The 72089-nt window shown below is 38.9% G+C and overlaps 1 protein-coding gene and 1 long non-coding RNA gene across 6 annotated transcripts; both read right to left on the bottom strand.

The window, feature by feature from the left end:
- Positions 1 to 24793: 24793 nt before the first annotated feature.
- LOC136202450 (uncharacterized) lies at positions 24794 to 41919 on the bottom strand. 5 transcript variants are annotated; one of them, XM_065993077.1, is made up of 13 exons: positions 41812 to 41907; positions 41582 to 41695; positions 41385 to 41466; positions 41208 to 41295; positions 40955 to 41104; positions 39464 to 39595; positions 39008 to 39158; positions 38845 to 38883; positions 38688 to 38762; positions 37421 to 37480; positions 29153 to 29217; positions 27137 to 27227; positions 24794 to 25078 (listed from the first exon to the last, which is right to left on the bottom strand). In XM_065993077.1, the coding sequence occupies exons 2-13, from the start codon at positions 41672 to 41674 to the stop codon at positions 25034 to 25036; spliced, it is 1071 nt and encodes a 356-aa protein (XP_065849149.1). In that variant the 5' UTR covers positions 41675 to 41695; positions 41812 to 41907; the 3' UTR covers positions 24794 to 25033. The 5 variants fall into 5 exon arrangements, 4 of the variants coding, with proteins under 4 accessions (XP_065849149.1, XP_065849150.1, XP_065849152.1 ...); XM_065993078.1 differs by having other exon boundaries at positions 41871 to 41892; XR_010674442.1 differs by adding an exon at positions 28871 to 29023 and having other exon boundaries at positions 25031 to 25078; positions 41582 to 41919.
- Positions 41920 to 43525: 1606 nt separating this feature from the next.
- On the bottom strand, positions 43526 to 44772 carry LOC136203472 (uncharacterized). The gene is made up of 3 exons (XR_010674853.1): positions 44447 to 44772; positions 44280 to 44331; positions 43526 to 43998 (listed from the first exon to the last, which is right to left on the bottom strand). It is a non-coding gene; the product is annotated as an uncharacterized lncRNA (long non-coding RNA).
- Between the last annotated feature and the right edge of the window lie 27317 nt (positions 44773 to 72089).

Raw genomic sequence — 72089 nt, 5'->3', positions numbered from 1 at the left:
GATGTTGAATGATAAAGTGGTTTTTGAAGAGCTACAATACGAAAAAGTTGATCAATTTACCTCTTACAAATGTCTGAGATGGTCGCGATAAGGAAGATGATGATATGGAAATGAACTGACGAGAATCATATTACAATACATAGAGAGAATGTTAGAGATTTTGCTAAATGTTTTTTTCACAGAGACAGGTCTAAATTGAGAAAAAATCTAGAGATTCAAAAGGAAAACCCCCATCAAAGTACCTCGTAGAAGAAACCCAAGTCCAAGTCCAAATCCAATTAAACTGGTCCTTCACCAAATCCAATTAAATTATCAAGTCATGTAGAGAATACAGAAGGAGGAATCACACAGAAAAGGAAAATCCATAGCAAACCAAAAGAATCCATGACAAAAAGAAAAACGGAACTAAAAAAATAGTAAGAAGATCGGTAGTAAATTCATCAGTGAAGAATCATTGCAAAAGAGGAGAGAGAGAGAGAGAGAGAGAGGGAACCCGTCTGACACGAAGCGGAAGAGGGTAAGTGATTATCTATATTATAGACCGAATTGAGAATGAGGTTGAGGTGGAGATGAAGGGTTAGGATGACAACATAAGAGATAATAATGAGAATCAATTTTCACAGAAGTTTCAATTCGAAGCAGTTGTGATAATGGTTATAGAAGTAGCAGTTGAGGAACATTCTCAATAAGAGTGGGCCAAATGCGAGGTAATGGGAATAAGCCGTTGTGTATATTTAATTAAGTCGGAGAAAAAATGAGCAGTTTTGCAATACCTAAAGATAAAAAAAAATCTGAAAAAAAATCTAAATTTTTTTAGAAATTGACATGTCAGCAAAATGTAAGCTGCTTTAAGTAAGTATATACATAACATATATTGAAATATTTTTTTAATAATATAATAATATTAGGGATGTTAAAATGGGTCGAGAGGCATTGTAAATCTGTCATGTCGATTTACTAGGGTTATCCGCTAAAACTCAACCCTAATATGACCATTTAATAATGAATTAATATGACATCATTAATTTATTAAAATGATTGGCACATATTGACCATTGCACTTGATTAATTATTAATTATATAAATTAAAAATGAATAAAGAATAATGTGGCCCTTTAATTGCGTAATTGATCATATCAGTCCATTTATGATTGGAATTAGTTAAGCCTTAATTGTAATTCATTTTTTACGGGTTATGCAAATCGTATCATTTGATGACCCATTTAACAACGTAAATTTTAAAAAAAAAATTGAGCTTAAATTTATTTATATTACATCAAATCATTATTGTTTTTCTATGGAAAATATTATCTAATTGATTTTTGAAGTTTTTTTCTTTCCCCTATCTCTCCTAAATCAACACATCCCAAACCAGACAAAGTTTAGTATCTTTTTGGTACTTGACTCTGTGCGTCGACGTGGAAAAATCCAAACAATCAGACAGTGTCATTGTGGTTGTTTCCATCTCTGCCGGTGTCACGGTGATTGTTGTGATCATATATCAATTAAATTATTCAACAATTAATGAAGCTAAATCAACATAATAATATATTTATCACAACATTAACTAATCTAACTAATTTAATTTATCCAGTTAAATAAAATCACCTCAAATTTGTAGAAATAAAAAATAATAATAATAAAATCTTAAATTTAACTAATCTAATCTAGTCTACCTAATTAAACAACAAATTTAACTAATTTAAGTATATAGTATCTAATAGCTAATTTAAAGGTTAATTTTAAAATAAATAAAAACTAAATGTGTAGGAAAAAAAGTCTTAACTTAAATAATACAATAGAATGTTAGAAATGGGCGAATAATAATGATTTCGACATAGTCAATGCAAGGGAGGAGCATTAGCCAACCACTCTTCATTTATAAATGGTCAGGTGTGTAATAGAAATTTACATAATTTGATTAAAAGCACGTAACATATCTCATTATGATTTGACATTGTAATTTTCATAGGTTATTTTCCTCATTTGGAAACATAAAGAGTCACATATTGTTCTTCTTTTATATTCACGTTAAACATATAAAATTTTCTTTCAAACGGTAAAAGATGCCATGTCACATATATAAAACATTTGTTTTTTTATAGAATTTAATATTTATTTAATCAACAAAAATAAAACTCCTTTTTTCTTTTAAACTAATTATGTTTGAAGTTGAATTCTTTTATGGATAAATTCAAAAACAAAAACCTGTGGTTTCACCGATTTCCGAAAAAAACCATGTGGTTTGTTATTACAAAAAAAAAGGACTGTGTTATACGTCGTTACCTGAAAAACAGAAAATGGCTTAACACCGTTAAAAAGCTGACGTGGCACAGGTGTAAAATTGAAAAAACGATTTCTTCTTCTTCTTCTTCTTCTTCTTCTTCTTCTTCTTCTTCTTCTTCTTCTCTCATTCTTCTTTCTTTTTCTTCTATTTTATTTATTTTCGATACTCCAGAAATCTGGAAATTTCCAGATTTCTGGAATCGAAACTTGAAAAAAAAAAAAGAAAAAAAAGAAGGAAGAAGAAGAAGAAGGGAGAGAGAAAAAAATAAAAAAATAAAATCGGTTTTCCAATTTTACCCATGTGCCATGTCAGCTTTTTAACGGTGTTAAGCCATTTTCCGTTTTTCGGGTAACGACGTATAACACAATCCTTTTTTTGTAATAACAAACCACATGGGTTTTTTCGGAAATCGGTGAAACCACATGGTTTTTTTTGGAATTTACCCTTCTTTTATCTATTGATTTTGTAACATATTGTATTGTTTTAATGGTAGGTGAGGCTCCGTCTTTCAATGATATTTTGCGTTTCAATCAATTGAAAATTGGTGATTTAACAACAAAAATAAAGGGTGTTGCTATTTACCGCCCACAAATCACCTCTCACCGCTTCCATTTGGACAATTTTGCCCTTTTGAAAAAAAAAGTCAATTTTGGTCTAGGTGGATGCCAAATCCGCCCAGCCAATGGGTTGGGCGGATCCAGAATCCGTCCATCCAATTGCTTGGGCGGGTGGTATATCCGCCCAAGCCATTGGCTGGGCGGATGCTGAATCTGCCCAGACTAGTGGCTGGACGGGTGCTAAATCCGCCCAGCCCATTGGCTGGGCGGATCTGGCACCCACCTAGGCACAATCTTAGACTTTTTAGCGACGGAAAATAAAAAATTCTCCAATTTTTTGTGACGAAAAATGATAATCGTCACAAAAAATATGCATTATGTTCATGATTTTTTTGAGAAAAAAATGTAAACTTTATTGTTTCCGACTCATAATCATCCATTTTTGGGATTCGGATTGTCGCATATCAATTATTTTCATAATTTCAATTATTATTGTTCGAGTTTGTGATTTTAGAGAAAGAATTTTTAGTTTTTTTTATCAAAATTTTGAGAAGGGCAAAAAAGTCCAAATGGAAGCGATAACTAGTAATTTGGGGGCGGTATTGAAGAATTCACAAAATAAAACTCATTTTTTCTCTTAAACTAATTATGTTTGAAGGATTTTGTAACATATTGTTTTAAACTCTGCGAGGCTCCGTTTTTCAATGATCTTTTGCGTTTCAATCGATTGCATGCTATTTAGCACTCGATTGTGGCTTCTTTGTCACAAGGTATAAAACTTACAAAATAGGAACCATAAATTCATACTTACTAAAGTTTATGAAATTAATTAAATATACATTGTTTATGATTTTAAAAGGAATAATATATATTGAAATATTTTTTAATAATATAATAATATTATGGATGTTAAAATGGGTCGAGAGGCATTATAAATCTGTCATGTCGATTTACTAGGGTGATCTGCTAAAACTGATTGGCACTTATTGACCATTACACGTGATTAATTATTAATTATATAAATTAAAAATGAATAAAGAATAAAAAATAATGTGACCTTTTAATTGCGTAATTGATCGTATTGGTCCATTTATGATCGGAATCAATTAAGCCTCAATCATAATTCATTTTTTACGGGTTATGCAAATCGTATTGTTTGATGATCCATTTGACAACATAAATTAAAAAAAATTGAGCTTAAATTTATTTATATTACATCACATCATTATTGTTTTTTTTATGGAAAATATTATCCAATTGATTTTTAAAGTTTTTATCCTTCCTCCATCTCTCCTAAATCAAATCGGACAGAGCTTAGTATCTTTTTGGTACTCGACAAACAACCATATAGTGTCATTGTGGTTGCTTCCATCTCCGCCGGTGTCACGGTGGTTGTTGTGATCATATATCAATTAAATTATTCAACAATTAATGAAGCTAAATCAACCTAATAATATATTTATCACAATATTAACTAATCTAACTAATTTAATTTATCCAATTAAATAAAATCACCACAAATTTGTAGTAATAAATAATAATAATAATAATAATAATAAAATCTTAAATTTAACTAATCTAATCTAGTCTACCTAATTAAACAAAAAATTTAAGTAATTTAAGTATCTAACCTCTAATAGCTAATTTAAAGGTTAATTTGAGAAAAAAAACCTAAATGTGTAGGAAAAAAAACCTTAATTTAAATAATGCAATAGAATGTTAGAAGTGGGCGAATAATAATGATTTCGACATAGTCAATGTAGAGGAGGAGCATTGGCTAACCCCTTCTTCATTTCTAAATGGTTAGGTGTGGAATAGAAATTTTCATAATTTAATTAAAACAACGTAACATATCTCATTAAGATTTGTCATTGTAGCAAAATTTCCATCAAATAACATGTGTCCCAAAATCATTTAACAATACCTCTTGGGAAGCGGGGTTAAACAAAACCCGAATAAACTCGACCTTGTTTGCAGTTCGAGAAATTCTTTGTAAATAGAAAAGTCATGTCATTGGCACTCTCTAGTTAGAGTTCTGTTGGCTGCTGGTATAATCAGATTAATATAATGGATATATTCCACTATCATGCTATGAAGGATGCTCCTTAATCATAGAAATGGATACCTTGATTAATATGCAAAAATACAAGCCCAACTTTTCTCTTTATACTTGTGCTTGAATTAGAATCCATAGATTACTACAGGTGAAATATTGCATTCATATAGATTATTTACATACTGTATTCTTATAAAAAAAACATACAAAGTGCTTAAAGAATGAGAACAATCAAAGTGAGAGTAAAAAAACTAGTGCAATTGGTTCTGGTTTTTTAGGCTTTGAAGAAATAGAGAGGATGAAGAACTAATTAACGCTTCTATATTGATTACAGAAAATAGGATTTCCGATTTCTACTTGGAAAAGGGTTGCTGCTGCTACCGGTTCTGGTTCGATGCTTGGAAGAAATTGGGAGGATGAAGAACCGATTAACCTTCTATAATTAATTTAATGAAATTCTATTATTTAATGATATGTTATTAATTGAACAGGTGTCAACTAATGTATGAGGGTATTTTAAGTGAGTTGGAGAGCCAGGATCCCTATATTAAAACCTCATTTGGAGACATAAAGAGTCACATTGTTCTTCTTCTATATTCACGTTAAACATATAAAATTTTCCTTCAAATGGTAAAAGATGCCATGTGACATATATAAAACATATGTTTTTTTTATAGAATTTAATATTTATTTCACTAATCATAACTATTGCATTAATTTACCAAAGTATTGGATGTGTCAAACTAAAAAATTGGTGATTTAATCAATAAAAATAAAACTCCTTTTTTCTCTTAAACTAATTATGTTTGAAGTTGAACTCTTTTATCTATTGATTTTGTAACATATTGTTTTAATGGTAGCGCTTATTATATCAATTATCTAAATCATTCCCTGATTTATAACAAAAAAAAAAATCTAATAATTTAATTTGATAGGAAAAAGAAACAAATGAAAATAGTTAACAATTTTAATTCAAAGTCCAACCATCGTAATTTATTTATTTTTTTTGATAAAACCAACCATCATAATTAGATTAAATGAAATTAGCTCTAAATTAATGAATAATAATGCATGAGCATATATGACAACTAATAAAAACTATTAGTATAAGTACTCAATTTTCATATGTTATAAAGTAATCATATTCATATCAAGTAAAAAATGAATAAATACAGTAATTAATTGCATTTCCATTTTTATAGTGTGACTAAATCTACCCTCGTTTATATTACAAATTAAAAGGGGAAAAGTGAATGCGAACAAAATAGTAAAAGCATAAAAGAAGAAAAAGGAAGAATATATCTACTTTAAATACTTATTTGTAATATTATTCAATTTATTTTTTTTATTTTGTCAGATATTTCCATCAGAAACATTGAGGGAATACGTTTTGACGGCATGACGGATTCTGTTCCGTCAAAACTCCGTCAAAAATAGGTATTTTCTAGTAGTGTTTGAAAAATATAATGGATACAAAAATAATTATAAAATTTGAGAGAATAAAAATAATTTTTATTATTGGTACATTAAAATTAGTACAACTTGTTTTATTGCAATAGAGAAAAAAAAAGAAAAAAGACACATAGTTGAAAGCATGCTTCAGTGTCTAACAGTGGAGTAAGGATACAACAAGAACGATTGTTGATACAATCATAATGAGGGCAAAAGAATATTTTTTGGGATCATTGCACTCGCCACATGTATCGCAAATGAGTGATATTATGGGTCCGCTTGCCACTTGAGAACCAACTTCTACTTTTTGTGAACCTATATCCATATATCAATTTTGTAATTAGATATGATTAACATATATACAATATAAAAAAAGATTATTTGTAAACCTAGTTGATTCAGTAAGAGGAGAAAACACCTACACGAACACATGATGAATGCAACATATAGAAAACTCCATATCAACGTTGACTTTGTAATTGTTGTTTGCTTTTTGTAGTTGTGATTTATGTCTTTTTTTTTATACTTTGTTCTTAGGTAACTGTATTTATAGGTGGAGTGTGTAATTTTTATTTAGTAGCTCATATCTTTTTCTTTACATTACCTAATGATTCGGAATATAATAAAGGCCCAACAGGCCCCAAAAGCCCAAAAGGCAAGGCTCACTAGCCATCTCAACTCATGATAAATACCCCCAGCGTTGGAAGGTAAAAGGGGCAGAAAAGCTAGCGAACGCCAATCGGGTAACCTTTTCAAAGCTATTCGATTATTTCATTTCCTTTAGAATCTCGAACATCTAACTGTCTTGATCATCGGAGTGTTCGCAGGGACCGTTCCCCGCGTAGAGACGATCCCCGAAGAACGTCCAATACCCCCGACGAGCCGCTCGAATCCCTGTAGTCAGTTCCCTAATTATTTGGTGCGGTGAACGTGGACTACAAGTGATTTTCAAAAATTTCAGCGGGATGCAGACACCAACTGAGTCCACTCCGACCGGAGTGCCAAACACCGCAGCTACCAGTTCCATGACCAGCGAAGCACGTCCCACGCTGTCCACCCCAATCTCTCCCAGAAACCTAGCTCCGCTAATGGAGGAAGTAGATCCCGAGGAGGAGGAAGCCTACAATACCTCGCAGCTCCTCAGCGCCATACGAGGTTTTCAGACAACTCAGACCATCCATACGGCGGCTCAGATGAAGGTCATGGAGCAACAAAAAAGCCTGCAGGAGGAGAACGCTAAAATTTGGCAATATCTCAAGAAAGCCGCGGCGCAATAACAAACAGGCATGGTTGCGGACAGATTCGCGGCCCCAGAGGCGCTCATCGACAGACGGCTCGAGCCCACCGCGGCTGCACCGGGAGCAAGGGGTGCGACGTCCGGAGGACTAGCAGCCGCCAGCGACGAAGATCTACTAGAGTAGAAGATCCAGCGTTTTTTGAATAAAAGAGCGCTCGGAGGAGTAATGGGGGGAAGTATCACCTCCAGCAAAACTCCGCTGGTGCAAAGAATCATTGAAACAAGGTTCCCTCGTGACTGGAAGGCGCCACGCTTATCCCATTATTCGGGAACCGAGGACCCAAATGATCACGTAGCCTCTTTTATGAGCACCATCAACCTCTACTCTAAGAATGAGGACGTCATGTGCAAGGTTTTCCCCACCACACTGTCCGCAAGTGTGCAGGAGTGGTATCGAGGATTGGCACCTGAATCCATCGACTCCTTCGACCTATTGAAGGACCTTTTCCTCTCCAGATTCGCCACGGCAGCAAAGGTGAGGAAGATCAGCTCGGACCTCAACGGCCTCAAGCAACGGACAACCGAGCCCTTGTGCAATTTCCTCTCCAGGTTCCACCACATGGCCTCTCAGGTCAAAGGCCTCAATCTGGAAGTGGCCCACGATGCCCTTGCAAAGGGTACTTCGTGTGAGCCCCTTAAACAGAAGTGCTTCAGAAAGATGCCCCGGTCCTTCGAAGAGCTCATGACCATGGCACAGACCTTCGTCCGGTACGACGACTGTGATCGGCCTGCAGGGTATGAAGAATCGGAGAAAGACAAGGCCAGAGGAGACTCCCAGAAAGAATAAAAGGACAAGGGGATCGGGGATGCTCGGGACGGAGGACGGAGCCACAGGGAGGCCCCTTTTCCATTTCCCCCGCGAGTGGAATCGATAAACTCGGATCGCAGAGGCGACCGGTCCCGCGGTAAGGAAGTGCACTATATCACTCAGAACCCAGCTCGAAGATATACACACCAGACCCCACCAGCGGACAAGGGCAAGACCCGCATCGAAAAGGAATACTGAAAATACCACAAGTCCTCCGGGCACTCCACGGAGAACTGTTATCAGCTACAGAAGGAAGTCGATCGCATCACGCAGCAGGGTGCCCCACCGAGATCCCTCAGACAAAAAGAGCAGAGCCCAAAGCATCGTGATGCCGGCCGTGCCGAGGACCCGAAAAGACCAAGGTTCCACGGGGAGATTCATGTTATACAAGAAGGGGCACCAGCGCTCTGCCCCCATCCGGAGACCTCCCGAAAGAGAAAGACAGCCGATCAGACCTTGACACTACAGCCACCACTCCGAACTAGCCACTCGGAGGCCCTCGTTGTCACTATTAATATCACCAGCTTTAAGGTGCACCGGGTGCTAGTTGACACGGGAAGCTCAGTCAATTTGTTGACCTGGACAGCGTTGCGCGCCATGAAAAATACCCACACTGCCCTCCGTACAAGAACTTTTCCCCTGGTAGGGTTGTCCGTGATAGAAGTCCCTGTCAAGGGGATCATCTCTCTCCCTACGATCCTCGGTGATGGCGGTAAAGAGGTAGAAAGCATCGCCGAATGGGTAGTGGTGGACATCCTCTTAGCCTACAATGCTATCATCGGAAGACCCCTGCTAGCTAGTCTGAAGGCTATGATTAACGTCTCTAAGCTATGCCTGACCCTACCACATCAAATCGGCGAGATCACCATCCATGGAGACCGAGTCTTGGCTAAGAAATTACAGTGGCAGGCAACTCAACCTCGGATGGCTCTCTATCTTGAGGACGATCTGATGGATATGAGGGGGTACAATCCCACGCCCATTGAGCCGGTCACAGACTGCCCGATCGGGGAGAGCAAGACACTGAAGATTGGGACTAAGCTGCAACCCCAACTGGTCGACGAGATAAAGGCCATCCTCACCGAACACTCAGACGTGTTCGCTTGGTGCACCGAAGACATCACTGGCGTTTCACCCGAGCAGGCTCACAAGTTGAATATCGATCCTTCTGTCGAGCCTCTAAAACAGAAGAAGTGGGTACAAGCGAGGGACAAGCAGGCAGCCGTCAAGGCAGAGATCCAGAAGCTTTTGACTGTAAAATTTATTCGCGAAGTTCACTATCCGGATTGGCTTCCTAATCTTATACTTGTAAAGAAATCCAGCGGGAAGTACCGCATGTGTGTAGAATTTACCGATGTTAATAAAGCATGTCCCAAAGATTCTTACTCGCTGCCTAACATAGATCAGCTTCTCGACCAAACAGCAGGACGCAAAATCCTATCCCAATTTGATGTCATAACCGGTTTCCAGCAGATACCCCTGGACCCAGTCGACGCCAAAAAAACCTCTTTCATAACGCATGAGGGCACATATTGCTATAAAGTAATGCCCGTCGGTCTAAAGAACGCAGGAGCCACCTATCAGCGGCTGATAGAAAAAATGTTTTCTCATCTCATTGGCAAGACGGTACAAGTATACATAGACCACATGGTCGTCCTAAGCACGAAGGAAAGCGATCACCCGCGAGACTTGGCAGAGGTGTTCAAGATTTTTCGAAATTACAATCTCAAACTCAACCCGAAAAAGTGCTTCTTCGAAATTCGTTCGGGCAAGTTCCTCGGTTGTGTAGTCTCGGAGAAGGGTATTGAACCTAATCCCGTGAAGATCGAGGAAATCTTAGAAATGAAAGCACCGCACAATCTCCAGGGCATTCAGAGACTTAATGGGAGGATCATCGCCTTGGGGCGGTTTATCTCCTGCCCGGCACAACGTTGCCTCCCTTTCTACAAAGCAATAAAAAAAGGAGCATCCCTTCAAATGGTCAACAGACTGTTAGATGGCATTCAACGCCATTAAAACCTTCCTCGCCACTCCACCCCTGCTGTCAGTGCCAAAACAAGGTCGAGACATCCAGCTATACTTCACCATAGCCGATGAAACCGTGGCAATGGTTCTCACTCAAGTCGAGGGTACTGAGCTCTATCCGATATATTTCATAAGCAAGGTGCTCAAGGGAGCAGAAATCCGGTACTCTGAGGTTGAAAATGCTCTGTTCGCCATCACACAAGCATCCGAATGCCTACGGCCATATTTCCAAGCATATACGATTGTCGTCAAGACCAATTACCATCTCAAGAAGGCAGTACAGAAGCCCGAGGTTTCCGGTCGCATTACCAACTGGTCGGTCCGACTGTCGCAGTTTGATGTGCGCTTTGAGGCCCGCACCATGATCAAAGCTCAAGTGCTTTCAGATTTCCTCATCGAGTTCACCGGGTCATCAACCGGTGACCTCTCCCTGGATAAAGCTCATAACAGCGACCAGTGGACTATGAGTGTGGACGGGTCTTGTGGCCCGGGACGGGCAGGCGCGGGCATCGCCATTCAGGGACCTAACGACCTCCGCCTGCGATACACCATCTGACTTGATTTCCCAACCACAAACAACCAAGCAGAATATGAGGCCTTGATCGCGGCCCTCCGGCTAGCCAAAACAATGGTAACAGGGCACCTGACAATGTACTCAGACTCCAAGCTCGTCGTCAGCCGCGTCAGTGGCACTTACAAAGCAAAGGACCCAACCATGTGTCAATACTTGGAGCTTGCCAAGTCCCTGATCGAGGATCTCAAAAGCAAGGGAGTTACATTCACCCTAAAGCTCGTTCTGCGAGAAGAAAATGAAGAGGCATACGACATCGTCGCCCTCACAGTGAGAGAACAATCTAGTGATCCGCATACCCTTATAGAAACCGCCGCTGCCCCAGCAATTAGCACACAATGTTCCTTACATATCGACATAGCCGATGCAGCAACAAACGGATGGAGGAGTCATATAATCAAATATCTAGAGGATGGAGCCCTGCCAGAAGATAGGACTCAAGAATCCCTCGTGGTTCGACGATCCTGGCGATACGCGATGCATGAAGGCATCCTGTATCGGAAGTCATCCTGCCAGCCTTGGTTGCAATGCATATTCGAGGAAGAAGGAGATCACTGTCTAAAAGAAATACACCAGGGAGTCTGCAGCTCGCATCAGGGTGCTCGATCCATTGTGAAAAAGGCCCGGCTTCAGAGACTTTACTGGCAGACCATGGACTCAGACGCGGTCCGAATAGTGCGCAAATGCCAGGCATGTCAGATGCACGCGAATACCCATCATGCACCGGAAGCTCCACTCAAGGGCATCATCACACCCTGGCCTTTCGCCGTATGGGGGGTTGATCTGCTCGGCCCTTTTCCGTTAGCCTTAGCACAGAAGCGTTTCATTGTAGTCGCTATCGACCACTTCACAAAGTGGATTGAGGCAGAAGCCATCGCAAAGATAACCGCCAACAATGTCATAAGCTTCCTCAAACGAACAATAATATACCGCTTTGGAGTCCCTCATTCTTTCATCACAGATAACGGACGACAGTTTGACTGCGTTCAGTTCCGCGACTTCTGCTCCGAATGGGGCATCAGGGGGCGCTACACATTGGTTGCACACCCTCAGAGTAACAAACTCACTGAGGTCAGCAACCGAACAATTTTGCGAGGAATAAAAGCACGCCTTTTTGACAAAGGGCAAGCATGGCCCGATCACATCCCAGCGGTGTTATGGTCATATCGCACAACCCCGCACTCCGGCACGGGGCGAACTCCTTTCTTCCTAACCTATGGAGCGGAAGCAATGGCACCCTTCGAAGTCATCCTTCGATCTCCTCGCCAAATCACTTACGCGAAAGCCAGTAATGATGAGGAACTTACTGAGGCCGGCGAGCGACTCGAGGAGGAACGCCTTAATGCCCTGCTTCACATCACGGCCCATAAACAAAACTTGGCACGGTATCACAACAAACGGGTGCGACCCCGCACATTCTAAGTAGGGGACCTTGTGCTCCGAGATGCGGCCGCCGCTCAATCCCGGTTCGCCAAAGGAAAGCTAGGACAGACGTGGGAAGGACCCTACAAGATTGACACGGTCCTACACAACGGGGCCTACAGAATCGCCTCCTTAAACAGGCTGGTTTTCGACAATAGTTGGAACATCCAGACATTGAAAAAGTATTATCAATAGCTCATATAACCTATCAATGACTAATCAAATCAAATGCTTATTTAACAACATCAGACGTTATTCAAAGGCTTCTCAAACGTCTCGAATGCCTCTTAGCAATCGCTTAAACAACCCCATGTTGTTACCGATTGACCAAAACGCGAGCTGCCCGATACGATCCTCGCTTAACAACATCAGATGCTATTCAAAGGCTTCTCGAACATCTCGAACACCTCTTAGCAATCGCTTAAACAACCCCATGTTGTTACCGATTGACCAAAACGCGAGCTACCCGATACGGTCCTTACTTAACAACATCAGATGTTATTCAAAGGCTTCTCGAACGCCTCTTAGCAATCGCTTGAACAACCCCATATTGTTACCGATTGACCAAAACGCGAGCTACCCGATACGGTCCTCGCTTAACAACATCAGATGTTATTCAAAGGCTTCTCGAACATCTCGAACGCCTCTTAGCAATCGCTTGAACAACCCCATGTTGTTACCGATTGACCAAAACGCGAGCTACCCGATACGGTCCTCACTTAACAACATCAGATGTTATTCAAAGGCTTCTCGAACATCTCGAACGCCTCTTAGCAATCGCTTGAACAACCCCATGTTGTTACCGATTGAACAAAACACGAGCTACCCGATACGGTCCTCGTTTAACAACATCAGATGTTATTCAAAGGCTTCTCGAACATCTCGAACGCCTCTTAGCAATCGCTTGAACAACCCCATGTTGTTACCGATTGACCAAAGCGCGGGCTACCCGATACGGTTCTCGCTTAAAAACATCAGATGTTATTCAAAGGCTTCTCGAGCATCTCGAACGCCTTTCAGCAGTCGCTCAAACAACCCCATGTTGTTACCGATTGACCAAAATGCGAGCTACCCGATACGGTCCTCGCTCAATAACACCAGATGTTATTCGAAGGCTTCTCGAGCATCTCGAACGCCTCTAAGAAAAAAACTAAAAACAACCCGATGTTATAACCCATTGACAAGAATACAAACTATACAAAGTGCGCAACTTGGAAAAGCGTCACAAAGTTCATCGACAAACAAAAAGTCATACATTGAACATACATTAAAGCACATATCTAGTACAGAAATCTAGAAGCATAAATAGAAACTCCTCGCAGACAGGGTACGTCTAAAAAACCAACATCCACTAAGGCCACACGTTGGCACGGTCAGGATTAGGGATAGCCTCATCATCTATCAAATCTTGATGCATTGCTCGCCAATCCGCACACTCATCAGTATTATGCCCATTTTGCCTATGATACAAGCACGCCTTGCCAACATGAGTCACGCGATGGTTTGGGTTCGCCGGGACAGGCCCGAGATAACCTTGCCTGGAAAACTCAAGGAAAACCACGCTACGAGGCTTCAGAGGGTCAACAAACGTCGGGCCATACGGGCGAGATGGCGAAGCATGGCGTCCCATACGTCGGTACTCGAATTCGGGAGGAAGATTTGTCACCCTTTCCAGTTCATCGGCAAGAAGCCTCTTAATCCACGAAAGGTGCGGGTTTAACACAGGCGCGACCGTCTAATCAGGGTTGAGAAAGCCAATACCATCTTACGACCAAATCTTTTTCTCGATCGTAGAGAGTGAACTAACCGCCACTTCGTAGGAATCCGTCACCGATCCAGTATACGGAGTAGAACTCTCACTCTCCGTATTTCTTTTTTGCGAGTTAGCACCTCGTTTCATCCACACCGGGGAGGCATACCGGGCTTTCCACTCTCCGTCATGATCCACAATCGGCGGATAGTACACATAGGCATGTGGCATCACTGATATTGCCTTTTACACCTCAAGCACTCTGGCAGGATCGACAATATCCAGAAGAGACATTACAAAAGAAGAACAGGTCAAAGAGCGACCAAGAAAAAATCCTAGCAAACAAAACAACCCAAAATAAACACAAAACCGGCTCCTATTTATAGCCCAGAAAGACGGGACGTGAAAGACAGTTCAGTAAAAGTAAACATCAGATCAATTGCAGAAGTATAATGATAGAATTCAAAGAACCCGTCCAAAAGATCTTCCAAAATCCGAAAAGTACGAATACATCATTACAGAAGAAAACAAATAAAAGATAAACTATCTTCGCCTACTTCTTCTTCTTAAAGCGCCCACAAAATTCGACAGCTTTCGCCTGGGCCTCTTTATCGAAAATATCCGAAGAAAATACAACCTCTAGAGGGACAACATATCCGGCAGTATGAGCAGCAGCGATCAGCATCATTCGGTCCATCTTAATAAGTTTTTCTTCGCGCTACCTTGCGAAAGCACGAAGGTCATTAGCCTCTTTCCGAGCTACCTCGAGGTCCCGATGAAGTCTCTCGTTCTCCTTTTACGCGCTCATATTCTCCTCGGCCAGTGCGGTAATCTGACGGGTCTTGTCTAGCAAATTCTCTTTGACGCGGCAAGTCTAGAGCATTGCCGCCCTCAATAGCAACTTACGACAACGCAGCTCTTCGGCATCGCGCGCCAACGCCTGCAGCAGCTCAGAATTTTTCTTCTTTTCCTCCGTCAGCTGATCGGCCAAACTGGCAATCTTGGCTTCATGACGATCTAGCAACTCGCCAGCACTAGCCAACTTCACATTCGCCGCCTCTAGCTCGGCCACAGCACCTCGTAGACCCTGCTCCATCTCCCGAAACACTTTCTCATCATTAACGCACATGTCAAACACCATATTAGCATTCGCGGTGGCTTGCGGACAAAAAAAACACAATGAGACTCTGATCTTTAAATGAATTACACAACATATTAAGGAAAATTTACCACACCAAGCGCCGATAATGTCTCTATCCCCAGATTCATCTTCGATACACCATCCATCCGAAATGACTCTCCAGGGACCCTGGCAACCCGGGCCATCACCCGTGGTAAGTCCGATGACATCATATCCGTGTGCACTGATAACCCCATGACAAACTCACGAAACTTCGCCAGTTTCACGTCCATCCTCTTCACCATCTCTAGATGATCACCCACCCTGTCGATTAGGTCTGCCTCCAACTCGGCCTCCCCCTCGGCACGTGTTCGCTTCGAACCCTCGCTAGCACCACCAACAACGTCATCGCGACCAACCCTTCCTTCTCGCTCCCAATCACTTCTTTCCCCTTGCTCATTTTTCGCTTCCGGGACGACACAGCCTCAATCTGACCTCACCAATCGAACTATCTTCGAGCACAACCTCTGGTTCCTCCCTGGCATTGACCGGCTCATTTTCTTTCACGGGAAGCCCCTCTGGGACCTCTGCTGCCATATCACCATCATCAGCCACGGAAAGCACTTCGCCCATACTCTGGATCACCTGATTCGCATCTTCGAGCGACGAGAATGAGGCCAGAGAAGCCGAGGCACCAGCAAAAGCTTCCTCAGCATTCTCAATACCCACGCCAAACTCATCCGGATCAAAATCCATGCTCACCCGAGGATTCCCAGCACCTGCAAATCAACAAAGGAGTCAAATACTTAGCATAGTTCCAAACAAAAACAAGATCATTATTACACCTAAGCCACCCACACGCCTCACCTACAATGGCAACGTTTACTGTTATCGACTCTAACTCGGTGAGCTCACCAGCCGAGAAATTGTACCCTCTCTTCCACTTCTCGAAATCTGACGCCACCCAACCCCGCAGCTGAGCCATCCGCCACTGATTCCAGATATAATAACCTGAGGCAAGGAAGTGACCGACGAGCTCGTCCATATCTTGTTTCTGATCCTTTCCCGCAGGCAAGTCTTTCAGGTATTTCACCAACTGAATTTTCGATTCCAGCATCTCCCGGGGCCTCAGCCACCGACCAGAGTCCATAGGATCCTCATTCCAGACCACTCGGAATGGAAAGTCCCCGTCCAGCTTCCGGACAAGCAGGAAGCGATGCTTAAATTCATTCACTTTATCTTTCAAACCCCCTATTACTTTGAATGTTTGGTGGGAAAAGGTAACGTGTTGTGATCACGGTCCTTTATTCGGGCGAAAGAACTGACAAAATACACGACCAGTTGCTCGAAAACCCGCTGACCGGCACAGGGAGTAAAACCCGACCATCATCCTCCATCTGTTTGGGTGAATTTGGCCAGGACAAAGGTCGTATTCTTTCAGAACCTCCATAAAGAAAGGAAGAAGGGGGAGTCGCATCCCCGATTCAAGTTGTTCCTTATAAACCATCAACTCATTGGCCCCACCCGCATGATGAGCGCGATCCTCCTCGTCTAGTGCAGCCAATTCGTACGGTTGGAATATTCGATAAACCGCGGAGATAGAGGCTAGATCTGCGGACACAATAATACTGTGGGCGTCCTCTACAGCAAAAGACTCCGGCCTCCTCGGACGCTCCACCCTCTCAAAGCGTCTACCATCAGTACCCGCTACACCCGGTTGCCTCGTCCATAACTTGGCCCTCATCTCTTCAGAAATCATGCCCAAATGATGAGCCGGCGTTATTAAACCGTCCGGAACAACCACCACAACCTCAAGAACCCCGGCAACAACACCACCAACAGGTCGTTCCTTGCTCGGAATAGCTCATGGCACGGCCGACTTTTTCTTCTTCGCCTTTACAACAGGGGAACTACTTTCCCCTTCCGATTCTATCCGCCTTTTCCGCTTCGAAGAGCGGGTCCGTGATACATCACGAAGCGTGAAATCACCCGGAGTAACAGGCGGCAATCGTCTGAAGGCTCCCCGGGAAGAACCTTCTGACATACTCCCTCTCCCCTAAAGAAAACAGTAAACAAAAGCAGAAAGAGGAAGGTATGACTGACCTTCGCAAAAGCAAGAGGAGAAACGTCTAGAAACAGCTTTCACCAGGTAGCACGAGAAGCACTAAAGTCTCGAACACTCCAAACCTCAAAACCGTCGGACTCCACGGAGCGACAGCCAACTTTTGCAAATGTGGGATCCAATTGGAAGAGACGAGTTACGCCAAGGAAAACAGGAAAGGAGAAGAAATCATTCTGAAAGTATTTATACTAAAGCCAAAAGTAAAAGCGCTAGCAAAGCACTCCATCCAAGGTATCTGGCGGCGCGTGAAAGCAGTAATTAAATGTCACATTTAATGCTACAACGGTAGACCTAAAAGCGCATGCGTAGAAATCAAGGAGTCTCTTCAGTAAAAATCGGACCACTTACGCTACCTCCGTTTCACTACTCGACCACGTCGTTTTCAGCTACTCACTCCACCGCTCGCATGCAATGCTCGCTATGCCTGTTCGCGGGGGGACTACTTGATTCGGAATATAACAAAGGCCCAACAGGGCCCAAAAGCCCAAAAGGCAAGGCCCACTAGCCATCTCAGCTCATGATAAATACCCCCAGCGTTGGAAGGTAAAAGGGGCAGAAAAGCTAGTGAACGCCAATCGGGTAACCTTTTCAAAGCTATTCGATTATTTCCTTTCCTTTAGAATCTCGAACATCTAACTGTCTTGATCGTCGGAGTGTTCGCAGAGACCGTTTCCCGCGCAGAGACGATCCCCGAAGAACGTCCAAGACCCCCGACGAGCCGCTCGAATCCCTGTAGTCAGTTCCCTAATTACCTAATATGAATAATTATATATACATATATATATATATATATATATATATATAGTAACATGTAGTCTCACTTAGGCAATATGATGAATCCATCCAATTAAATGGTTTCTGTTTTTAAAAAATGAAAATAGAATAATCAAATGAAGTATGGATTAGTTAGAATGAATATTAATTTTTTATTTTTTATTTATAATTTTCATAAGCCTAAATATGTTTGTTGCTTTGTTGCCTAAATATAATTTTCATCAGCTCTCACGACATTAAACGGCCGGGTTTTCCAAACATTTCAAACTTTGTGAGGCTTTGTCTTTCAGTGATACTTTGCGTTTCCATCGATTGCATGCACTTTAGCACTCGATTGGGTTTTTTTTTGTCACAAGGTATGAAACTCACAAGATAGGGACCCAAAATTCGTACTTACTAAAGTTTATAAAATTAATTAAATGGAACTTGTTTATGATTTGAAAAAGAATAACATATATTGAAATACTTATTCCAAAGAATTATCGTTACTCTAAGTTTTTATGTTTGCTTTGACAGGAGATGGAGTTAAATGGATTTTCATAGGAAACTTACCAGTAGCCTTATCAAAATATCCTTTATAGGCCATTAGAGGAGGAAATCGTCAACTCATTCTACCCTGATTGGGATGATGATTCAGAGATCTTGTGGGAGGAGTACCATGACGATTGTCTAGATTCACCACAAACGAGCAAAAGCGGAAAGACTATTGTGGAACTTATGCTTGAATATGCTTCTTCAAAAGAAAATCAACGTGATAATTGCTACACTAGAATCCAAGATTCTTGTATCAAAAGAGATCTACTAGTTGATTCGACTACAGACGAATGGGTTAGCGAGATTAATTCAAATGCACAAATCGAAGAATCTATCGTGGAAAAATCACAACATAACAAATTCCACAATACATCTTTGACACCAATCCGTGTGGAGAATAAAGATAAGCGGGCTCAAATTGAAGAATTAGAAACTCCGTCTCAAGACGAGGAAGCAATCGAGCCAAAGCTTCACAAATCCACAACTAAAGAATTTGAGATGACATCTGATCCATTTTATGTGGTTTATGATTTGCCATGAGAGTCAAAGAGGGAGAAATCATGAATTCTCCATAAAAAATGGGTAAATTTCAAATAAAACCCTTGTGGTTTCACTAATTTTCAGATAAAGGATTGTGGTTTACTTTTTGTCAAAACGAGGATTGAGGTTTTCAACTTTAGCAAAATAAGGACTTTTTCGATTGATACTATTAAAATCACCCTTGACGATTTCAAAAATGACATATTTTAAAAACTACTAATATTTTAAGCAACTTTAATTCTTCAACTTTTTTATTTTGAGATTATTTAGATGAAGTTTGGTAAAGAGAGAGAAAGTTAATGTTTAGAGAGAGAAAGTTCCAAAAAAGATGATTTTCGAAAATCGAAAATGTAGTTCCATAGAAAATATGACATTGAACAACTTTAATTCTTGAAAATTTTCATTTTCAGGTCATTAAAGATGGTTTAATAGCATTAATCCAAGTGTGAAACCTCAATCCTCGTTTTGACAAAAAGTAAACCACAGTCCTTTATCTAAAAATTAGTGAAACCACAGAGGTTTTATTTGAAATTTACCCAAAAAAAATTAAATTCTTATTGTGGATATTAATTGCTCGGAAGTATACAAGGAATCCACCGTATAATTTTGGTATTTTTATCAAAGAATTTGGATTCCTCATAAGGCTTCACTCATTCTCGTAATACGGAAGTCAGTAGTCGAGCTAACCAACTATAATCTTAGCGCTTTTTGGGAGGTAACCCAAATTTCTAAAATTTTTATTATTTTATTTATTTATTTCTTTCTTGTATCATAATTTTTATTATTAAATTTCTTTAATGTTTCATATTTTTTTTAGGATTTAAAGAACTCTCTAAGGACCAAACAAAAATATCTCAGATATGTCCCTGCTCGCTGAGCGCACATGCACTGCTCGTCGAGCTCAAACATTTCTCATCATGGTTTGGGATGGTTGCTCGGCGAGCAACATTACTATGCTCGACAAGCAACTACCCTTTATCGATGGAAAACTCCCCAAAACGACAATACTTCAACCAAATCCTATTGAAATTAATGTGGTGCTCGGTGAGCAACCCCACTTTTGCTCACCAAGCACCGCCTAGAATCCATTTAAATCGATAGAAACCAGTATCAGTTACACGAACTTAATTAGGCTTGTCAATGGGGTGGGTAATACCCATACCTATTAGGTTTGGGGAATCCCCAAAACCCATTTTCATAGGGTCGGGGATAGGGAAGAAAATGATCTCCATTCTCGGGGATGGTAATAGATATCCCCACCCCATAGGGATACCTAACCCATTACCATTAGGGTTAACCATGGAGATACTCATGGAGGACACAGTAGTATTCACCTAGATCCTGAATGACCAAGTGAATTTGGTCATTCACCATTAGATCTAGGCTTATTCAAATCCTACAGTGGAGATTCAAAACATCTAAAGGACTAGATTGAATAAACCTAGATCTAACGGTAAATGACCAAATTCACTTGGTCATTCAGGGTCCATGTGAACACTACTGTTCATGGACATTACCCATTAATGTATAATATTTATATTATGTAACATGGCTTAATACATAGGCAGCCTCTTGAACTTGTTCCTTTTTTTCATTTTACCCCATAAACTTAAGGGACAACCTATTAATCCTCTAAACTTCCAAAAAAACCACCCAATTTACCCCCTCCTCTCCGACATGTCGCTGACCTGGAAAATGTCTGGTTCTCAGACGCTAGACGCACGTGAAGGCTGAGTTATCTGGTGGTGGTTTCTTCTCTCTGGTTTCTTCACATCCGGTTTCTTCTCGACGGCTTTCTCCTCTGGTTTCTTCGCCTCCGGTTTCTTCTCGGCGGATTTCTCATCCGGTTTCTTATTACCAGCGCCGCCGCCGTCTTTCTTCAGCTGCGGAGATACAATATCTACGTTCTTCTTCGTTTTCTCTTCCAGCCTCGCTTTAACTTTCTCCATATCAACTTTCCCGGTCACCGTCAATTTGTTCGATTCACAATCCGTGTTCGCTGACTCCACACCTTCAACAACAAATCACAAATTTCAATTGACAATCCAAATCAATCAAAACAAATCACAAATTTCAATTGACACTCCACACTTTCTTAGCACAACCTTCACAATGCATGCCCAATTTGTAAACAGAAACAGGCTTCGGTTCATCCTTCTTCTCGGCACTGGCAACAACCTTTTTTATCTCCATCGCCTTCTTTCTGCTCATAAGAAAAACAAAATCGGAACTAAATTGCATCAGATGAGAAGATCTTAATGGATATTGAAATCAGTAAAGTGTGATTGAAAGGTGAATTAGCTCACCACTGCAACCATCGGTTAAATATTTTGTTAGATGAAGTGTTTTTATTTAGTTGTTGTGTTTCGTTTGAAGGAATGAAAATGTGAGGAAGCTCAGAAATATATATAAGGAGATTGGTTGGTGGTGGTGAATCTCAATATATATAAGGGCAAAAACGTCAATTCCGCACACTCGCTGACATGGCAAGTATGTTTTTTTGACAAAAGTGTCACATGGGTCAAAGTCAAGCGCGTGTCATGTACGGGTCAACCATTTTTCTGGTTAACGGAGAGGATGGTGTAAATTTGGTGGTTTTTTGGAAGTTTAGAGGGTCAATAGGTTGTCTCGTAAGTTTATGGGGTAAAATGAAAAAAAAATGGACAAATTCAGAGGTTGCGTATGTATTAAGCCTATTTCTAACATTTACTAATTACTTTCAAATTTAACAAACTAATTACACCTTTAAATTTAAATATCAATATATTTTATACAAATCTAAAACTATAAACTTGAATAAAAAAACATATAGGTAATTTGATCTTTTTTTGAAATGATAGGAAAAGTTTGAATATTAATAATATATATATATATATATATATATATATATATATATATATATATATATTATTTTTGTTGTGTGTTTCTAATTATAATAACTATTTATAATTAGCAAAATGAAGATACTAAATATTAATTTAGAAAAATAATAAAATGGGATGGGTATCCACATAGGGATACCAGGGATACCCATTACCCATTAAGACGGGGATGGATAAAAATTTATTTCTATTTAGCTTAATGGGACCAGGATGGAGAATCCCCATTACAAACAGGGATGAGGATGAAATATCTCGCCCCATCCCCAACCCGCCCCATTGACAAGCCTAAACTTAATACATCTTTAAAATCAAGTTTCATAGTACACACATCCTTTTTACCCTTAATCCTATGTTTCATAGAATCGAAAAGGTTAAAAGTAATCAAAGTATTATCAGTTATTAAACAATCAGGTATAAAAACACTGTGTGAAAAATGAATAATAGAATACAAACATGATTTTATCTTATTTGCAAGAGTTTTAAAGACTAACTTGTATACAACATTGGACAAGTTTATTGAACGAAGATCTTTAAGAGAGCTTGGATTGCGGACTTTAGGAATTAGGGTGATATATGTATATTTAAGTGTACTTAAAAAGTGAAAACGAAAAGAATCTAGCATTTAAAATAAATAATGTGAAACTCATGTTAATAAGCTAAAATCAACAAACAAGTCCATGAACTATTCAATACTCACCAATCAAACACAAAATGATAAAGGAATGACAACAATAGATTTTTCCTTTCTGATTCTCTCCTATCTCCCTCTGTAGAATGAAAAGTTGCTTCTTTCACGCCAACGGGATGTTGAGTGATTTTTTTTTCTATATTCGTTTTTAAAGGTGAATTAAGTTGTGGATTTATTGAATTTTTTGTTTCCATTGTTTTTAGATTAGGGAATTCAATTCAGCGAGGAATTTGCAATCCTTGAAAGCACAAATTGCAAATGCAGTTAAAGCCAAAAACAATTATTGGGTTTTGGTGCATACCTTTTCATATACTTTTCTTGTTATAGTATTTTATATTACCAGTTGAATCAACATTGCCTACTGTTCTATGCTTCAACTGAATCTATTTACAACTGCTTATTTTATTTCCTCCTATTCTATGATAATTGGTGCAAATATTTCCTTTCTATGTTTAAAAATCTGTATCAATATGTTCGATTATTGTTTGGGATGATTGCTTAATTGTTTTTGGAACAAATAGTAATTCTTGTGAGAAAATGATTGGTTTCTTTCAAGTCTTAACATTACATGTGCTGCAAATATTATCCAGATACATGCACAAAGACACACATATGTAATATAAGAAGCATTCAGAACTATTTTATGTTTAGAGATTAACAACAAACAATCAGTATAATTTAGACATTCTCATATAACTTTAGAAAATGTTAAGAGGAATATGTCTTTCCTTCCTCTCTTAGTTTTGTGTTTGATTGATGAGTATTGAATAGTTCGGGACCTGTTTGCTGATTTTAGAAGAATGAGGGGTTGATTGAATTTGACTCAATGGTTCAAAGGGGCAAATGGGTGTTATGCCTTAATAAATTATAGGGTAAAGTTCAAATAAAACCGCTGTGGTTTCACTAATTTTCAGATAAAGGATTGTGGTTTACTTTTTTGTCAAAATGAGGATGAAGGTTTTTAACTTTAACAAAATAATGACTTTTTCTATTGATACTATTAAGATCACCTTTGACGACTTCAAAAGTAACATATTTTAAGAACTACTAATATTCTAAGCAACTTTAATTCTTCAATTTTTTTATTTTGAGATTGTTTAGATGATAGCTTGGTAAAGAGAGAGAAAGTTAATGTTTAGAGAGAGAAAGTTCCAAAAAAAGATGATTTTCGAAAATCGAAAATGTAGTTCCATAGAAAATATGACATTGAACAACTTTAATTCTTGAAAATTTTCATTTTCAGGTCGTTAAAGATGATTTTAATAGCATTAATCCAAGTTTGAAACCTTAATCCTTGTTTTGACAAAAAGTAAACCACAGTATTTTCTCTGAAAATTAGTGAAACCACAGGGGTTTTATTTGAAGTTTACCTAAATTATATTACATATATTTGGATACCCATATTAATAATTTTTAAATTATTTAATTACTAAAAAATTAAAAAATAAAATACATTCTCTGAAAAATATTAAAATTTAAATTAAATTACTATCATAATAAATAAAAAATATATCAATTTCAATGTATATCTCGTTAGTTTTCATTTTCATAACTTTTTTCTTGTGCCCGCGGAGAAAGAAAGGTACCCGACAAACGAACAAAGCCGATAAAATATCTTGGATGCCTACAAGCAGTACATCACACCCGTGATGACCTAAAGAGAAAGAGAACCACGCAAAATTCGTCATCCAATCACTACCCGTTACTTTCTCAAAAATAATGAAAGGAGCACACATTCCAAGTACAATCCCACAACATATGACATTGCATAATAAACCACGAGTAAGATTGTGTCACATCAACGGACCCTGTCATCTAGAAAAAGGCACAATCTGTTTAGATTGGGGATTTTGGAAGTGGAGACGCAGGCCACTTGTATATGAAGTCCCGAAAAGCCTAATTAACAAATAAAACTAATTACTCATTTTTTGTTACCTTTCTATGTAATAAAGCTAAAATCATATCTGTACACTAATCAACAAAATCCATATAAAAATTGAATCTTAAATGTACAATTTTTGAAAGTAGAAACAAGCTAATAACCACAAAACTGGGACTGTCAACCTTGGTAATGATAACACAATTGAGGTCACATGTGCATAAGATCCACCCGGAGCTCTCACCTAAGATGATAATGTTCAGCACCGGTCAATCAATGTCCGACGGCAGCTTATATGTTCGGGTGATTCGAATCTGCAAAACCACATACAAACTAATTAGAAATTACATGTAGCAACTACCAAAGAAACAAATTAGTAATTTTAACAGTGTCTATATTGACCATCAAAGAGCTATTTGAAGAGATAAAACAAATATGATACCGATTACAGCCAAATTATGAGCAGCTAATAAACTCTACTTATGTGCAACTGTGTTCAATTAAAAACAATAAAATGTTTCACTTTTAAATAGCAGAATCTGGCATAACGATGATAATAAATGCATAGAGATATAAATAAAAAGGCTAAATATATCATTTGCCCTCTGAACTTGTCCAAAAAACTTGATTGGCCCCCTGAACTTTCAAAGTGTTCCAATAGCCCCCTCAACTTGCATAAAATGTTCAGTTAGCCCCCTCAACAACAACAACAACAACAAAGCCTTAGTCCCGAAATGATTCGGAGTCGGCTAACATGAACCATCATATAAAACCGTGAAATCAAGTTGTGTCAGCGACACAAATTCTCTCCCTCCACTCTTTCCTATCCACTACCATATTTTCCTCAATCCTCAATAAACTCATATCACTCTCGATCACCCTCCTCCAAGTTTGCTTAGGTCTTCCCCTACCACTCACCACTACATCCCTTTGCCACTCTTCAGTCCTCCTAACCGACGCATTAAGCGCTCTTCGTCTTACATGACCAAACCACCTTAGTCGGTTTTCCCTCATTTTATTCTCAATAGATGTAACCCCTACTTTTGTCCTAATTATTTCATTACTCACCCGTCCTTTCTCGTATGACCACACATCCATCTCAACATACGCATCTCCGTGCGGTAGAATTTTCCTTCAATCTATTTGGCATACCGGGGTCACAAAGGAAACCCGTAGCACTCTTCCACTTCGCCCAACCAGATTTAATCCTATGAGCAACATCTCCATCTACTTCTCCATCCGTTTGGATAATAGATCCTAAATACCGAAAGCAATCCGATGCCTGGACAACTCTCTCATCTAGTGTGATTGTCCCTGTCTCCCTACTCCTATCGCTGCTAAACTTACACTCCAAATATTCTGTCTTACTTCGGCTCAGCTTAAAGCCTCTAGATTCTAAAGTTTGTCTCCATAGTTCCAACTTCCTCTCCACGCCTTCTTTCGTCTCATCAACCAACACAATATCATCTGCAAACAACATGCACCATGGTATACCATCTTGAAGTGAACTCGTTAGCCCCCTCAACTTGCGTAAAATGTAATCAATTCATCACTCGGCCGTAAAAGAGTAAGTTACATGTGGAAGATGTATTCCACGCATCGTAAAAGAGTAAGTTACATCCGAATAGACCTGGCAATTATCGTGTTCGAGTCGTGTTCGTGTCGTGTCATTTCGGGTTCGTGTCACAAAAGAGTAAACCCAAACCCAACCCAAAAACTTTCGTGTCAAAGTCGTGTTAAACTGTTCGGGTTAGTGTCGATTCGGTGTCGTGTTTTCGGGTTACATGTAATTTTGTTATGCATATATATTAATAATAACTCTTAAAAATATAAAAAGATATGGTACTGTTTTTAAACGTTTTATATCATTTTTAGATTAGTATGTTAACAATAATTATCGAAAAGTTCGATAATATCATGTTAGAGGGTCATGTAATGTGTTTATAACAATTTAGGAAATTCAAATCAATATTTGCAATTAATAATTATAATTTTATTATCTTTATTAATAAAGTGACATAAAAACACGAGAGAATATAACAATAATTTTCAATATCCGTGTCAGTTTCGTGTTTTCGGGTTGACACGAAAATGACATGAAAATTAGCGTGTCATTTCGTGTCGTGTCATAAAACCCTAAACACTAACACTAAAAAAGCATGTCGTGTTCGTGTCGTGTCATCGGGTCGTGTGTCGCTTTGCCGGGTCTACATCCGAGTGATCAATTGATTACATTTTGCGCAAGTTCAGGGGTTAACTGAACATTTTATGCAAGTTGAGGGGGCTATTGAAAAACTTTGAAAGTTTAGGGGGCCAATCAAGCTTTTTGGACAAGTTCAGGGGGCAAATGATGTATTAAATAACCATATTACCTTAGCAAATGCATAAATTGCACGCAGTATTCTAGCATAATCGGTTCCAAGCATTTGAATCACAACATCTGCAAGAAATGTTCCCCACAACCTGCAAAAGGACAACATAAATTGATGATCATCTGAAATAGTCAACTGTTTTCTTTTATTTTCTCATCTGCTTTCTTCTTTTGCTAAAAAATTGCACAAAAAAAAAGTTACAACTGGATATCTTATTGATCATCGTCTTAGATCTAGGTAGATGTAGCAACTGAAAAGTCTAGCTAGACCAAAAAAAGCAATATAAATTAATCTGATCGTGATTCAGCAAATTGGCATTTGGTTTAATATAAGCAAACTGAAAGAGGAGCCTAGTTTTAGAAAAACAGAAGAATGTCAAGTGAAAAGTAATAGAAAATGGCAGAAAACAAGGAAAACATAAGGCCCACTAAAAAATAAACAGCTGAAAGCAGATGAATGCACAATTTATTGGGTAGCTTCTCTTTCCTTTTTCAAAATTTTGAAGCTCAATGGCCAGGCAATGGATAATAAACCCATGATTGTAGAAACTTCAGGCAATGTAGAAACTTCAACAGAAAAGTTTGTACTCTTCATTAAGAGTAAAAACAAAGTTCGAACATTTTAGAGGGTGTTTTATAAAGGCATTGATGGCAACTTGACAAAAGAAAAAAGCAATCCTAATAGGGATAAGGTCCAAATTTCCTTATCGTTTTTAGGAAAGTGCATATTTATCCCTAATGTACAAAATTATACAATTTTATCCCTAGCATTTTCAAGCAAAATAAATTTTACAGATACCTGATAGAATATTTGAAGCTGGTTTGACCGCTATTTGACTACCACACCAGACCTTCTTTATCTATAAATTGAAACAGTTCATGCATTTTGGCAGGTTGTTTCTAACAACAACAACAACAACAAAGCCTTAGTCCCGAAATGATTCGGGGTCGGCTAACATGAACCATCATATAAAACCGTGAAATCAAGTCGTGTCAACGACACAGATTCGCTCCCTCCACTCCGTCCTATCCACTACCATATTTTCCTCAATTCCTAGTAAACTCATATCACTCTTGATCACCCTCTTCCAAGTTTGCTTAGGTCTTCCCCTACCCCTCACCACTACATCCCTTTGCCACTCTTCGGTCCTCCTAACCGGCGCATCAAGCGCTCTACGTCTCACATGGCCAAACCACCTTAGTCGGTTTTCTCTCATTTTATTCTCAATAGATGTAACCCCTACATATTACAGTTTTTTGTGATTAACTTATATGTGACAAACTTAGTTGTTGGCATTTTGGTAGGTTGTTTGTAATTATATTAGTAACACAGTAGATATTGATTGATGTTTGGGAAGTTCGATGTTACAGCTACTAACGAGTCAAATAACAATAAACCAGTCAGTTCAAATTCTCTATCAGGTAGGGGTAAAATTGTACCATTCCGTACGTTAGGGTAAATCTGCAGTTCCCTAAAAAACAATAGGGGCAAACTTGGACCTTGTCACATCCTAATATAAATAAGAAAAGCATAGATCCTGATATAGTATAGAAACAAAAATGAGTGATAATCTCATCCTCCAGCACTTCTCATACTGCAGTAGTTCGCTGAATTTTAGGCACAAGCTCAAGAACAGAAACATCAGAAGACTGTAGGCATTAGAAGGCACTCAATCCTCCATATCCATCCTAAAATTTGTACAATAAAAAAATTTAAACAGAGTAAGCTAATTACCTAAGTTTGTTATTTCTTCATAAAATCTTTCTGTCTATCCCAGCAGAAAACCAAAAGTTTTTTGGGCACAAGATTCCAGATTCAAATATGCTAAGGTTGTAGGGAAGCGAACAAGGTGAATAGATGCCCAGGATAATTTTGAAAGGACCTCCTCTAAGATTTCACTCAAGGTAGAACACAAAAAGAAACCACAATAGCAAACTTTATAAACGACAAACAGAAAGCATAGACTATAAGCAATCAAAGCTTGTACGTTCTCAGGTTTGGAGAAGAGATCAATACATTGGACCAAGTAACGTCATCACGCTCCTAAAACCCAGATATCTTGATGCAGCTCCAGCAAAACCCTGTCAATAGAAAATATATCAAACAGTACTAGCATAGAGAAGAACAGTGACAATTCTTTTTGGAATAGTAATGTAATATTATATATCAAGCATCAACCTGCTAAACATATTCTACATGTTGCTTATACAGTCTTGATCACATGCACCTTAATGAGCATATAGAATTTGCTCATTCACCGTTAGATATAGGCTTATTAGAATCCTAAGGTGAAGATTCAAAGCATCCTGAGGCTTAGATTTAATAAACCGATATCTAACGGTGAATGAGCAAATTCACTTGCTCATTAAGGTGCATGTGAAAATTCCTGGTTGCTTATATTAGGCTTAGTTTGTTTTGCAGCAAATAAATTGTAGGATTAAACCCATATTTAGCCACTGCTGTATCCAAAATGTTGTCATTTGCCCATGTTGTATCATTTGGTAACATTTTCCCGTTTGAAGTATTCTTATAGGTGACATTTAACCCATTTTGGATGGAAAACTAACCGATTTGTTAAATTTTTTGCCACATTACACAATTTTTGACACGTGTAAGCAATTGATTTAATTAATTTTTCCAAATAGATTTAATATGTGGATAAATAAGAAATTATTTTTATTTTTATTTATCTACATAGTAAGTCTAACTCCGCCTGTGAGGGTCACTTGGTGGCCTTTACAGCCGGTCCCAAGTCCGGACAAAGGAGGAGGGTTGCGGTAGGTTTGTGGCGGCCAGCGTAAAACTTAGCCACATCTTATGACATGAACCATACTATAAATACCGTTTGGGCGTTCCCTACTCAGCGACGCGCTGCACTTCCTAGACCCGGGTGTAGTGATAAATGTGCAAGGGTTGCTAGGTCGTCGCCCCGAAGCGGCGCGCCACCCCAGGACCCGGGGGTGGTGTCAAATATGCAAGGGTTGCGGGTAAATAAGCTAGTCCACGGTAATGGTAGGGGTAGGGGTAAGGGTAGTAGGTTACGCTTTGGGACATGGAACATAGGTTCTTTGACAGGAAGATTAGCTGAAATTGTAGATGTTATGAAGAGGAGAATAAATATAATGTGCCTACAAGAAACCAAGTGGGTTGGAGCCAAGGCTAGAGAGATAGCTCCTTGGGGTTATAAGCTTTGGTACTCAGGAAAGGATAAGGGTAGAAATGGAGTAGGTATTCTTATTGATAGGGAGTATATTGATGATGTAGTAGCGGTGTCTAAGAAGAGCGATAGAATTATGAGTGTTGAGCTAGTGATAGGGGATGAGGTTGTGAATGTCATTAGTGCATATGCGCCACAAATAGGATTAGATGTCTCTATCAGACAAGCTTTTTGGGAGGACCTAGAGGAAGTGGTGCAACAGGTTCCTAGGGATGAAAAAATGGTACTGGGGTGATCTCAATGGACACGTGGGTTCTAGGCGAGATGGGTTTGAGAGTGTTCATGGAGGGTATGGTTTTGGAGATAAGAATGAAGCAGGAAATGATATTTTGCAATTCGCATCAGCCTATGACTTGAGTATCATGAACACATGGTTTATGAAGAGAACATCCCACTTAGTGACTTATCGAAGTGGAGGTAATGCAAGCCAAATTGACTTCTTCTTAGTAAGGAGTGCTTGGAGAACGAGTTATATTGATTGTAAGGTGATCCCTGGTGAGAGTACGACAACCCAACATAGAGTAGTAGTTCTTGATTTTCGAAGTAGGAGATGTATGAGAAAACGAACACCACAAGTGGAGACTAGGATTAAGTGGTGGAAACTGCAAGGGGAGAATCAACAAAAATTTGTAGATGAGATGGCCAAAAATGATATTTGGACTTGTAATATGGATTTAGATATAGATTCGATATGGACTAAGATGGAGCATAGTATAAGGGAAGTAGCGAAGGAAGTTCTAGGGGAATCTAAAGGTAGCATGCCACCGGGTAAGGACACATCTTGGTGGACAGAAGAAGTACGACAAGCAGTAAAGAGTAAGCGAGAATCCTATAAAATATTGGGGAAATATAGGAGTGACGAGAACTACGAAAAATACAAAGAGGCTAAAAGGGAAGTAAAGAAGGTCATACGAGATGCTAGAGCAAAGGTGAATCGGGATCTGTATACAAGATTGGATACGAAAGAAGGGAAAAGAGACATATATAGAATTGCTCGGATGAGAGATAAGAAGACGCGGGATCTCGGAAAAGTTAAATGTGTGAAGGATGTGGACCAGAAAGTCCTAGTTGGAGATAAGGATATCAAGGAACGATGGAGGTCCTATTTTGATGACTTATTTAATGGAGATCGCAGACAAGATGTTGGAGATATAAGTATCCATCACGATATGATAAATCATGAATGCCTACGGAGAATTCAAAAGGGTGAAGTCAAAATGGCATTAAGTAAGATAAAGTTGAAGAAAGCAGTAGGACCGGATGGCATCCCTATTGAGATTTGGAGATGTTTGGGAGAAAGAGGAATCGAATGGTTGACGACGTTCTTCAACAAAATTTGGAGAAACAATAAGATGCCATCAGAATGGAGGAAAAGTATCTTAATCCCTTTGTATAAGAACAAAGGCGATGTCCAAGATTGTGCCAACTATCGGGGAATCAAATTAATGAGTCACACTATGAAACTTTGGGAGCGAGTGATCGAACAAAGGTTAAGAAGGACGGTGAAGATCTCGGAAAACCAGTTTGGCTTTATGCCGGGAAGATCAACTATGGAAGCCATCCACCTAATGAGACAATTAATGGAGCACTATCGAAATAAGAAGAAAGACTTGCATATGGTTTTCATTGACTTGGAGAAAGCATATGATAAGGTACCAAGGGAAGTACTTTGGTGGGCCTTGATAAGGAAAGGCATTTCGCGGAAATATATTGACATCATAAAGGACATGTATGAGGGAGCATGCACGAGTGTACGTACTAGTGTTGGGAAGACTGAAGAGTTCCCTATTACGATTGGAGTGCATCAAGGTTCCGCACTAAGCCCATTTCTTTTTGCCATCGTTATGGATGAACTAACAAGTTCACTCCAAGATGGTATACCATGGTGCATGCTGTTTGTAGATGATATTGTGTTGGTTGATGAGACGAAAGAAGGAGTGGAGAGGAAGTTGGAACTATGGAGACAAACTCTAGAATCTAGAGGCTTTAAGTTGAGCCGAAGTAAGACAGAATATTTGGAGTGTAAGTTTAGCGGCCATAGGAGTAGGGAGGCAGGGACAATCACCCTAGATGGGAGAGTTGTTCAGGCCTCGGATTGCTTTCGGTATTTAGGATCTATTATCCAAACGGATGGAGAAGTAGATGGAGATGTTGCTCATAGGATTAAAGTTGGTTGGTCGAAGTGGAAGAGTGCTACGGGTTTCCTTTGTGACCCTGGCATGCCTAATAGATTGAAGGGAAAATTCTACCGGACGGCAATTAGACCAGCATTGTTATATGGTACGGAGTGTTGGGCAGTGAAACACTGCCACATCCATAAGATGTCGGTGGCGGAGATGCGTATGTTGAGATGGATGTGTGGTCATACGAGAAAGGATCGGGTGAGTAATGAAATAATTAGGACAAAAGTAGGGGTCACAATTATTGAGAATAAAATGAGAGCAAACCGACTAAGGTGGTTTGGCCATGTGAGACGTAGAGCGCTTGATGCGCCGGTTAGGAGAACCGAAGAGTGGCAAAGGGATGTAGTGGTGAGGGGTAGGGGAAGACCTAAGCAAACTTGGAGGGTGATCGAGAGTGATATGAGTTTACTCGGAATTGAGGAAAATATGGTAGTGGATAGGACGGAGTGGAGGGAGCGAATTTGTGTCGCTGACACGACTTGATTTCACGATTTTATATGATGGTTCATGTTAGCCGACCCCAAATCATTTCGGGACTAAGGCTTTGTTGTTGTTGTTGTATCTACATATTAAGTCTGTATAGAAAAAAAAAACTGGTTGGAGATGCGGACCAGAAAGTTAAATGTGTGAAGGATGCGGACCAGAAAGTCCTAGTTGGAGATAAGGATATCAAGGAACGGTGGAGGTCCTATTTTGATGACTTATTTAATGGAGATCGCAGACAAGATGTTGGAGATGTTTGGGAGAAAGAGGAATCGAATGGTTGACGACGTTCTTCAACAAAATTTGGAGAAACAATAAGATGCCATCAGAATGGAGGAAAAGTATCTTAATCCCTTTGTATAAGAACAAAGGCGATGTCCAAGATTGTGCCAACTATCGGGGAATTAAATTAATGAGTCACACTATGAAACTTTGGGAGCGAGTGATCGAACAAAGGCTAAGGAGGACGGTGAAGATCTCCGAAAACCAGTTTGGCTTTATGCCGGGAAGATCAACTATGGAAGCCATCCATCTAATGAGACAATTAATGAAGCACTATCGAAATAAGAAGAAAGATTTGCATATGGTCTTCATTGACTTGGAGAAAGCATATGATAAGATACCAAGGGAAGTACTTTGGTGGGCCTTGATAAGGAAAGGCATTTCGCGGAAATATATTGACATCATAAAGGACATGTATGAGGGAGCATGCACGAGTGTACGTACTAGTGTTGGGAAGACTGAAGAGTTTCCTATTACGATTGGAGTGCATCAAGGTTCCGCACTAAGCCCATTTCTTTTTGCCATCGTTATGGATGAACTAACAAGTTCACTTCAAGATGGTATACCATGGTGCATGCTGTTTGCAGATGATATTGTGTTGGTTGATGAGACGAAAGAATGAGTGGAGAGGAAGTTGGAACTATGGAGACAAACTCTAGAATCTAGAGGCTTTAAGTTGAGCCGAAGTAAGACAGAATATTTGGAGTGTAAGTTTAGCGGCCATAGGAGTAGGGAGGCAGGGACAATCACCCTAGATGGGAGAGTTGTTTAGGCCTCGGATTGCTTCCGGTATTTAGGATCTATTATCCAAACGGATGGAGAAGTAGATGGAGATGTTGCTCATAGGATTAAAGTTGGTTGGTCGAAGTGGAAGAGTGCTACGGGTTTCCTTTGTGACCCTGGCATGCCTAATAGATTGAAGGGAAAATTCTACCGGACGGCAATTAGACCAGCATTGTTATATGGTACGGAGTGTTGGGCAGTGAAACACTGCCACATCCATAAGATGTCGGTGGCGGAGATGCGTATGTTGAGATGGATGTGTGGTCATACGAGAAAGGATCGGATGAGTAATGAAATAATTAGGACAAAAGTAGGGGTCACATCTATTGAGAATAAAATGAGAGAAAACCGACTAAGGTGGTTTGGCCATATGAGACGTAGAGCGCTTGATGCGCCGGTTAGGAGAACCGAAGAGTGGCAAAGGGATGTAGTGGTGAGGGGTAGGGGAAGACCTAAGCAAACTTGGAGGAGGGTGATCGAGAGTGATATGAGTTTACTCGGAATTGAGGAAAATATGGTAGTGGATAGGACGGAGTGGAGGGAGCGAATTTGTGTCGCTGACACGACTTGATTTCACGATTTTATATGATGGTTCATGTTAGCCGACCCCGAATCATTTCGGGACTAAGGCTTTGTTGTTGTTGTTGTATCTACATATTAAGTCTGTATAGAAAAAAAAAATAAAAATAAAAATTGTTATATTTACATGTTAGGTGTCAAAAAAAAATTAACAAATAGATTAGTTTTCCATCCAAAATCGGTTAAATGTTCTGTATAGAAAAAAAAAAAATTGTTATATTTACATGTTAGGTGTCAAAAAAAATAACAAATAGATTAGTTTTCCATCCAAAATTGGTTAAATGTTACCTATGGGAATACTTCAGGAAGCAAATGTTATCAAATAATACCATAGGGGCCAACTGACAAAATTTCGGATTCCACATGAGCCAAATAGGGGTTTAATCCTAAATTGTATTAAGAAGTAGTTATTCTTCCTGAAAATGAACTGACATTTGAAATACATAGGAAATACTAATTTCCTTAACTAAAATAAATGCTACGTAAGTGTTTGAACCTGCAAGAACTTTGTAAGTTTCCCTTCATATTTTACCATGACAGAATTTACCATGACAGAAAACAAGAAAGGCATATTAACTATTGCTGGCTGCCTGTGACAGCTGCCAATGGTATGGTATGGCATTGGATGTTTATGGACAAATAGGTATTTTCCATTGTGGTACTTAAAAGGGTCCTCTTCACAACGTTGTGGAAGTCCTCAAATGACTTCCCATATCGACAAATGGAACTCATTTCCTGGGAATGTCTTCATTCTTCTGATGACTAGGGATATAATTTTATTGAACACATACGCAGGATATGTTTTCTGAGTAAATATTTCCAAAAAAAATAAGGGAGCCTTAATTATTTTACATAACCAAAAAAGATTTCATATCTCTATCGTGCTGAAGTAAAAAGTAGATGAAATATCTAACTAATAAATATGTACAGTAATGTAACTCCAGTGCCCAATAATTGAGCAACCTCCTGGTTTTGTTGCTCGGGGGAGTCTGGGAAAGTTTGCAGGTTACGCAGATCCTTGTATGGATTGAAGCAATCTCCTCGTGCCTGGTTTGGGCGATTCAGTGCTGCTGTCATTGAATTTGGTCTTCGTTGAAGTGCCTATGATCATTCTATGTTCTACTCGTCATCTAGTTCTGGGTGCATTTTACTAGTAGCGTATGTTGATGATATTATAATTACCGGAAATAATGAGACTGGCATTACAAAATTGAAAGAATTCCTTGGTAATTGTTTTCAGACAAAAGATCTTGGACAATTGAAATAATTCTTAGGGATTGAAGTTTTCCGGAGCGGTAAAGGGATTTATCTCACTCAAAGAAAATACTGCCTAGATGTGTTAAATGATGCTGGATCGATTGAGGCAAAGACTTGTGATGCACCAACTATACCAAATGGAAAGCTGAAGACCGACGATGGAGATTTACTTCCAGATCCTGAAAAATATAGACTAATCGTTGGAAAATTGAACTATCTCACAATCACTCATCCTGGTATTTCCTTCGCGGCAAGTGTTGTAAGCCAATTCATGTCATCTCCGAGAACTTCACACTGGGATGCTGCCAGTCACATTTTGAAATACCTAAAGGGGACTCCGGGGCATGGTATACTGCATCAAAATCATGGTTATCACAATGTTGAAGGTTTTACCGATGCAGATTACGCAGGAGATCCTACATATAAGCGTTCTACTACGGGTTATTGTTTATTTGTTGGAGGCAACCTAGTATCCTAGTATCCTACTACGTGTGAACTTGTATGGCTACGCAATCTTCTTGGTGAGATGGGATTCGCTCAGACGAAACCTATGAAGTTATCATGTGATAATGAAGTAACTATCTATATCGCCAATAATCCTGTATTCAATGAATGAACAAAGCACATAGAAGTTGACTGCCACTTTACTCGGGAAAAGCTAAAAGATGGCACAATCACAACTCCACACATCAGAACACGGGGACAATTGGCAGACGTGTTTACGAAAGCATTAACAAGAAATCGTGTTAACTACATATGTACCAAGCTAGGCATGATTATATCTATGCTCCAGCTTGAGGGGAGTGTAATTAATATAGAGCATGCCCAAGGCCGCTTAGGCTGCTATATGTTATGTAATTAATATAGAGTACACTCAAGGTTGTTGTAGGGTAAAGATGTCTAGGCTACTTGTGGGGTAAAGATGTTTGCTTGTCTTTTGGGATAACTAGCTAGTTGCGTATATATATATATATCTATGTCCATGTAATACAGAATGAGTGTAGAAATAAGATATACAGATACTTTACAACAACGTTGTGGAAGTCCTCACATGACTTCCCATATCAACAAATGGAACTCATTTCCTGGGAATATCTTCATTGTTCTGATGACTAGGGATATAATTTTATTTTTCTGAGAAAACATTTCCAAAAAAACGAATGGAGCCTTAATTATTTTCATAACCAAAAAAGATTTCATATCTCTATTTTGCTGAAGTAAAAGTAGATGAAATATATATACCTAACAAACTGTATAGGAATGTAACTCCAGTGCCCAATAATTGAGCTCTACATTAACCAAATGGCAATCATATTTAACAAGAGGAATACTACAGTACCGGTTCACATTAGAATTCAACAAACAAGTAGTTCAATTAGATTCTTCACCAAAAAAATTGAAATTTTGGTTGTTGTGGTACAACCAACCAAAATATGCATTCACGCAAAAGCATGGTAAATTGTTTTTAAATAAATGTTTCTCTTTTAATGATAGAATTACCTGTTTCGCAGCAAGCAAGGCTGCCCTAGATTCCAAATTAATTGCAGCTAGTTGTCCACCCTGATTATGAAGGGGTAAAAAAAAAGATCAATGATCTCTTGCTAAACAATTTATAGATATTAATGTTATTTACAGATAGCCAATAACTTCAACATGGAAAATTCTTCAAGCAATGGGCAACCCACAGTTTCGCACATTCTGTTAAGGCTCGAGTAAAGTAGAAGCCAAGCTTACCTGTTTTACTTTTACTTAATTACTGCTTGGCAGCTTAAAAGATTATGCACTCAGTTATATGACAGACCAAACTGTAAATTAGAAGCCAAGCTTACCTGTTTTACTTTTACTTAATTACTGCTTGGTAGCTTAAAAGATTATGCACTCAGTTATATGACAGACCAAACATACATGGTGAATGTAGATAAAAGAGCAAGTATTCTCTACACCATTCACATCTACAAGCAAAAGCATACTCTGATACTCATAAATAGAGGGATTCATCAATATAGATTCTTAGTTTCAATAGATCATTAGTGGTCAGACCGCCTCTGAATAAATTTAATTCAAACGGTAAAGCAAGCTGAAACTAGTATGTTCATCCGATAATAAAAAAAGAACAACGTGACTAAATTTTGCATTCGTCTTAATAACAATCTTACAACATAAAAAATTCGCATACATGTCCAAGAAATCAAAATAAGTAATCAAAACTGGAAGAGAAACAAAATGAGATTTACTCTAATTATGTATATACAGTTCATGAGGGCGAGCCTTGGCGCAACGGTAAAACGTTGTTGTCCTGTGACCGAAGGTCACGGGTTCGAGTCTTAGGAGCGGCCTCTTGCCAAAAAAAAAAAAAAAAAAAAAATTGGGAAGGGAAGGCTTGCCCCCAGTACACCCTTGTGGTGGGACGCGTAGTGCACCGAGCCGCCCCTTTTTATGTACATATAGTTCATAGAGATCCTAAAGAACAAAAAGCTCAAGCTCGCCCCAATTAATGTTTCCTCAAGTTTGCATGACAATATAATGTGAAGTACTATTCTGTTTAGTACTGATAAGAGGAAAGTAATTACAAATACAGACAATTAAAATAAGAAAAAGCAAGTTTAGCAAATTGAACTTCCCATTCAAAGAGGATTAACATATTCATCTTAAAAAATTTATAGATTCAAAGAGTAACGAAGAAGAAGTGTTTTCCAGCAACAGATAAACGTAAATAAGTATGTTCATGCATCTTTCACAACCAATAACAATGAGGCCAAGAATGTACCGTCTTGATGACTTCCTTTTTAATTTGATAATTAGCAGCTTCCAGAAACACTTTCCCTGACAGTCGCGTTGTTAACTATAGCAAAACAAATCTAGCTTAGGTGCATAGAGAAAAACTTTAAAGATAAAATAAACTACAAAAACTGTCAATATCTTACCAGTTGATAAACTTTTGATAATGTAAATATGCCACCACCCTATGCAAACAAAGAGGAGCAGGAAAAAAATTAAAAGGGGAAAATAATGTAGTAGGGGAGGAATTCACATCATTTCTAAAGATTAAAAATTCCACAAATTAAGCCAGTGCGAGAATTGAAAAACCTTCAAAATCATTGACTGGATCTCTTCCAGCCCAAACTCTAGAGCAGCACGGGTTTGTCCTTTCCACTTTCTAAGTCCAAGCTCTAGATTACCTTGGTCTTTGGAAAGCTCAGATAATTCCCATGAGTCTGAAAAAGTTTCTGATTCTTCACTACATGGAATAGCAAATTCAGATCAACACTCAATCATACAAAGTCCTTTTGAATAAATAGATAACATCCACATATAGAAAATCAACAATCAATGTACTTCACTTATTAATTTCTCAAAAATCATGGTTTTTTAGAACTTCCAACTTGAAAGATTGAACAAATGAGGTATAATTAGCAATTATAAGTAAAACTTCCCAGTATCCTAAGAGCAAAGAAAATGAAAAAATTCATTAGATTTAAATCGACTTCAACAATTCTCTTCAAGAGCTTAACGAATTGATTAACAATCACTAGGAAATAGTACCTAGCATAATCTTGAAGTAGATAAAGGAAAATCTCTGCTTCTAGATCCTCAGTTGACAATTTTCTCGGGCAAGGAATGTTTAACTTTGTTCTCACGGCAAGCAAAACATTTCTATATGAAGGCCTCCAACCCCTGCACAAGACACCAGATGCAACAAATATTAATTCAAAGGCAAAAGTTGTAAAAAATTTAATGATCACTGAACTTTGCTCTGCTTATCATTGTTCTATTCTACTGAAATTTCAATTTGTCAAATCAGCCAATAAACTTTAATTTTATTGCAGTTAGGGGATTTTGCACATGACTTGAATGCTTTCATTGGAAAATTACATTGATATAATATATATATATATATTATATATATAAATTAAAATACCTTAGTTTATCCTTTTCCTTTATAAAAATTGGCTCTGAATTGAATGATACATCATATTTCCAATGAGTTTCTAGCTGAAATAAAATGAAAATAAATAATTTAACAAGACTAAAGTTCAATAATCAATTTGTAAAGATTTATTTTTTATGACTATAAATGAAAATCAGTGCAAAGTTCAATACATGTTTGAACAATTTCTCCCACTATAGTCATCATGCAGGGTAGATATGATGGATTCAACTGACCAAACCTCTACCTACCTCAACAACTATAATTGATTCGTCTAACTTGGTAACCATAGTACATTGATTGTTAAAATAAAATTGAACCAAGCAACCAACTAGTGAACTAATTTGTTTTAATTTATAAATCACTGGCCAAATTACTTTACTCCAGTAACGCTCAAATTTCAATAGTGAGTGAAGTTAAGTCTCATTATTACAATACTCAAGCAGCTTGAGACCCAAATAAGTAATTCAATGAACTTCGTATCATACAATATATTTAAACAATGTTTTTATCATATATAGGAGCGGCCTCTTGCCAATTAAATTGGCAAGGGAAGGCTTGCCCCCAATACACCCTTGTGGTGGGACCCCTCCCCGGACCCTCGCTCAGCGGGGACGCGTAATGCGACCGGGCCGCCCTTTATACTACGTTAGCTTAACCCAAGAGAAACCATTGTTTAAATTAAACTTGATTCCAAGCTTTTAATGATGTGATGTAGAGCTTGAGTATCTAAAGTATACCATCAAGTTGAGTTCAAGTGAGAGAGAAAAAAATGCATGAAAAATCTGAAGTTGATTTCTTATATAAAGTTGAATTCCACACGGTATCATCTAAAACTAGACTTGCTTTCACAGCAATATTCATGAATTAATTTGCCCCTTGTTTGGAACAAATTCCATGCAAGAAAATAACTGGATTTCCTTACCAGAATTCAATTCAATTTGTTTACCAAATCAATTCTTATGTTTGGAAAATACTTTTAATAGACAATGCAATTACTAAATGAATTATTAAATCAAAAAAGTCAGCTAACTCGCTGACAGTACTAAATATTTGAGATTTTAGAACCATTTATCAGCAGCCAAGAAACTTTCAAGTTCAAATACCTTAAAGTGGACCTGGCATCCGCAGCAAGGAAAAAGAATCTCGACTCAAGAGCTGCTATAAAATTTTCCCGCTCTTCCAAGTCTTCGTCGATTCTGGCATTGACGTCCACTCTGGTCTTCGTAATTGATTTAAGCAACGGACTGAAGTAACTGAACATCTCAAAAACCAATTACAAATTCAACTGTTAACTTCTTCCTGGAAAAATTTAAACGCAAGAAAAATCAAATCCTGGATTTAGCTCAAAATCAAGACCTGGGACCGAATAGGATATTCTCGAGCTCGTACAACTCGGAGCCAGTGGCTAGTTCGAGTACCAATCGCAACTCAGGATCAAATGCCTCTGTAATTTCAGACTATAAAAGAGATTGATATATGTATACACATCAGTAAAAAGCCAAACAAAGAGGGAAAGAGAGATAGGATATGCACCCTGGCCATTTCCTGAAGAAGTTGCGGCGAGACTACAACGGACAAGTCCAAGACTCTTCCGAATCCCGAGCGAAGTAAGAACCTACGATAATATTAATGAACACATGTCATGATGTTTGGGTTGGGTTGGGTAGCGAGAAAATGCAGGAAAAGTGAAAAGAGAATTGTAAATGTGCGTACGAATTGATGATTCTTACCGGAAAAGCGTGGGAGCGAGTAGAAGTTGGAGTGACGACAGAAGGAAAAGCGAGATGATAAAGAGATAAAGTCGAAGCAGTGATGGTAGCCATGGAAATCCCCAAATTCAGCCACTGTTCGATAGCAGAAACAACGAAAAGCCAAAAAACAATAGTAAATTATGTTCTTCCGAAATAGAAATTCAATTCAACTTCCAAAATCAAGTCATGCTTCCTCCATTTCACATGACCTGAGAATTTTGATACGGGTGAATTAAGACCAGCTGAAGTTGGGGCCGCGAAATCTCACCTCACCTCAGCTTTTCTTTTTCTTTTTTTTCTTTCTTTTCGAGAAAAGCTTTTCTAATTTTAATAAAATAGAAAGGGGAATCCATCTTTTTTTAAAAAAAATAGTATAAAATAACTATCATTTATTAATATTAATTATATAATTATTTTATTATTTTATTAGTAACATATTATATTTAGGATTAAATATGATATTTTAAAAAAAATTAAAAAAATATAGCGTATTTTATATAAATTGGATCAAAAAATTCAAACATTTTATAAAATTTAAAAATATTAATCATCAATTCTATTATTAAATTATAAAAAATATAAAATCTTTTTTTAGAATCAAATTACGTACACTTGGTGCAGAATAAGAAACAAAATATTTTTTATAATAATATTTGAAATTAACCCAACTTATTAACGTTGGGAATAAAATTATTCTTAGCCGTCAATATTGGGGTAAAATTGCATTATTTTAGACGTTAAAGGTCAAATTGCTCCTACTTGTAAACGTTATGGGTGTTTATACACCTTATCATATATATATATTGCTGAGAATTTTTTCTCTCGTTGGCTTGCTAAGATGATCTCCGGTCAGCAGATTAGTTGGGTAAAATCTGTTGTCTTTTTTGGTTCTCAGGTGAGTCCTCCGGGGAGGGTTCATCTTGCTCACTGTCATGGCATCCGTTTGGTATCTCTTCCTTTCAGTTACTTAGGAGTCCCTCTATTTAAAGGAGCTCCAAGGGTTCGTCATCTCAGCAGCCTTGCAAACAAATTTTTCTCTCAATTTAGCAAGTGAAAAGGGAAAGAAATAGAGTTGCTGATGCATTGATAAAGTTTGGAGTCTCTTCCTCAGTGATCAATTGGTGGCCTTCAGCTCATGCTTTTTGCCACAGGTTTATCAATGATGACATTTGTAGTATTTCACACTTGCACTTTTATTTACTTTTCCTATCTTTTCTCCTCCCCCCTTCTTTTTGTTTGTTCTCATTCCTCTTCTCTTGTTCAAACACTCACTTTTTTCTTTTATTAATATATTGCGGGTTTGTCAGTTCTTGGACCATGGATGCTCACCCCGCCCAAGTTCTGTCTCGTCCCAATTTCTATCAAAAAAAAAAGTTTAATTCTCGTCTCAAAAAGCTAATCGAATTGTTCGGGTTCTTGTTCACTCGTTTCTTCCTCTCCTATAAACATAAAATGCATTCTTATAATTAATTCGTGTTTAAGAAAAATTATAGATATGCAATGTATATTCAGAATGTTCCGTAATCCCCACGATATCAATTAAAGTTTTGTATTAGTAACTTTGTACTAAAATATAAAATTCTAACCCTTTTAAAATTCAATTATCACAATAGATTAAAAATTTAGAAAAGGCTATCATATATATTAGAACCTATACAAAAGGGTAAAATTCTGTCCAAAAAAACTCATCGGAGTTTCACCGAAACGCAGTAGTCGGTCACCAGAATTTCGTCGAAGTTATCAGAAGTACGAACCGAGACTACATGAGATAGACAACGTTCAAGAGAGTTTAAAAATGCATTTCTTCCACTACTAAAACCGATCAAAAGAGCGGAATCTAACACTTTTTCGGTGATAAAATACTTGCTCCAGTCACCATAATTTTTGGTTAAAAAATAATAATAATGGTCTCAAAATCTTTCTTACAAAATAAGAAATTTAATGACATAATTTTCCTTTCAAAAAATGACCAAAATAAGAAATTAATAAAGAAACTAACGTAAAAGGAAAAAAATCAAAAGTCGCAGAACAGGAGAAAAAAAAAGGTTTAATACCTTCCAAGTCCTCTCGAGTTGTCTCAATACTGCAACTGACCCCCGAACTTAGATTTATGACAACTAATCTCCTCAACTTGTTTATTTGAAATAAATAAATAGAGAGAAAATTTACTATGCGCCAGGACCACCAGTGATGTGGTATGTCTAGCCATTCGACAAGTGTAAAAACAAATTAATACCTCATTTAAACTTAATTATAATAAATCTCATTATTAATCTAAAAACCTACAGCCCTTGTGCCGCCTCCACCTCCACCTCCTTGAATTGCTACCTTGATATTTTAAGGGATTTGTCCGGCTCCACCGCCTCAATTTTTTTCCAACTCAACCAGTACATGAGCTGCAAAAAAAAATTCTTGTTTCTTTTTTTTCAAATGTGCAGTAAAATAGTCCTCAACAAACAAAATTACAGTGCCATATAATTAATCTTGACAAAAGATTTTTTACCATTTGATAGTTAAATTTGTAAATGTTTATAAAGAATTTAGAATTAAGTTGAAGATAATAAAAGAGAATTTATCCTCTCAAACTGTTTGGAATATTCATCTAATTTGTTCTTTAATCCATTTGAAATCTTAATTTTTGTTCGAATGTGCAGGAGTTTTGGCTTGCTCACCATACCAGTAACTTCTTCATTAATGCACAAAAAAATCTCTGAACATCCAATCTGCTACTGCAAAATTAGGAAAAGAAATAACAGTTCAAAAATTGACGCACATATGAAACTATTCTCAATAAAACTAAAAATTAACTCCGATGTGAAACTAAAACAAGTGAAATAACAATACCCAAGAAGCTCCAGTGACAAATTCCATTCGGGTAAAATCAAATCTGAATCGGAGTAGTCGCCGGAACTTGCTTCTTCTACTTGTCTGGCCGCCCGTACATGGTTGAGGAGATGCCTCAAGGATGGAAGAGAAAAAGAAAAGACTAAATGGTGGCCACCAGTGGAGATTGAATAGACTATGATCAGTGTTGTTCTAAAAGACTTTTTTAAGTATTTTGAAAGACTTTTGGATGCAGATGAAAAGATAAAGAAAAGGGTAGGAGAAAGAAATGTGAAGGATGTTAGGAATTGTAAGAAGAAATGCAGGAACTTGGAATATATTGTGAAGCTTTGTGCCTTTATTGGTTAATTATCAAAAGAAAAAGAAGTGCCTATAAATAGGATAGTAAACTAAAAAAGCTAAAAACTCCCAACTAATGGAGAGGTATTTGAGGAACTACAGCTCAGGAAATCAATGAACAGATATTTAAAAAAATACAGTTGTTAAGAGACTAAGTCGGCTACTAAAATGATTTAATCAGATTTGAATTAATTCTCAACATATTCCCTTAATTCAAACCTACAAACTCTAAGTCGAGACCTGAAATAAACATGCTTGTCACGAGGAAGAGACTTAGTGAGGATGTCTGCAACTTGATGCTCTGTGTTGCAATAAAATAAACCAATTTGCTCTTCAGCTACAAGATCTCTGATGAAGTGAACACAAAGGCTTATATGCTTGGTTCTACTGTGGAAAACTGGATTTTTAGTCATGAAAATTGCTACTTTATTATCATAGAAAATCTGAGTTGCTTCCCTTTGTTCACGACCAAGTTCTTCAAGAATTCTTCTCATCCATACAGCTTGACATGCTACTGAAGTTGCAGCTACATATTCACTTTCTGAAGATGGCAAAGCTGTTGTTGGTTGTTTTTTTGAGCTCCATTAGATGGCACCTGAACCAAGATTGAATGTATAGCCTGTTGTACTCTTCTGATCATCCAAACACCCAGCCCAATCGCTGTCAGTAAAGCCAGTCAATTTGAAATTAACAACATGACTATACCATAAGCCAAAATCAAGTGATCCAGCAATATAGCACATGACTCTTTTCACTGCTCCAAGATGATGTTTTGATGGAGAATGCATGACCCTAGAAATTACTCCCATCGAATGAGCAATATCTGGTCGAGTATGAGTTAGATATATCAAACCTCCTACCAAGCTTCTAAAATATCTTGCATCAGCTGGTTCAGTCCCATTTTCAAGATGCAATTTCTCATTCAAATTCATTGGTGTAGCAGCAACTTTACAATTGAGCATGTTAAATCTATTGAAAAGATCAGTAGCATATTTCTTTTGATGAACAAAAATCCCATCAGCAGCTTGTATCACTTCCAAACCAAGAAAATAATGTAATTCACCCAAATCTGACATCTCAAATTTGTTCTTCATGCAAACTTTAAATTCTTCAATTAAGGAAGAAGAACCCATATAGATAATATCATCTACATAAAGGCAAACAATGAGAAATTTTTTACCATCTTTCTTCAAATAAAGTGTAGGCTCATTCTTGCTTCTTTCAAACTCATTCTCTTGGAAATAAGAATCAATCTTGTTGTACCATGCACGTGGGGCTTGCTTTAAGCCATAAAGAGCTTTCTTCAACCTATACACCTTTTCTTCTTCCCCTTGAACAACAAAGCCTTCCGATTGGGCTACATAAACTTCTTCTTCTAACTCACCAATTAAAAAAGCAGACTTAACATCAAATTGATAAATAGTTAATATGAGTTAAGCAGCCAAGGCTAGAAGAGTTTTTACCGTTTCAAAACGTGCAACAGGAGAAAAAATGTCTTCATAGTCGATACCTTGTTGCTGTGAGTATCCCTTGACCACGAGTCTCGCCTTATGTTTTTTCATTTCTCCATCAGAGTTGTACTTAGTTATGAACACCCACTTGACTCCAATGGCCTTTTCCCCTTCCGGCAGCTTCACCAATTCCCAGGTTGCATTTTTCTTAATTGCCTCCAGTTCTTCCTTCATTGCTTTGCACCATTCTTCTTTATCTATAACTTCTCCAAAGTTTGTCGGGTCATCAACCGATAAGGCTTGTGGAGCCTCATAAATGTCTTTCAATAATCTGGATTTTCTTGGTGGAGTTTCTTCATCTAATGAGTTATTACTGCTTGATTGGGAGGATGTGGAATTTGTTGAGGCTGAATGAATGGAGCTTGTTGAGGCTGAATTGATGGAATCACTTGATGAGTTGCTGCTGTTAGAGGATATGGAGGTTGTTGAAGTTGAACTGACAAGTCAAGATGTGTTCTGTGGAGCTTCATTTTCAACTACAACAACCTCAACGCCATTTGATTCTTCATTCCATACCCATCTTTCCTCTTCATCAAACACAACATTCCTGCTAATAATCACTTTGCCACTAATCGGGTTATATAGCCTATATGCTTTAGATTGATCACAGTAACCAACAAAAATGCCTTTTGCTGATTTATCATCGAGTTTACTACGATTATAAGAATCAATTAAAGCATAGGCAATACAACCAAATATACGTAAGTGGCTTACCGAAGGCCTTCTTCCTCTCCAAGCTTCATATGAAATTTGATTTAGGACAGCTTTTGTTGGAGATAAATTTAGTAGATAGACTGTTGTGGCTACTGCTTCTGCCCAAAAAACATTTGGAAGATTTTTTGCTGTCACCATGCTTCTTGCCATTTCTACACCATGCGGTTCTTGCGTCCGGCCACACCGTTTTGTTATGGTGTATAAGGTGCTATCAATTCCCTGTGAATGCCATTTTCTTCATAAAATACAGAGAATTCTTTAGATAAAAACTCACCACCTCTGTTAGTTCGAAGCGCCTTAATGAGTGTGCCACTTTGCTTCTCGACATAGGCCTTAAACTTCTTGAAATTAGAGAATGTTTTTGACTTGTTCTTGAAAGTACACCCAACTCATGCGGTTGTAATCATTAGTAAGAAGAAAAAAATATCGACTCCCGCTAAATGATGCAGTTTTCATTGGATCACATAAATCTGCATGCACTAATTCAAGAGTTTTAGACGCCCTCCAAGACTTGTCTACAGGAAAATGGCGTTTGCTTTGCTTTCCATAGACACAGCCCTCATATAATTCAAATGAATCAATTTGAGGCAGCCCATTCACCATTTCTTTTTCTCTCAACAATTTCAGCCCCTTGACATTTAAATGCCCATATCTCAAGTGCCAAAGTGTGGATTCATTGTTTTCTTTGACAGCAAGAGCATGACACTCTACACTAGAAATAACAAGAGGAAATAATTTTTTTATAGTCATAGAAACATTAGCTACAACATGACCAGATTTTTTTTCTTTAATTACACATGAATTATCATCAAACAAAAGAGAAAAACCGCTCCCCATTAACTGCCCAACACTCAACAAATTATGTGACAAAGAAGGAATGAAATAAACATCATATAGAAACTTGACATTACCATGCCCATTGTGTTGGTCCCGTGTGATTAGTTCCAATGGGGGGGTTAGGAACTAATGTACCTTTTTCGTTTAATTATGCTGACTTAATCAATTCTTTAAGTTACTTAACTTAGTTTAGGTCAGCACGGCCGAGAGATGTAAGACAGCTTTAGTCAGATGCTGACTATAACTGTTTTACTTGTGAGTTGGGAATTAACACTTGAGGTCAGCTTCCAACTCAGCACCAAGATTACTCAGTGTCAGCTTTTACAATTTATATCCTGAGCAATTTAATCAAGCAACACACATATAGATATATTGAGAGAGAGTTAGAAATTACTCAGCACGACTTATCCTGGTTCGGCCTCTCCGCCTATGTCCAGTCCCTAGAGTCCCTCCGGGCTTTTTCAATCCAATACTGAGCTCTTTAAAGGTAGAGCACAAATCGTTTACAAGGCAGTTGAATATACAAAAGTACCTTCCTCTATTCGTCTACTCAACTCCTACTAAGTGCTATAACCGAACACCTAGATTTCTCTACCGCTGAGTACTTAAAACCGAGTACTCAGCACAACTCTCTCAATTTTACAATTGATACAAACTTGTTCTTTCTAGATGAAGAACACTTTAGATGATTACAAAATCAATCTAGCTTTTACACAGAGATAGAAATTTGGTGTAAGATCTTTTTCTTGTTTGAGTGTGCTTTTTATGTATATGCTATTTTTCTCTTTTTGTATTTCGGCAATCGGCTAAAGAATGAACTTGTCCCTTTATAGTTGAAATCTGAAGTCTCAATCATTTGAATTTGGATCTATCCATTGAATACAAACGGCTCTTTCTTGCGTCATTATTCTGGTCAGCTTCAGATTTGCAGGCCAATCCTGTTGTCTGAAATTATCAGGCGTCAGGCTTGTCTTCTTCCCACAGGTGCGTCTTCTAGTGCCAGTTCGTCTTTTAGCTAACGGACAGTTGACCCATGCATCTCGAAATTGACTCTATGCGTAATTCCAAGGCTTCTGTTATTGGTGCAGACAGATGTCGGATCTTGTCTTTTAGCAAACGGATCAATCATGTTGTCCTGACGAATACTCAACTTGACTTTATTGACGTTGCTTTTGTTCTTTGCTTCTGAGTCATATTCTTACTCAGCTTCCGTGGTCAGCTTCGTCTGCAAGCTTTAAGGTTAGAGGAAGACTTCTCTACTTTGATACTGAGTTGCGTTCCACTCAGCTTCTTTGGACAGCTTCATCTTTAAGCATTTGTTCTGAAGACGACTTTTCTTCTGTTATACTGAGTTGCACTCCACTCAGCTTGTGCTATGTTCTCATGTTGACTTCGTCTTGTCTTACTTTTTATTTCTGTTTGCATTTATACTTATACTCAACATTGAACAAACATATTAGTACAATTAAATCAAAGCACTTAAATTTAATTGCCTCTTAATCATGGATTAACTTAAATCATTTTGTCAAATCAAAATCATGTGGAAAGGTGTTTCAACAAACTCCCCCATTTTGATGTTGGCAAAATATTTAATTATGGAACTCAGCATTGAGATTCCCCATGATTGAAATTCTTTTTATACTTCTGAGGTTACTCCCCCGTAAGGGTTGCATCTATTGACTTAAATTAACTCTAAACCTTCTAAGATTTAATCGAGTAAAATTAAGACATGCCTATACTGACTAAGTTCAATTCTAGACCTTCCAAGATCTAATTCAGATGAGCCCAGGTCAGCTTTCAGAAGAGTTCAATTCTTGAAACATATTTTACTCAGTTTGATACATAGTCAGTTTTAGGTATCAGAGTTATGAACGGATGTATCAGAGCAAATGTGTACTGAGTATGTTCCATTTTAATTTTGTTTGTTTGTTCATTTAAGACAGATCAGCACAAAGCACAATAAGTAAGTAAGCATCACATAAGATTTGTCAATTTTGAATAAAAGATGCATAAATATATATAGATGGTCAGCATTAACAAAATAGAATACGCCAGATAAAAATTACAAGTGAAAAACTAAGGCTAGCCAATCTATTTCTTCCTATTGACTTGAGCTTGGTTAGCTAGCCCTTTGCCTTTGGCGTTTCTTTGTTGCTGACTTTGAGTTGCGGAACCAGATGCCTCCCCTATTTTCTGCTGAGTTCCAGCAGCTTGCATTTCTTTCTCCCCCATTTTGCCATCATCAGAAGAGGGAGGAATAAATGTCTCGCGAAGAACAACACGATTTAGTTTGGCTGAGTATGCTTGGAGTTGACTTGTACTCTCCCGAAGACCGTCGAAGACAGCCATGCCATCGTCTAGAGTGGCAGCAGGGATCCTAATGTTAGCACTCAGCATGCTCAAGAGATACTCCTGTGATTTCCCGATCCAAGTTATGGATTCTGACAGCTTGGCATATGATTGATGGTACATTTTGAGCAACGCAGAATCATAGAACTGACGTTGAGCGTTTGTATGCCGGACATGTTTAAGTGTGGCTTGAGAATACTGTAGAATCTTATTTGTTTTTACTTGGTCAGTATCCATTTCTTCTTTACTCAAGTTGAGTAGGCGAACAGCTTCACTAATTTGCTCAATGGAACACATGGAGGAGGAGGAGACTAATTCACGAGTCCCGGTTAGCTCAGAACTTAGCTGGGTAAAGAGTTGATGAACCTTAGCAGAGGTTGCATAGATTGAGTTCGCAGCTGACAAAGTGTTGAGTTGGCCCTGGATAGCATTCATATGATGGACCATTGTCAGCTGGAGTTCAGCCAGCTTCACGATAGATTCTTGTTTGGGTTGTTGAGATTGAAAAGATGTCATCACACTCAGTAAGTCCTTGAGACCCTTGATTTCGGTCAAAAGCTGAGTGACAAAAGAGAGTTGAGTTGGCTCAACATTGACAGACCCAGCAGCATCGGCATTAGAGTGATGAATTTCCTAAAGTAATGCTTGAGCTGAGTTAATGATTCTTCGTCCAGACTCAGTAGCATGCAGGTAAGCATAAGATTCATCATGTTGTGGTTCAGAAGCTGGAAAGGGAACAGGACCGGATGGAGGAGGAGTATTATGCTGTCCAGACTTGGATGTGCAAGCATGGTCAGCAGCTGGGCTTTTATTCAGATCACCAGTAGGAACTGACTGGTTTTCATTCTGCGTTGAAGAATTTGGAAGAGGTGGATCGGCAGAGATATTGACCTGTTCAGAGTCAGCCTGAAGTTGAGTAGTTTCAGAAGATTGAGGTAATGCAGTGCTGACTTGAGCAGGATTTTCCTTTGCTAACTCATTGTGTTGAGCAGCAGGAACTTCGAGCACTTGCTCGGCAGAAACAGGACCTTTTGAAGCTTTGGGGTCGGCTTGTTCCTCAGCCTGAGAAACAAAGGCTTGCTTTTTCTTGATTTGGTCCAAGGTTGGTTCAATGACGGTGTTGAAGAACTGAAACTGGAGTGTGGTAAGGTCAGAGATTGGTTCCCTTAGCGGAGAATCGTCCAGAAGATCAATAACTGGAGTTTTCTGAGCCTTTCGCTTAAGTCGTTTGCCAGTGCTGTCCTTTTTGTTTGGAGGTGAGGGATCAGCCGGAATAGAGTCAAGAGACTCAGAAGAGGAGTTCAGCCCAATGTCAGTATTGAGATCTCCCACAACTTTGTCTTTCTTTGTGGACTCAGCATCAACTGTCTTACTTGGCACAGTTGGATTCTCATCCTGCTCAGCATCAACTGTTTGGTTTTGCTCAGCATCACCATCCTTACATGGCTCAACATGATCTGACTTTTCAAACTGACCTTCATTATTACCCAGTTCTTCTTCTTGGTCAGCAGGAGGTTTCTCAAGATTGATATCTTGACTTCTCACAAAGTGTGAGTCTTCAGAAATTACACGGTCAAGAGGTAGTGCATCGATCGGTTTTAACCCAGAAGTTTTCTTCTTCTTCTACAAGGGTTGTTCGGGGGTTTCCTCACTTTCTTCCTCAGTCTCTACTGGCCTTTTCTGTTTTTCTGCTGACGCAGGTTCCTCCTGACCTTGCTCAGTATCAACTTTCTTCCCACGTGATACAAACCGGATTTTCTTTGGAGCTGAGTTAATATCTTTGGAAGAGGTTTGGTCAGCTTTTCTCTTTTTATCCTGCCTAGTGCGATCAGCAGGTTCCTTGCTTACCACCACAGTCTTTCCTTTCTTGGTTGGCATAGCTTATGCTCCTTCCTCAGCATTAACTTCTTCCACATTCTCCTCAATGACCCCCTTTCCTTTCTTAGACTTGAGGGGTTGGTTGTATGCTAACCCAAACAGTAGTGCCGCTGTGATTTCAGTACCCCATGACTCAGCTTCACCAACCGTGCTGACCTGATGGTCTTCAAGAATTCTTGTGATGAGGGAGCCCATTCTGAGTTTCCCAGTACTCCGTTGGAATGCACCGACGAGAAAGACGGGCATATTGAGTGGTTGGTAGGTCAGCATGTGCCAGATAAAGTTTTGCTCGAAATTGGAGGCTGATGAGGCGGAGTTGACCTTAGGAAATATGAAGTTGGTCAGGATGTAATAAGCCATTTTTTGATTTTGACCCGTACACGTGCTGGCAATTTTTACTTTGTGGTCCTTCGGCTTACAGAACTCAACGGGATAGTCAAGTTTGGCATTTGTGGTTCTGAATTCTTTACCTTTGTTCGGCAGCTTTAGCAAGGTTGCTAGATAAGATGGAGTTATTGTGATGACCTTGCCCGTGACCTTGGTGACTAGATGGTCAGCGTTGTCCTTATCCACTCTGAGATTCGAATAGAATTCCCTTACTAACCGGAGGTAAGTTTTACTGGACAGAGAAAAGAATTCTAACCACCCGTTTTTAGAGATCCATTCACATAACGGTTTTTCAACTGTTACAAAACTTGGGGAGAACCACCGGCAGCAAAGTACTTCACAATTCTGTACGTTGTTGTAAACCTGAAGAAATACATTTTCCTTAGGTTGTTTCTTTTTCTGTTGTTTCTTCGACGAAGTTGCTTAGTCAGCTTGAGGATCTTTACTGGAGATGCTGACCTTAGTTTGGTCATGTTGACCATGACCTTGAGACTCACTAGAAGTCTCTACGTATTCCTGCTGAGAAGGAGACGGAGGATTTTCATCGGAGCGATTTTGGTCGTAATCGCCACCGGAGATGTTTTGAGAATCAGACATGATTTTCCCAAGGATTTTAGAGAGATTTTGGGATTCAAGAGAGAGAGAGAGATTGAATGCCAGAAATTTTGAATGTAAAGAGGTATGAGTGGGAATCCGTCCACTATTTATAAAAATGCCAAGTTGATCTTATACGTTGAAGTAGCGGTTGGACCTCGAGATGATCAATCGATAATTAGTCTGGCATTTATGACACAATCGGTGCATGTGTTTTCTAATTATGGCGCTTACGTCATCCTAGGTGGCTATTTAATACGCGTGCTAGCATTAATTGTGCAACGGAGTTACTCAGTATCAAGAATTCTAAATGTTTGATATTCTGAGTAGTCAGTTTTACGTGGAAGAATTTCGTTATGCTTAGTAACTCAGCTTATGTTGATCACTTAGTATTTATGTCTACTCAGCATAGGGTGATATATTTCATATTTAGCTCAGCATGCAATAGTTACAAACTTAGCACAAATCACTCAGCATGTTAATCACTCAACATTCAATTTAAGCATAGAATTTTATTGAAGAGGATTAGACATACCAATAGCTTCCCTTAGTATGTTAAATTGCTCACGAGCCAGAGGCTTTGTGAAGATATCCGTAAGCTGTTCATCTATGGGAACGTAGGTCAGCTTGATCTCACTCTTGAGTACATGATCCCTTATGAAGTGATGCCTTATGCTGACATGCTTCATCCTGCTATGTTGGATTGGAGTTTTGGATAAGTCAATGGCACTCTTGTTGTCACATTTGACTTCTATTGTTTCTGTTTTTACACCATAATCCTCAAGCTGTTGCTTTATCCACAAGACTTGAGCCACACAGCTTCCAGCAGCAATATACTCAGCTTCAGTTGTTGACTAGGCCACCGATGATTGCTTCTTGCTGAACCAAGATACTAGACAGCTTCCAAGGAAGTGACACCCTCCTGAAGTACTCTTACGCTCTAGCTTATCTCGTCCATAGTCAGTATTAGTGTATCCAATGAGTGTGAAGTCATTTGTATTTGGATACCATAAACCTGCATTAACTGAGCTCTGCAAATATCTGAAAATTCTTTTTACAGCTATAAGGTGAGATTCCCTAGGGTCAGCTTGATATCTTGCGCAATAACATACTGAGTACTGAATGTCAGGTCTACTAGCAGTAAGATAAAGTAGAGAGCCAATCATACCTCGATATAGTTTGCTATCTACTGACTTACCTTTCTCATCAGCACAAAGGACAGTTCAGTACCCATTGGGGTAGATATGGGCTTGCATTCTTCCATATCGAATTTCTTTAACATTTCTTTGGCGTACTTAGACTGACTAATAAAGATGCCATTCTTCCCTTGATTGATTTAAAGTCCAAGGAAGAAGTTGAGTTCTCCCATCATTGACATCTCGAACTCAGTTTGCATCTGTTTACTAAATTCTTTGCACATAGATTCGTCAGTGGCACCAAAGATTATATCATCTACGTAAATTTGTGCGAGCAGGGTATTTTTACCGTTTTTCTTAATGAACAAGGTTGTGTCAGCTTTGCCTCTGACATAGTTCCTGGTCAGCAGGAAATTGGTCAACCTCTCATACCAAGCACGTGGTGCTTGTTTTAGGCCGTACAGGGCCTTCTTGAGTTTATAAACGTGGTTTGGAAATTTTGAATCTTCAAACCCTGGAGGCTGACTAACATATACCTCTTCGTTTATAAATCCATTAAGAAAAGCACTTTTGACATCCATTTGATATAGTTTGAAGTTCATAAAATTAGCATATGCACATAGTATACGTATAGCCTCTAACCTAGCAACGGGAGCAAAGGTCTCACCACAGTCAATGCCCTCTTGCTGACTATAGCTTGGGCTACAAATCGGGCTTTGTTTCTGACTACATTGCCTTACTCATCTAATTTGTTTCTAAAGACCCACTTAGTTTCTATGGTCTTTTGATTCCTAGGTTTTGGTACTAAATCCCATACCTCATTTCTTTTGAACTGATCAAGCTCCTCTTGCATAGCGTTGATCCAGTGTTTATCGTGCTCAGCATCGGTGAAGTTCTTTGGTTCATAGACTGAGACGAACGCAACATTGCTGAGATATTTTTTAAGCTGATCTCTCGTCATCAGCTTGTTTTCAGCAGCATCAAGAATGGACTTTTCCGAGTGTCCTCTTGGAATTTTGACTTCTTTAGGTAATGTTGAGTTGTCTAGAATAGGTGCTTCTACAATATCTGCAGGAGTAGATTGGTCAGCAAAGGTAATTTCGGGTTCGTGTTTACCTTTGATTAGCCCTTGTGGTGACGACTCAGCGGCTCCATTTTGGTCAGCGGAAGCTGAGCTTGGGTCATCTTTGGCAGATGATAGGGGTCAAAAACCCCTATCTTTGGGTACGGTTTTAGGACGGGTTTTAGCGTTATTTAGTTAATAAGCGAGCAATTCTCGTATTTAAATGCTTTTGAGTGAGTTAGTTAGAAATTGGAAATGTTTTATTTACTTTTCGTTGTTTAGGCTCGTTTTATGATCAATTTAGGCAAATACGACCAAAATGGCATGCATATTATAAATCCGTTATCTTTTGAAGCTAATTGATCCATCAAAAGTCGCACCAAACGAAGCGTTTGCTCAAATAAGCGATTAGCGGGTCAATTTAGCCTTTGGACTAATGTTATCTGGAGTTTTTGTGCATGCGCAGGGATAAGTTCGGGCGAAAAACACATTGTTGGCGTTCGGGAACCGCGCGGGGGCGTATCGGGCAAGACTGCTCGATGAACTGGCCTATTTTAGGCCAGCTCGCCGAGCAGGCTGTGCCTGCTCGCCGAGCAGCTCGCCCTGCTCGGCGAGCAGACCTGTGGGAATTGGTTAAAAAGACCAATTCCGCCCCCACGACGCCACGATGGACCCCACGACTTCCTACCTGCATAAGGACACGAAATAGGTCATCAAAAGGGCCCGAGCCACGCCTATAAATAGGATTTTTCCAATGTAAATTAGTATCTTTCATTATTTGTAAATTACTTTAGCTTTCCCCTTGAATTTCCTCTCCATCTCCTCCATCTTCTTCGACCTCCATTGAAGCTCCTTCAAAGCTGTTCTCGAGGAATATTCAAGGTCCGTCCTTAAGACCTAGGAAGCCGATTGCAGAGTAGACATGTTCCTTGAAAGGGATTTTCGTATCTCCTTTTACTTTACTTTGTTTGTACTCTTTGATACAATCTATGAATCCTAGGCTAATTGTATCATGTGACATTATTCTTCATCTTTAATAATACTTTAGCTCTTATTTTGTTCTATGCTTATTGATTTAATCTTTGTCTTACGCTTTATTCAATTGGTTTAACTCATTCAAAAGCCCCAAAATCGAGTAGGCACATATTGTGAGCTGAATCTGACCTAGTCAGAGCCTAGGAGATTGACGACCTCTTAGTTGATTAAGCCCAAATTGCTGAGCCTTAGACCTAGTTTCAGCCTTGCAAGGGAATCACGCACTAGGAACTTCAGGAGGGTAAGTAGGGTTAATCGCCTTGAATACAAGTGACTTAGATTAGGTTTTTAATCAATAGACCTAATAACCTAACTTCATTATTATCGTTCATACCATATTCCTTCGGGTAATTGCATTAGTAAAAGATCAATTAGGAGTAGTTTAACTTAATTAGGCATAGATTAACTTAGTTAGAACTAGTATAACTTAGCTAGGAGTAGCGTAATTCAACCTATGAGTAGATTAATTTAAACAAACAAACTCAAAACCCCCTAAGCCTAGATAACACCTGAGACCAAGTAATTCGATACTTGTGGTAAATAAGTCATGTGGATTCGATACCTGGACTTTCCAAATTTATTACTTGATAACGACGGGATACACTTATCCCTTAGTGAGTCTTGCGGTGCGACTGCCATGAGGCGCATCAGCAGACTGAGTTATCTTTCCTGCAGGGTCAGTTTCGTCGAACTCAATATGTACAGACTCTTCTACAACCTGAGTTCGTTTATTATACATCCTATATGCTTTACTGTTAGTTGAGTACCCAAGAAAGATCGCTTCTTCAGCTTTAGCATCAAATTTAGCAAGGTTTTCTTTTGTGTTGAGTATAAAACATTTACACCCAAAGGCACGAAAGTAGCCAATGTTGGGCTTTCGTCCTTTCCAAAGTTCATAAGGGGTTTTCTTGAGTATAGGTCTAACTAAAGCCTTATTTAGTATATAGCATGCTGTGTGGACAGCTTCACCCCAGAAATACTTTGGAAGCCTATTTTCACTCAGCATTGTCCTAGCAATTTCGACTATTGTTCTGTTCTTCCTTTCAACAACCCCATTTTGTTGAGGAGTCCTAGGAGCAGAAAAATTATGGTCAATGCCACTGACTTCACAGAATTCGTCAAACTGTTGGTTTTTGAATTCTCCGCCATTATCACTTCTAATATGAGCTACTCTTAGGTCTTTGTCAGTTTCAAGTCTTTTGACTAATGTGGAAAACATCTCAAATGTTTCATCCTTGCTACTCAGCAAGATGATCCAAGTATACCTAGAGAAATCGTCTACAATGACTAAGGAAAACTTCTTACTGCCCAAGCTGAGTGGCTGGACAGGTCCGAAAAGGTCCAAATGTAGTAATTCCAATGGGCGCTTGGTTGAGACAACATTTTTACTTTGAAAAGACTTTTTCGTTTGTTTACCTTGCTGACAAGCATTACATAACTGATCTTTCTCAAATCTAAGTTTGGGCAATCCCTCAACTAATTACTTTCTTGCTAGTTTGGCAAGGAGGTCCATGCTTACATGACCAAGTCTCTTGTGCCATAGCCAGGAGTTGTCCTCCTTTGACACTAAGCATATATTTTTTGGAAAATTCTTTTCTAAACTCAACATGTATACATTGTCAACACGAGGGGCAGTTAAAATTAAATTGTTTGTTTTTCCCTCGAGTATCTGACACTCAGTGGCGTCAAATACAACCTTTCGACCGCTGTCACACAGCTGAGCTACGCTCAATAGGTTATATTTGAGACCCCTGACTAAAGAGACTGACTCAATAGTAGGGTTACCTCCGATAGTACCTGAACCGACTATCTTACCCTTTTTATTGTCTCCGAAGCTTACACTTCCACCTCGTTTACGCTCAAGTGTGATGAATTGAGTTTCATCACCAGTCATGTGCCTAGAGCATGCGCTGTCAATATACCAAAGCTTTGACTTCTCCACGCACCTCAGGCTCACCTACATTTTGAATCATTCATCTTTAGGTACCCAATTCTTTTTGGGTCCTCGTTGGTTAGCATAGACAGGTGCTACATCATATTTTAATTTGTGACGACATATATTTATTGTGTGGCCAGCTTTACCACAGAAGTCATAATATGTCACCCTTGGAGAGTGATTTTGTTTCTGGTCAGCACGATTGTGCTGAGCATGCCAACATACCTTAGTGGTATGGCCTTTCTTTCTGCAGAAGTCACATTGGACATTCCGCTGAGTATACCAACACACATCTGTGGTGTGTCCTCTTTTCCCACAACAGTTACACTAAGTGAACCGTTTATGCTGACCAGTACCTTGGTACTCAGCATTGGGATAGAACCTTTTCTTTGCCGATTTACTCAGCTGGTTCTGTATGGTTGTGATGTCCTTTCTCAGTTTCTTTGACTCAGTTTGGACTTCCGAGACAAAACCATGCATGACTTTTAGATTTTCATCTTGCCTGGTGTTGTCTTGGAGAAGATATCGGAGGTCACTCAGTTTGACCTCTTCAATCTCATCACATCACCTGCTGAGTGCATTTATTTTCTTGTTACACTTTTTAGTCAGTGTGTATAAGTCACTCAGAGCGTTAACCATCTCATTTCTAAGCAGTAGTAAGGATGTTACCTCATTGGAGTGGTCTTCTTGATCAGTGTCATCAGAGAGGTCAGCTTGCTCAGACTGGCAGTGGTCAGCAGCATCGTCGGCCATGAAGCATATATTTGCTGTCTTATTTGCATCAGCTTCAGATGAGGTTGACTCATCACTGTCACTCCACGTGGCCACCATAGCTTTTCTGCTACCTTTCTTTTCTTTCTTTAAGTTAGGGCAGCTTGACTTAATGTGCCCAGTTTGATGGCACTCAAAACACGTGACAGGCTTGGAGCTGTCCTTTTTGTATTTGTCACTGGACTCAGCTTTGTACCTATCGCCTCTTTTGTATGGCCTCTTGCTGTTCTTGTCATTCTTTCTGAACAGCTTCTTCATCTTTCTTGTGAACATGGCCATCTCCTCATCATCTGATGAGTCAGCTTCGGTTGAGTCAGCTTTCATGACCAGTGATTTCTGCTTCTTGTCCTCTGACTTTTCTTTAGCTTCAAAATTTTTCATAGAGATCTCATGGGTCAGCAGAGATCCGATCAGCTCGTCGTATTTGTACGTGGTCAAGTCTTGAGCTTCCTCCGCAGCTGTCTTCTTAGCTTGCCAGCTCTTAGGGAGACTTCTTAGGATTTTCTTCACATGCTCCTCTTCTGTGAAGTTCTTTCCAAGTCTCTTAAGCTCATTTATAATATTGGTGAACCTTGAGTTCATCTCCGAGATGTCTTCGTTTTCATTCATCTCGAACAGTTCGTATAATCTCATATGTTGGTTCACTTTGGACTCCTTGACCTTGCTTGTGCCTTCATAGGTCACTTCGAGCTTCTTCCATATTTCATGTGCTGACTCGCAACCTGAAATCTTATTGTATTCTACAGCATCTAGCGCACAGTGAAGCATATTGATAGCCGAAGCATTGTTTTGTAATTTTTTAAGGTCATCTTCTGACCACTCAGTTTCACTATTGACAACCTTTTCGTTGTCAACAGTTTTGTAAGGCACATATGGGCCTTGAACTATTGCAAGCCACGCACTCATGTTTGTAGCTTGAATAAAGTTCTTCATCCTGTTTTTCCAAAATGTATAATTTGATCCGAAAAACAAGGGTGGCCGACTAATTGATAATCCCTCGGGGAGTATCTGTGTTGTTTGATTTCCTGGAAGGAAACGAGTGTTGTTCTCAGCCATTTATCGGGATCAGCTCAAGATAGTTATATCTTTGAGTAGTGAGCTATTTGGCTCTGATACCACTTGTTGGTCCCGTGTGATTAGTTCCAAGGGGGGGTTAGGAACTAATGTACCTTTTTCGTTTAATTATGCTGACTTAATCAATTCTTTAAGTTACTTAACTTGGTTTAGGTCAGCACGGCCGAGAGATGTAAGACAGCTTTAGTCAGATGCTGACTATAACTGTTTTACTTGTGAGTTGGGAATTAACACTTGAGGTCAGCTTCCAACTCAGCACCAAGATTACTCAGTGTCAGCTTTTACAATTTATATCCTGAGCAATTTAATCAAGCAACACACATATAGATATATTGAGAGAGAGTTAGAAATTACTCATCACGACTTATCCTGGTTTGGCCTCTCCGCCTACGTCCAGTCCCCAGAGTCCCTCCGGGATTTTTCAATCCAATACTGAGCTCTTTAAAGGTAGAGCACAAACCGTTTACAAGGCAGTTGAATATGCAAGAGTACCTTCCTCTATTCGTCTACTCAACTCCTACTAAGTGCTATAACCGAACACCTAGATTTCTCTACCGCTGAGTACTTAAAACCGAGTACTCAGCACAACTCTCTCAATTTTACAATTGATACAAACTTGTTCTTTCTAGATGAAGAACACTTTAGATGATTACAAAATCAATCTAGCTTTTACACAGAGATAGAAATTTGGTGTAAGATCTTTTTCTTGTTTGAGTGTGCTTTTTATGTATATGCTATTTTTCTCTTTTTGTATTTCGGCAATCGGCTAAAGAATGAACTTGTCCCTTTATAGTTGAAATCTGAAGTCTCAATCATTTGAATCTGGATCTATCCGTTGAATACAAATGGCTCTTTCTTGCATCATTATTTTGGTCAGCTTCAGATTTGCAGGCCAATCCTGTCGTCTGAAATTAGCAGGCGTCAGACTTGTCTTCTTCCCGTAGGTGCATCTTCTAGTGCCAGTTCGTCTTTTAGCTAACGGACAGTTGACCCATGCATCTCAAAATTGACTCTGTGTGTAATTCCAAGGCTTCTGTTATTGGTGCAGACAGATGTCGGATCTTGTCTTTTAGCAAACAGATCAATCATGTTGTCCTGACGAATACTCAGCTTGACTTTATTGACGTTGCTTTTGTTCTTTGCTTCTGAGTGATATTCTTACTCAGCTTCTGTGGTCAGCTTCGTCTGCAAGCTTTAAGGTTAGAGGAAGACTTCTCTACTTTGATACTGAGTTGCGTTCCACTCAGCTTCTTTGGTTAGCTTCATCTTTAAGCGTTTGTTCTGAAGACGACTTTTCTTCTGTTATACTGAGGTGCACTCCACTCAGCTTGTGCTATGTTCTCATGCTGACTTCGTCCTGTCTTACTTTTTATTTCTGTTTGCATTTATACTTATACTCAACATTGAACAAACATATTAGTACAATTAAATCAAAGCACTTAAATTTAATTGCCTCTTAATCATGGATTAACTTAAATCATTTTGTCAAATCAAAATCATGTGGAAAGGTGTTTCAACACATTGTTTATTGCCACAGTTCTTTTTCCTTCAACTTGCATCTGCTTATTGTCACCAATTCTCACCTTCAACTTGTAGGAATCATCAAACTCCTTGTATAAAGACTTTTCGTTAGTCATGTGATTGGAACACCCACTATCAAGGCACCAAATATCACTCATGATCTTTGTATCATCATGATAGGCCATGAACAACTTGGCCTCCTCCTCCTCTTCTTCCTGCTCTTCTTGAATAGCATAACTTATATGCCTTTCTCAATCTCTTTTCCAACATTCAGCTTGAACATGCCTATATTGTTGGCAATAGTAACATTGAATATTGCTTCTGTTGTTTTCACGTCCTCTGCCTCGGCCACCTCTTCCACGATAACCTCCTCTTCCACGTCCTCTGCTGGACATCTCCCCTTTCATATGAAAGGCCTTTTCTTCATCTGGTTCATATTTCTTCAGTCTCGCCTCATGGGATTGTAGAGATCCCATTAGTTCATCAAATGTGTAAGTTGTCAAGTCTTTAGATTCCTCTATTGCTGCCACTATATGATTGTTGTCCTTCGAACAGACTCTACCAAGTGCACTAGATACAAGTAATAAAGTGATAAGTTGAGTATCATCTCCATAGGGATTGATGACCAAATTTTACTAGAAAAACGTTGCAGAACAGGGTGTTCGTGGTGTGTGAGTTCTTTATAGTGAGAGATATAGTGAATAAGTGACAGAATCAATGATTTAGCTTATAAAAATGATTACTTGATAATGATAAAAAGGTAGAACAGGCCAGGCACAGCGGAACAGGTTACCCTAAGCATGAATGACACAAAGTGAAGTCAAGGTCTATGCTTTAATGCTCACTTAAGTCAACTCTCGTGTGTTCTTAAGATTCTAAGACTTACTACAACCATAAGCGTCCCTAATGTTGGTTCTTTCTTGCATTACGACTGAAACAACATTTCAATAAAGAAAACCCTTGATACAACCACCTAACAACTCTGCTTCGGGGTTGGATGTTTGATGAAAAGTTCGGTGAAGATGAAAACAGTTCTCTATCATTCATCTAGCACTAACATACATGCATAAGCAATGGAATAGAAAGCTTCATCAAACACTTCATAAATTAACAACATTCATTCATAAATAGAAATTAGGAAACTTACATAACCGGCCCTAACTGGCCGAACCTATTCAAAATGACTACTCACTCATACTGCTGAGTGAACAGTCTGCTTCCATTTTATAGAACTCCATCAATGGAGTCATCTTCCTTGAGAGCTCTCTCTCTGCCAAAAACGTCTCTTTTTCAGTTCAACAAAAGATGCCTTTTGCCTTCCCCCACTACGTCTATTTAAGGGAAAAGAAAAGGTCAACCCGGTACAAAAAGTATCCGAGCAAATATTACAAAACCAAGTAAATCGTTCAGAAATCCTAAACTGCTAAAAGTGGTTAAGATCCTTTTGACCCTTGAACACTCAAGGGTCGAACTTTCATGTCATCTTGCTACTTTTGAACTGCTCTTATCCGCCTTTCTACCTGCTGCTCCTGCCGCACTTGCCTTCTGTCCTGTCGATGTCCGTCATCAGAAGTTCCAGCGTTAGACCGATGGATCAAAGAATGGCTCAACTCCTCATGGTATGTGCGAAACAGGTTCCAGACTGTTCGACTTAATCTTTCCTTACCTGCACAAAAACACTTATAAGACTTTCTTTCTTGTATTTTAACCTTAAAAACACCCTTAATTCATTATAAATAACATGTTAAATTGTAGTCAAATTCATGCCTAACAAATACCCCCAAATTGAATCTTTGCTTGTCCTCAAGTAAACAACAAATAGAAAACAAGTTAACTATAGGGAAAGAGTTAGGAATGAAAGAATACGGAAGAAGGGTTTTGAGCAGATCACTGAGAGGAACAGATTATTTTTTTTTCGGAAACTAATAACAGACAGCGCAAATCACGATTCGTAATGAAGTTATGCCAGTGTTTGATCGTGCAACCCTACTCAAGAAATTCCTCAAAGCTTAAAGTTAAACCTCAATTTTCACAATGAACAACCTGTTTGCCTGCCATGACTCACTAAGGAATGGAATTTTCACTCACTCTCGTATGGCTCTTTATCGCCATAAGGAAGGGAATGCAACTTCACTCCTCAGCTCAATAAATACCTCAGTAGGGTGTGAGTTTGCTTTTCGGTCCTACTTCTATGGATCAAAATTTTCCAAACAGAGTCCAAAGGTCTTTTATGGGTTGTAATGCAAGGTTAAGGTTCAGGTGTGGAATTGAACGACTTTTGTGTGTAAGAGTTCTGTCCTCGTGCGCTTTACACGAATCCTTTATTTCTTACATCCAACATTGCACAGCTTGTTTTGTCAAATGACTCACCCACTTTTTCATTAACACCTACCACTAAACAACCAATTCCGATGATTTGGGCACACATTGTGATAGTGTGCCATAAATAAAGAGGTTCTTTACAGATTTGTCTTTTTCCTCTCGCTCATTTCTTTTATTCACTATTTTATTTTAATATGGGCTCGAGTTTCCTCAGCCAAATTATATTTTCAACTGGTACAGCTTGCATGAGGCAGATTCTCGGCTCTTTAAGCTCATAGTGAAGGGATTATGGTTATTCATAGGCTATGTTAACGAAAAAAATAATGGGTAAGGCTCAAATGGTTCATCCTACTATGTGGGTGCAATGCATGGGTTAGGTCTTTTATATAGTTGAGTTAGGTGCCTAAAGCCTTTATCATTCTAGGTTTGTCCAAAAAATTTCCATTTCTATAGGGCATACCAAAGCAAAGTCTCCCTAAAGATAGTCAGAGAGTGATATTCTTGATGCTGCTGGAAACACCCTGATGACAAGAAATCAACTCAGGAGATACCTCAGCAACGTAGCATTCGTCTCAATTCTGGAACCAAAGAACTTCTCTGAAGCTGAGCACGATGAGTTCTGGATGGGTGCAATGCAAGAGGAACTTGATCAGTTCAGAAGAAATGAAGTATGGGACTTAGTGCCAAACCCAAAAAGCCAGAAGACCATAGGAACAAGATGGGTATTCCGCAACAAGCTAGATGAACAAGGGAACGTAGTCAGGAACAAAGCAAGACTTGTAGCTCAGGGCTATAGTCAGCAAGAAGGTATTGACTACGGTGAGACCTTTGCCCCAGTGGCAAAGCTAGAGGCTATAAGAATTTTATGTGCATATGCTAGTTACATGAACTTTAAGTTATTTCAAATGGATGTTAAGAGTGCATTCCTTAATGGAGTTATAAACGAGGAAGTCTATGTTAATCAACCTCCAGGGTTTGAGGATCCCAAGTTCCCAAACCACGTTTATAAGCTCAAAAAGGCTCTGTATGGTCTCAAGCAAGCACCACGTGCTTGGTATGAGAGGCTGACCAGTTTCCTACTGACTAGAAATTATGTCAGAGGTAAAGCTGATACAACCTTATTCATTAAGAGGAAGGGTAAAGATACCCTACTGGCTCAGATATATGTTGATGACATTATTTTTTGTGCCACTAATGAATCCATGTGTAAGGAATTTAGTAAGCAGATGCAGACTGAGTTTGAAATGTCAATGATGGGAGAACTCAATTTCTTCCTTGGACTTCAAATCAAACAAGGGAAAAATGGCATCTTCATCAGTCAAACTAAGTATGTGATAGGGGTCAAAAACCCTATCTTTGGGTACAGTTTTAGGACGGGTTTTAGCGTTGTTTAGTTAATAAAGCGAGCAATTCTCGCATTTAAATGCTTTTGTGTGAGTTAGTTAGAAATTGGAAATGTTTTATTTACTTTTCGTTGTTTAGGCTCGTTTTATGATCAATTTAGGCAAATACGGCCAAAATGGCATGCATATTATAATTCCGTTACCTTTTAAAACTAATTGATCTGTCAAAAGTCGCACCAAACGAAGCGTTTGCTCAAATAAGCGAATGTCGGGTCAATTTAGCCTTTGGACTAATGTTATCTGGAGTTTTTGTGCATGCGCAGGGATAAGTTTGGGCGAAAAACACGTTATTGGCATTCGGCAACCGCGCGGGGGCGTATCGGGCTAGACTGCTCGACGAACTAGCCTATTTTAGGCCAGCTCGCTGAACAGGCCCGCAGGGCCTGCTCGGGCGAGCTGGCCTTCGTAGGCCAGCTCGCCGAGCAGCTCGCCCTGCTCGGCGAGCAGACCTGCGGGAATTGGTCAAAAAGACCAATTCCGCCCCTACGACGCCACGATGGACCCAACGACTTCCTACCTGCATAAGGACACGAAATAGGTCAAGAAAAGGGCCCGAGCCACGCCTATAAATAGGATTTTTTCCAATGTAATTAGGCATCTTTTATCTTTTGTAATTTTCTTAGCTTTTCATCTTGAGAAATCCTCTCAACCTCCTCCATATCCTTCAAACCTCCATTGAAGACACCTCCGAAGCTCCGCTCACCGAGGATTGCTCAAGCTCCATCCTTAAGTCCTAGGAAGACGCCTGCATTGGTAGACAGGTTCCCTGAAAGGGATTTTTCTTCTTTTATATTCTGTCTAGCCTCTGATACATGTTATGAATCCTAGGCTCATTGTAACTTCGTGACAATACTTTTCATCTTTGATATATATTATAGTTTTGTTTCTTCAATTGTTTTATTGCTTCAATCTTTGTCGTATGCTTTGTTTGATTGGTTTAACTCATTCGATAATCCCAAAATTAAGTTGGCACATATTGCGAGCTGAATCTGACCTAGTCAGTGCCTATAGGATTGACGACCCTATAGAAGATTAAGCCCAAATTGCTGAGCCTTAGAGCTAGTTTCGGCCTTACAAGGGAATCACGAACTAGGGACTTTAGGAGGATAGGTCGGGTTAATCGCCTCGGACACAAGTGACTTAGGTTTTAATTCAATTGCTTAAACAATCTATTTTCATTATCATCGTATCCCTTCATGTTCCTTCGGATAATTGCACTGGTAAAAGATCACTTAGGAGTAGTTTAACTTAATTAGGGGTAGAGTAACTTAATTAGGTATAGAATAACTTAGTTAGAATCAGATAACTTAGCTTGGAGTAGTATAATTCAACCTAGGAGTAGATTAACTTAAGAAAAACCAACTCAAAACCCCCTAAGCCTAGATAACACCTGAAACCAAGTAACTCGATACTTGCAGAAATAAATCCTGTGGACGATACCTGGACTTTCTAGAATTTTATTACTTGATAGCGACGGGGTACACTTATCCCTTAGTGAGTCTTCTTTACCGAAGGCGCATCAAGTTTTTGGCGCCGTTGCCGAGGATTTATTTCTTCTGCAATATCGAACCAAAGGTCAATTTGTTAGTTTAGGCATTCATTGTAAATATCCTTTGTTTATATCATCTATACTTGTTTATATCATTTATACTTGTTTATATTCATACTTACGTATACTTGTTTGTTCGTTTATACCTAAAAGTACATATGACCTTTCTATACTTGTTTATATCTACCATGTTCTCTCATAACATGCGTAGTTGTTCATACCTATTCTTATTTATACTTGTTTATACAAACGTGTATCTATACTTGTTAAATTCATCTATACCTTTTATACTTGTTCAGTCTTATATGTATGTTTGTTCATATTCTGAGTCATGCTTATACATACTTGTTTATCTCTACTAGTTGTACCATGTACATCAATCTATATCTGTCAATAATAAGAATACTTGTATAAAACTGTGCAACCTTGTATGATGTGTATAATTTTCTTTCCGCTTTCATTTATTTCTTGTATTTATTTCTTCTCAGCATATGCCTACAAGATCAGCGAAAATACCGTGTGTCCCTCTTAACCCTGAACTTGAACGTACTCTTCGCAGGAGCAAACAGATCGGAAAGCTGAAGCAAGACGAGATCATCGAGCCAATCAAAATGACTGACAATTAACGGAACAATGAACGGAACACTGAGAACATCGGGCCAGAAAATGACACTCGTCTGATGAGTGAGATCCTGGCACCACACCGGCACCAACATTTGTCCGGCATTGCCGCTCCGAATATTCCGGCTAATACATACGAAATCAAGTCCGGTATAATTCACTTGATCCAACAGACCGGATTGTTTGGAGGAGAAGCACATGAGAGCCCGAATGATCATCTGGATCGCTTCCTAATGTGCGCAGACACTGCAAGAACAAATGGGGTTCCCCAAGATGCTGCTAGGCTGAAGTTGTTCCCGTTTTCTCTGACTGGGTAAGCTTTGGAATGGCTGAGAACACTGGAGCCCGGATCAATCACGACTTGGGCAGGATTGGAGAAGGAATTCTTATCCTACTACTTTCCTCCCTCGAAGACAGCAATGCTCAGGGGTGAGATCACATCCTTCCACCAACCCGAGCACGAAGCGCTCCACACATCTTGGACCCGATTCAGAAAAATGTTGCGCATGTGCCCTCATCATGACATACTCAAGAATCAATTGGTGAGCGTCTTCTATCACGGACTGACACCCACCAACAGAGCTATTGTAGACTCCGCAGCAGGTGGAGATATGTTTAGGAAGACAGCAACAGAGGCGTATGACATGATTAACGAGCTGGCTAGGAAGAGCGTGCAGTGGCAAGAGGAGAAACTCGCTGGCCCCACAAGGCAGTGGGTGTTTGTTGTGGAAGAACAAGAACAAAATCCAAGTGTTGCGGATATAAGTAGGAAGATGGACGTCCTGTTGGCTAAATTCAGTCAACCTCCCACCTGTGTGCACTGTGGCGGCGACCACCATGGAAAGGACTGTTAGGCAGGGAGCCCTTTCGCTGGAGATGGGGTGGAGATGGTCAATTATGTTGGGGGGCAACCGAAGTATAACCAGAACTATAACAACTACAACCCCAACAACCACAACTCCTACAACAACAACAACAACTATAGGAGGCCTCAGCACCCGAACCTATCTTACGGGAATTCAAATCAAAATGTGCTTCGACCTCCCAGCGGTTTTGTTCAGGAACATAGAGAGCAGGGGCTTGGCATGCCCCCATATCAACAGCAGAACCAAAGGCCAATGCAACCTCCTAAGGAATCTGACGAGGTGGTTACTCTCTTATAGGAGATCTCGGCTAGGCTTGCCAACAATGAAGCTTTCTGTAAGGATCTGAGCAATCAGGTAGCCCAGATCAATAGGGACAGGTAGGAAAGGCCACAGGGTTCTCTCCCAAGCACAACGGAGAAGAATCCAAAGATCCTGAGAAAGGATTGAGTAAGGGGGAGAAATCGAGTTCTCCTCGGTTTAATTTCAAGCTTGAACAATTGTTTCTGATATTTTTTCCATTCTTTTTGTTTTAATTAAGTTTGATTGTTAGTTTTTGATTCATATTTTTTTTATATATATTGTCAAGCTTTGCACCCCATACTCTTTCTAAAAAAAAAATAATAAATAAATAATAAAAAATAAAAAGATAAGGATAGGGGATGACTCATCATCCCCTTCCTTACCTTCTTCTTTTCTTTCTTTCCTTATTTTATTCACTTCTTTCTTCTTTCAAGTTTCTTTCTTTTTCTTTCTTTCACAAAACCTAAACCCCAAATCCTCCATACTAACCCAAATTCAACAACTAAGGTATGTATTCTTACCTATTTTTGATTTCTAACATGTTTCTAGGTTTAGATTTTAGTTTAGGGTGTTGATTTTTGAGATTTGGGACAAAACCTAAGCTTTGGGTTTTTATCTTTTTTCTCAAATAACCTTTTACTTACTTTTAATTCTTGATATTCTTGCAATATATAGTTACATTATGATCAATATGTGATTTGGGTATGATTTTTGTTCTTAATTTGTGAATATTTGGAGAAATTGCTCAATTTGGGTAAAATCTCCATTTTAGCTCAAAGTTCAACTATTCAGTTTATAGTTGACAACTTGCCAATAGAATTCTATATCACATTCTTAACATATTTTAGTCACTGGGCATCTCTAATTTTGCACGAATTTAAGAATTACGGGTAAAATTACTTAGGGACTGAAAGCTTACGGTTTTGGTCCCTAAGTTTCTAAACTATGGTTTTACCTATTTATTGGTTATTTGGAGGTTTATGTTTATGTTTGTGAAGAGATTCTAACTAGTCTGTTTGTTCTATCTCTCAGGCATTATGGGAAGGAAAGGCAAGGCCAAGATCACAGTTGATAATGAAGCCGACTCTGACATCGAATTTAGTGACGCTCTGCAAGCTAAGTATAACCCACCTTTTGGGCTAGTCGATGAGAGAGAGGGGCTATTGTATCGTTGGTTTTCTAGGCAAGAACTTGCCACTCTAATCATTGTTGACCAGAAATATCTAGCATCTATAGGTCTGGAAAAGGATTTCAATGAAATCCTAAAATTCCACGGTTGGCATAGACTAGCCACAAAAAGGACCCTAGTGTATTACAATTTCACTGTAGAATTTCTGACCACCTTGAAAAAGGAGTTGCCTGTGGGGTGTGGTAAGCATTCTTTCAAACTAAACGGTGTACCCTATCGTCTCAGTGACACTACGTTAGCAGCCTTGATGGGAGTCTATAACCATCCAGAGGCAATCTCGGGTTTTGAGGAACCCATGATAAAAGATAAAGCTTGGGAACAATTAACAGGCTTATCAGAATTTGACTCTCGCACTGCTAGCCCAATCCACCTCTTAGACCCACTGCTAAACCTTGTACACAAGTTTGTGGCTCACAACTTGTTAGGCAAAACTGAGAGCAATAAGATCTCAAAGACAGAATTGCTCATACTGTGGTGTGTGGCCAACCATAAACCCGTTGCTAGTATCAAAGCCATCTTTGAAGGCTTTTCAAGCCAAACAAGTAGAAAACGCGGGTCCATTTATTGGTCCCTTGTAAGGTTGCAAATATAGTTCCAAGGGGGGGGTTAGGAACTATTTGACCTTTTTTAATGATTAGGGCAAATTTCTTTTTCTTAAGAAAAGATTTTATGACAGCAGCGCTGATCAATCGACAAGACTCTGGCTTAGTCAACTAGTGACTAGGTCAGTTCCGTTGCTTAGGTCAGGAAATAGCACTTAGAGTCTATTCCTGAACTAATTCGTTGGCAGCGCACAACTCAGCTTGACCTCTTTTACTTGGTCAGTTTTAGTTTGTTTTAAGCAAGCAATATAAATAAGGAGTTAAGGTTTAGAAATACTTCACTCAGCAGATTTATCCAGGTTCAGCTTCTTCTAAGCCTACGTCCTGTCCCCGGAACACTTCCGAGATTTCAAATCCTCTACTGAGCTCTTTAAAGGTAGAGCCTCAAACCTTTTACAATATCAGCAATTGAGTATGACAAGAGTACCTTCCTCTATACTTCTACTCAATCCTAATCTCTCCGCTGAGTACTTAAAACCGAGTACTCAGCCTCTCCTTTCTATTCCTAGAAATGATTAAGATTTGTCCTAAACAACAATTGCTAGAACACCTTAGATGATTGAGGATCAATCACTCTAGACTTTTACACAAATGAATAAGCTTGTGGTGTAAGAATTTGCTTTACTTTTGATGAAGAACTTTTGTACACGTTTGATCAGCGTAACGGCTTTTGCTCAAAGTTCTTTTATTGAATGTGGATTCTGAATGCTCTATTTATAGAGAGCTGTGAGAGCTTCTGGTTATTTCGAATTTCGAAATAACCGTTGGCGGAAAACGGCTTCATGTCGCTTTCACTCAGTCTGTTCAGCAATTCTCTTAGCCAATCAGATTCCAGCATCTTCTGTTCTTCGGTCAGTGTGGCAGTATGTTCCTCCAAATCGGGTAATGTCAAACAGACAGCTTCCTGCGTCTTCTGTTCTTTACCAACAGAGGAAATACTTGGTCCGGAAGTTGCTTTGTAGTCAGCGGCTGTCTTGTACGTTTTGTCGAGACAGCTCAGCAGCTTCATACCGAAGTTGTCTACGTGGATCTTCTCGATCCTTCATTGGTGAGCTGCGTTTCAATATTCAACGGCAGCGTTTTGAAACACGCGGGCTGAGTGGCCTTGGCCTTGTTTGACTTGGGCTTTGACTTCCATATAGGTCTTGGGCCTTATGATCTTTATGTCCTATAACAATTATAAACTCAACATTGAACAAACACATTAGTAACAATAAATCAAAGCATTTAAACTTAATGTGTTATAGAATATTTAATCTCACTTAATTAATTTTGTCAAATCAAAATCCTGTGGAAAGGTGTTTCAACAAACTCCCCCATTTTGATGTTGGCAAAACTAATCAGCAAGGAACTCAGCTTTGAGCTCCCCCATGATAGTTGACCCTTTTGATTAAGTGAACTCCCCCGTAAGGGCTGAGCTACTGACTTAATTTTACTCTAAACATTTTAAGGTTTAATTGAATAAGTCTAAGGTCAGTTTTCAAGTATAGGTCAGCTTATGGGACATATTCTATTTTACTCAGTATTCAGCGAAAGATTTGTATAGTACAAGAGCGCTGAGTAATTTATTTGTTCAATGGTTTATATTAGACAAGTTCAAACATTAATTTTTACGCAGCATGCATTCAGATAATACTTAGCATTTG

The sequence above is a fragment of the Euphorbia lathyris genome, chromosome 8 (assembly GCF_963576675.1).
Source record: "Euphorbia lathyris chromosome 8, ddEupLath1.1, whole genome shotgun sequence".
NCBI lineage: Eukaryota > Viridiplantae > Streptophyta > Magnoliopsida > Malpighiales > Euphorbiaceae > Euphorbia > Euphorbia lathyris.
Note: the sequence above shows the minus strand (reverse complement) of the source record. Positions and strands in the feature narration are given on the sequence as shown.

Coding starts and splice junctions, on each gene's coding strand:
- LOC136202450 (XM_065993077.1), bottom strand. CDS start 41,674: ATGGCTACCATCACTGCTTCGACTTTATCTCTTTATCATCTCGCTTTT. Junction 39,159..39,463: donor CTACTTCAAGATTATGCTAG/GTACTATTTCCT, acceptor TATTCCATGTAG/TGAAGAATCAGAAACTTTTT. Junction 37,481..38,687: donor AAAAGGAAGTCATCAAGACG/GTACATTCTTGG, acceptor CTTCATAATCAG/GGTGGACAACTAGCTGCAAT.